The sequence below is a fragment of the Marmota flaviventris genome, chromosome 1, assembly GCF_047511675.1.
Source record: "Marmota flaviventris isolate mMarFla1 chromosome 1, mMarFla1.hap1, whole genome shotgun sequence".
In the NCBI taxonomy this organism is placed as follows: Eukaryota; Metazoa; Chordata; class Mammalia; order Rodentia; family Sciuridae; genus Marmota; species Marmota flaviventris.
Window position 1 is genome coordinate 62,801,554 of NC_092498.1, and position 72,089 is coordinate 62,873,642.

Genomic DNA, 72,089 nt, shown 5'->3' on the forward strand with positions numbered 1-72,089 from the left:
CTCCACTGTCCTTGATGTTATAATGGCACTTAATATTTGACCATTTTTTTTTCAGAAGAGAAAATTTGCAGTAGTATACATTAGAAAAAAAAATTTAATCGTATGTGTGCTTGATTTGTTTCGATTTGATCATTTTAGGAAATATAAATGTCTTCCAAATAAAATAATTGCTTTGGCATTGTGTCTCACAAATTACTTCTTATCTGAGAGGTATAATAATTAGAGGGCCATTATTGTTTCTATGATGTGAATTGGGCTTTTTTATTTCCCCTTTATTTAATGCAACTCTATTTATTACTTAACTAGTGTGACAAATGTGGTCTGAAATAAAAATGGTGCTATTTTGAATGCAAAATGTGTTAGTGGTGGTAACAGCAAATGTCACAGAGCACTCATTTTCCTCTTGATTTGGTGGAGTGGTGGTTGAGGAAAAGTCGTAATGAACAGAATAATAGAATGGTTCATGCTTTAGTAGAATGGAATTTTACTTTGATTTACTGAAAGGACACACATTAATAAGCAGGCAACTGATTGCAACTTGCAAAACACAGTATTTGTCAGACATTCAATTATTTTTCTTCTACTTTACACTGTGAGCTAATCAGGATTTGAAACACAATACAGATTAATGGAAAGACACATTTTACAAAATTAATGATTTTTTACATTTAAGCAACAGTTTGAAAATGACAAGAAATAGACCAAGAGCAGAGACTATGTATCTGTAAAACACTACAAATTTGGAGCTGTTTGAAGTAGATTTGTTATTCATGAATTTGAGTAAAATATTGCATATTGTGATTATCAGATTATCATATACTACTGAGCTAGAAGCACAAAATGAGTTATGATTCTTAAGAAGATTTTATTCTTTGTTCCATTAAAGGTACTGGTAATCCAAACTCATGTTTGCAACAACTGGGTTGAAAACACATGATGTAAGTGTGCCCCCATGTGGCTATAGATTAGTTTGTAAGAATGTCAGAAAAAGCATTAATGGAAAAAGGGCTTAAATTGGTTACATTTTCCAATAAGAATTGACTAGAACATCCATAGTGAAGTGTTGTCTCCTATTTTTAAAAATTAATGTAAGTTACAGAATCCATAATTTCTTCCATAATTCTTACAAATATTTTATGTTCAGCTATCAAACATTTAACCCGTGTATCTACTTCTGATTTGGAAAATGTAAAGATCCACTAATCAGAAACAAAGATTTATGTTTCCTCACAAATATGGTTTTGATTGAATAAAACTTGAGAAATTCTGCACAAGTGTTTTAAAGTACATTTGTGGTTTAAAGTAAATTTGTGGTTAAACTGAATGATGCATGAGGTAAGAAAATTTGTTCTAGGGCAGGCCCATGATCTGAACAACTTGTTTGTTCACATATATGATGTACTTGAAGACTAATTTATTTCTAAATTTTTTAATCCATAAGATACTGGATATTTATAATAAATATTAGTGATCCTACAGAATTCAAAACCCCTTGTCCACAGAATTTATTTGTAGAATTGACAATTTTCATGATATTTTGACAAAAGGTATAATTGCCCAGTAAATTATCTTCATTTATAACTCTAGTCATTAATCCCATGATACAGAGTCTTGTCTGTCAGCCAGTTCATGCTTCTGGAAGAGCTAATACTTAATGACCCTGTTGTGTAAGCCCAAATCAGATCCCTGAAGTAGTGCAGCGTGTCTGCACTGGACAAATCTTGGAAATGATTGAGTTGATTGTATTATGGGTCTAAGGCAAGCAGGACTGGGGAATATTTTGATTCAGGAAAATAAATCTTGAGCTGAAGAGGAAATTATCAGAATAATGCTAGAATGTGTTTGAGGGGCATTTCTTTTTGTTTGTTTGTTTGTTTGTTTGTATGTCTTTCATTTGTTTGAACATGGAATTAAGCAGCGAAGACCCAAGGCTGCTTTGGGATGCTTCACACCCAAGGCACAGACTGTATGGTTAGAAGACTGAATTTTCAATCGAAATGGGTATTTAAATCTTAACCAACCTTAACATTGCTGCTCTCAGTGGGCGTTTCTCTAGGTGAAAGCAACACTTCTCATATTTTCATTATGTTACTACCTCTGAGCCCTAAATACTGTACATCTACTCCAAATTCTTATAGTAAAAACTCAAAAAGTAAAACAAAATGTAGATTTAATTTTAAAGAATGCAATCGTAACATAATATAAACCTTAATTTTTTCATCACCAAAAAATATTTCTCCTTAATTAAAATATATTGGTTAGCATTCAAGAAAAGTTTTTTTTAGTTCAACCATAGGGCTGGAAGAAATTTAACTTTTAAATTGACTTTCATTTTTAATTTGGTCCTTTAATGTTATTTTAAAAGCCCTCAGATGATAATAATTCATAAACAATATTGATGAATGTCACTTTTTACACAGATCAAAATGAGTTCTGTATTTTCAAAGTAAAAGTTGAATCATTTTTCACCCCACTATTTCTATCTAAAAACGGAACATAATGATAATCAGAGTTAAAAGTCTAAATAGCAATAATATTAATGTTTCAAATATACTTTTCCATTTCTGGAAAATTTTTCTCACACTAAAGATAAATAGGTTTAAAAAGAGTGAGAGGAGACCAAAATGATGGATGAGATTATATTATTTGTAGTATTAATTTAAAATTTCACGGTATGGAATATCTACTGGAGAAGTACTGACTTTATATGGATATTGGTTCCTAGCCAGAAAACTTTATTGAATGTCTGATCAAAATGACTGTTCCAGGTTTTTTGAGCTTAGGCTCCTTAATAATAATTTATATTCTGCAAAAGAATTTCAAATTTATTTTTAATAGTTTATTTTTTATTTGACTGTGTGTGTTATTTCCTTTGGCTCTGTGTATGTACATTACTTTCTTTGTGTGTATGTATTGTTTTTTTTTTTTAAAGCCACGGACATGCTAGTCAAAATTATTTATTAAGTTATAATCATTCTTATGTGTGTAGAATGGAAATGTGTTATACAACAATGAAGTAGCTAAATCAAGAGACAGAGCTACTAAAATTCACCTGAACTGTAGATCGGAAAATTGCTTAATTTATGTTCCCTGAATCTCACCTTATAAAAATCTAATTAATTCTCTTTAAATAATAATTATAAATCTTATGCTTGACTTAATAGTCTAATTTATATATTACTTTTTACAATTGTAGGATAAATGATATTGAAAGATGTTTTGAGTATAGTTTACAAATGGTAGACACTTTTACAAAGAAAAGAAATTCACCATTTTTTTCTTCACAAATAAAGTAATTTAGTTTATAAGACACCAATTTAGCTTTGAGAAAGTAGAGGTTGACCATTAGAGTACGATATACTATTTAGAGTAGACCATTTAGAACTAATAGAGAAAGTCAGCAGTTCTTTTAAAAATCTTCTGTTTGTTCCTACTTGCTACTCATATTCACAAAACTCAAAATACACTAGGCTGAGAACTTTTTTTTTTTCATTTTCTCTTGTGGTTTAGTATTGTGTTTAGTATGTGGTCATCAACTGTAAAGATGTTCCCTGCTATTTTTAAAAAGATTTGGGGAATGGGTACTCTACTGAAGACCATTAGGCTACAAAGCTTACATTGTGTGCTTAATTATACATTTTCCCCTCTCTTAACCAGAACTATGTAAATAGACATTATTGAAGTTTTCAAATCTAAACATAACTGGGCATTAATGATTTTTAAGGAAAAAGATAGCAGATATAATTGCACATAATTATTTTTCATATATAATTGCCCATCAACAAGAATATGTATAGTGAACATTTCATCTATAGCTGCTAAACTGAGGTACAATTAACCAACAAAATACTTTGTACCATTTTTGAAAATACAGTCTCTGTATTATTGGCCCAGTTACATTGTCAGAAAAAGTGAATGCCTTTAAAATCTGGCCAATGGAAATGATATTAAATACTCTGCATTTTTTATTACTCTATCTTAAAACAGGCCATTTTCAGAAGTTTATTTCTAAGAAAATTCAGTGTCACTAATATGTACTGTTACAGTCACCAAATATGTCATTTTTTAGACCTGTGGATCAGAATTTCTATTCTCCATGTTACAGAGAAATTGAAACTTACCAAGTACAGGTGATGATGCATTCAATTTTTATGCGTGAAAAATGTTATCCTTATAATGCTAGCTATATTTCTAGATAAGCTAATATCTATTCAAACTAATCACATAGCACCTTTTATACACATATGTCTTTAAAGAGTACAGCAAAAGTAGAAAAAAAAGGATTGATTAGAAAAGCCCACAGTCTTTCAGATTCTCTTTGATTATTATATCTGTAACTGCATCAAACACAAACTTGACATTCTGGGTATCAGTAGCACAGGTCATGTGGGAATAAATTTCCTTATCTTCTTTTTTTAAATTCAGGTCTAGAAACTGATTCTTGATGTAGTTCCCTGCATCTTCAAATGTATTTGGCCCTAGTTAAACAAAAAGCAAGTAAGTGTTAATTGTATGTCACAAAGGATAAAATGCAGATAATACTAGTACCTATTAGGTTTTCACTTTGCGTGCTGCTATTTGATATACCATGTATTGAAAAATTAAAATAGGAAGGGTAAATCACCAGAGATTTGTGCAACTTGTACTTGGTGCTGTAACTGTGCTTCCCACAGGGGGGAAATCCAGAGGATAAAATAGAATCTGTACCAAAAAGCTCACAATACAGTAGAAATACCAACATATTTACAAAGTAAGTGAGCAAAGCAAACCTGTATATACATCAAATGCTGTGAGTTAGTGTTCTTGTGGATGTGCATGTGTTTTAATACAAACTAATAAAGTGAATGGAAATGTTAGATGATGAGGCTGAAGAAGGAGGTCCTACTTGAGTTGGACCTTGACAGAGAGTTTAGAAGGGAGAAGAGAAAAAGTATGAATGAAACTGAGCAGTGCAAGTGAGAATTCCTGTACCTCTAGCCTTGAGGGTAGAGTTAGGAAATGAATTAAGAGTTGAAGAAGCTCAGCAGATGGAAGCAAATGACTATTGTGGAGGAATTGAAGTAATCAAGATGAATAGATGATATAGGCCAGATTATAGGCTGTTTCTAATCAAACCAAGATGAGAACATGGAAGGTTATAAAGAAGTCTCTGGACTGATGTTTTCACTGAGCAATAACATGAGGAAAACTGTGCATGAGAAACCTTACTATCAGGACATACCATAGGTCACTTGAGAAAATGAGAAATAAAATAGGTTAGCAGACACTACAGGGCAGCATAAAGTGGCATATTAATTGGTTTTATAAACCAAATGTGCTTTGAGAAGACTTGACATAGGAAGGACCATAATAATTTCCCAAGGAAACAAGGTTTAGTCCTCCCTGTCTTTGTTACTTGGAGCAAAAATTTGTGAGAGACAATCTTTAAAACCAAATAACATGGCTGGGTTGGGGAGTAACTCAGTGGTAGAGTGCATACCTAGCATGAGTAAGGCCCTGGGTTTGATCCCCAGTCCTGAAGAAAAAATAAAAATATGTATGAAGATAGGATATAAAAACAAAACCATAAAACATGGCTAAAATCCCAAACACTGGCAGAATCAAAAGCTGATGAGTATGTATAATCACAGGAAACCCTCATTCACTGCTGGTGGGGATGCAAAAATGGTACAGTCATTATACAGTGGGCAATTTCTCACACAGCTAACTATAGTCTTACCATGCAATCTGGCAATTGTGCTTCTATGTGGCTTCCTAAAAATATGTCCAGACAAAATCCTGCACATGGATGTTGATCACAACTTTTTTTTTCATAATTGCTAAAAATTGAAAGCAACTAAATTGTTCTTTAATAAGTGAAAGGATAAGCAAAATGTGGTTTGTTTATGGATTGTAATATTATTTGGGAATTAAAAAAAAAGAACTATCTGTCAATAAAATAAAACTTGGAGAAAACTCATGTGCATATTGCTAAGGCAAATAAGCCTGTCAAAAATTCTACATACTGTGTGACTTGAGGTTTATGATATTCTGGAAATAGTGAAACTATAAAAGAGTAAAAATATCAGTGGTTTATACCAATTGAAGGGCAGGAGGATGGTATAAATAGGTGAGACCCAGGGGATTTTTCACCATCAAAGCTGTTGTGTGTAATATGATGATCATGTTCTGGGTTGGATCAACAATGTCCCCCAGAGGCCTGTGTTAAAGGCTTTGTACGCAGCTTGGCATAATTGAGAGGTGGTGGAAATTCTAAGAGTTGAGGTCTTTGGGGGACATTCTAGTTAGTGAAGGTGTACCCTCAAAGGGGATTGTGGGACCCTTCTTCCTTCTCAGCCATGATGAGGTGAGCACACATTATTGCCATGATTTACTGCCTCATCAACAGCCCCAAAAGCAACAGGCTAACCAACCAAGAATTGAAATCTCAAAAACATAAAATAAAATAAATCATTTTTTCCCAAGTTGATTGAACTCAGATATTGGCTATTGTAGCAGAATGCTTACTAACTCAGGTAGATATATGGTATGCATACGGCAAAACACATAGAACATAGAACACCACAAAGAGTGAACCCTAATTAAACTTTGGACTTTAGATAATAATGTATCAATATCAATCATTCATCAGTCAAAAGAAATACAAGTTTTAATGACAGAAGAACCTGTGGGAGGGGTCAGGAAAGCATATGGGAATTCTTTGTACTTTGTGTTCAAAGAGTTCATTTCCCTATAAACCAAAAATAGCTTGAAGAAATAAACTCTTATTACTTAAGTATATATAAATAGCCCTTAATTGTGTCTACATTTAATTTATAATATTAAATATGGTATCATGGTTTCATTTCATCACAGAATAAATTTGTAAATAAGTAAATAGCATTTATGATTATGGAATAATAATGTAAGCACTATTTTTTAGATTAACTAATATAAATATGTATTTTTGACAAAATGCTGTGTTCTCAATACATCTGAGACATCCCACACAACTAATGGGTAAAACTGGTTTTGAATTTTCATTTAAAGCATAAATATTTCCAACTTACATAGTTTCATTAACAACAGGGCATCCAGCTGTTTACAAAACAGAAAGTTGCATTTGAATTTGAAAAAAAAAACACTTTTATGGAACTTGATCTTTATAGTCACTGACTAACAAGATTGACTCTAAAATTCTGGGACCTACATAAACCAGAAAAGGCAAAGATGCCACTATTTTCAAATTCATTGATGCTATTTGCCTGGAACAATTCAGACATTGAAGAGTCATTAAGATCTAACATAGCATTACTTGTTTTCATTAGTATGTATGTTTAAATTGCCCATCTGAAATAAAATTTGCATTCCTATTATGTTGAAGATAAAAGTTTGAAATGTCATTGATGTAGTAAGTGTGACTCTCATCTAAAATTTTCCAGTTTGTTCAGTGGGGATATATTTTAAATAGTACGGAAAAGATGACTTATTTTTTCTCCTTAAATGGTCTTTTCATTGACCAATAATCTGTTTATTTTAAAATCCATTTATTTACTTATTTTACACTAAAATACATTTTGACATATTGTACACAAATGGAGCACAACTTCTCATTCCTCTTACTGTACATGGTGCAGAGTCACTCCAGTAGTGTAAACATAGATGTATATAGGATAATAATGTCTGTCTCATTCTACCATCTTTCTTATCTCTACAATCCCTCCCCTCCCTCTCCCTTCTATACAAACCCGTTTCTTCATTCCCCCATATTCCACCACCCCACTATGGATTAGCATCCACTTATCAGAGAAAACATTAGGCTTTTGTTTTTTTGGGATTGGCTTATTTCACTTAGCATGATATTTTCTAGTTCCATCCATTTACCTGCAAATGCCATAATTTCATGAGAAGATGACTTTTTATTTGTAAGATCCTTTTCAGTTTGGATCATAGACATGATTAAATTACAATGATAGGCTTTATCCTCATAAATATTAAATGTCAAGATTCAGACAGGAAAATATACATCCACACAACAACTTATAGGTATGGAACAAAAGGAAAAGAATCTTACCAGTATATTCTGGAAAGCAAATGCTAAGATGCACCTTGTTGACTTTTTCTTGAAAGAGGTCTTTTTTATTGAGAAAGAGGACAATGGAGGTGGTTGCAAAGTACTTGTGATTACAGATACTGTTGAACAAGTGAAGACTTTCATGCATTCTGTTCTGTTAGGTATAAAATACAAGAATGTGTAGCATTATTATTTGCAAAATGTGACAGTTGGGCATCCTAAACAAGGATCTAGAAGTGATATTCATCTTGGAAGGCCTTCATTGAGTTGGGAAATGCCATAGCACTATTGAACAATGAAAGGCTTTGTTATTTACCTTGGTCTTGTTTTCCTTTCAGACTTACCACTTCTTCATCTTCTACTAGGACCATGTCATAGGCACTGAGAGCAGCACAAAATATAATGCATGTAACTCCTTCAAAGCAGTGAATCCATTTCTTTCTCTCTGATCTCTGTCCACCTACATCAAACATTCTGTTAAAAAAAAAATCAAATGAATAACAAATCTTGCAAAGATCTTCCAAAATTTGCAAAAGGTTAACATGGTTATAAATGGATGCTCCTATAGACTTGAAATGTATTCTTTTGATTTTTATGGATTATAAAATGTATCTTATTTGGTCTACTTGCAACTCAAGGACAACATAAAAAATAAAAGTTCATCTTTTTTTCTTGTTGTTGTCTTCTATCTCTATACAGAGTAGAGTAAAATAATTTCGACACTGAGCAAGTGGACAATTTAAAGGCAGTTTAGCTTTAATGAAAAAAAAGTACTAGTCTTAGAAGATTTGGCCAAACTTTATATATATATATAATATATATATATATATATATATATATATATATATATATATATATATATATATATATATATATATTCATTCTCTAGAAAGAACAGAAAGCGCAGAAAGATAGGGAGCTGATTTCTTAGTCCTTCTTATAAGCAATTATTTGCATCCTATGGACTAGACACTGTGCTACATCTGCTTACACAAATATGAATAGAAGTTGTCACTATATTCAAAGAATTTGCCATCTCACAGAGGAAAAAGTAAGCAAGTTGTTATAATATTATGTAATAAATATTCAATACATAGGAACATGTCAGCACTGAGGAAGAGTTAAGTCAGCTTGAGGGATCATGAAACTATAGGAGGAGTTTGGATACTTGATCTTCCCTCCACTTCTATATCTTGGTAAAAGGCTGCATCATGGACAGGGAAACACAACAATAATTATCCTTAAATTCCTCCCTTCCCCTTGCCTCCAAATACTACATATCATCCATATAAATACTACCCAATTAATCCATTTCTTTCCAACTCCTCTCTTCTGGTGCAAATTACCAACATTTCTCACCAGGACCCCTTCAAAGTGTCTAACTGGTCTCTGTCTCCACTCTTGCAGTTCTCAAACTGATTCCCACAGCACACAAAATTTCGTTTCAATGTATCTAATTTGATATTTTAGGGAATTTAACAAATTACTTGTCATACCAGTTTTCCACTTAAAACCTTTTCATGGTTTTCTTTCCTTTAGAACAAATCACGAACTTGTGATGATTGACTTCAGTTGCTTTGATTCCTGCTCTCCTTTCCAAGCCTATTTCCTTTCACTTTCTTATCCTTAATACTGTCTAACCACAGGGCTATTCTTTTAGAGTCTTTAGTATAAATCTTTGTTTTTTCTGTCTTCTGAACTTTTGCATGGTTTGTCTTTTCTTCCTGTCACAGGGATTTCTTTCTTTCTCATGTGACCCTTTTTTCACAACTTTCAGGTCTTAGTTTGTTTCCTCCATAAAGGAGGCTTTCTGAAAGGCCATGTAAATTGTATCTCTCTTTACCCCCCTATCTATTTGCTATATATGGCCTTACTCTCTTTCCTTTATAATAGTCATCATAATCAATAATTAACTTTGTAAAATAATTTTTTTCACATTTGATATCTGTCATTTCCCTAATAGAATAGCAGCCCCACAATGGCAGGGACTACTACGATATAAAACTGCTTTATTTTCAGTGCCTTGGCACCATGCCTGATATATAACAGACATGCAATAAATTCCTTCTAAATAAATGAATAGATTCCATGTTAATGGAATGGAGGCAGAAATTTTTACATAAAACACATGCATGTCATCAAAGCATGAGAGAATTTATCATGTTTGGGGGTCAAAAGTCATTTATATATTTAGAAAAAGATCAAAGTAAAAACATTGAGATAATTATCATTTACTCATTTATTAAAAAATACTTATAGGGCACTTATTATATGTCAGGCACCAAAGGTTTAGCTACAGGAAGTTCCTAATCCTGTGGGGGGACGGTGATGGTTGTTCTTGTGTATGGAAATAAACCTAAAATATCCCCTAGGATAGATAGGGTAGGGCTGTTACTAGAAATGGAATGACCATTAAGTATGGAAGGTGACGGATGGGTAGAAACCTAGTAGGAAATGAAGGATTAGACTCATCAGATGTCTGGGGAAGAATGTTCCAGGCAAAGGCAGCAGAAGAAAAGATCAAGAGAAAAGAATTTGAGGAAAGAGGAGTATGCTGAACATATTTGGCTACCAATAGATTAACTGCACTTTCATGTTACATGAGAATTTGGATTTTATATCATCATCAGTAGGGGATTGTGGGAGGTCTTAGGTATGAAATTTGCCTTGTGTGTGTGTTATTATCACTTTGAACTGAATACAGAAGATCAATTTGATGAAGAAGAGACCAGGGGCAAATAAATAAGTTACAGGGATGTTGTACCAGGTTAAAATCAAACTATTAATTACTGGAAAGCATCTAAGATATACCATCTTCAAAGAAAATAACTCTACTTGTGATAATAAATACCAACCAGCTGACTTACTAGAGATAATCAAAAGAACTATACATTATACATCACATTTCCCATAGAAACCAAGTAGAGAATAGATATATAGAATACCAAAAATACATACTCACACACATGTATATATTTACTGATAAAAGGGAGAAAACTTGAGATGTTCTAAATTTAGTTACAGGTTAGAGGATACAGGAGAGGAGGGGATAAGAGAAGCAATTCAGCTAGTGGCTTTGTGCCAATCAAAAAGAGAGAAAAAGAATAAAAATAAAAACAAAAACCTATGGCAACTCCCTATGCATGTATTGAAACCTTTGATTCAGAACTCCAGGATCATCATCAAGGTGTCATTCTCATTTACTTATAGCCCCAACCAAACAAGAAACAGGTGTTTCTCTTTGCAAACTCTCCTCCTAATCTAAAACTGTGCCCAATTCACATTGTCTCCACTGTTATCTCTGGTCAATGCAGGTTCGGTATAATCAATGCATGCCTTCTTTTACCCAATTTTTCATTATAAAATATGTTGGCTTCTTAGACCCATTGAACATTTTTTTCAGCTGCTACCCAGCTATGCTGCTTGTGACTTAAGAAATTTGTTATTTCAATCAATCCTTTTATATCAGGGTTCTCATGGTCTCCAGAGTTTTTATTTTATACCAAAATTATACCATCAGTAGTAGATGAAAAGAGAAGAAGCTCATAATATTGATTATAATGGTTAAAAGTTATGTGGATTAGAAATTTAAAATCTGTGTCTATAAAAATATCATATATCAAACCCTCTACAGTTTCAAACATGTAAATAAATTAAGAAGGGGAAGTGAAATTTGGCTTTAAGTTTATATTTATGTGAGGGTTACCCAATAGTTTAATTTCTAATAATTAGTCAACATTCTCTAAGGAAGCAAAGATAATATGTATATATTCAGACATTTAAATATATATTCAAATATTTTATTAAATCATAAAAGCAATTTTGGGATTTTTTGTTGTTGTTGAGATTTTGCAAAAATAGAGATTACTCTATACCTTTATTGAAATTACCTAAAGTATGGGGGAAATGGAAACAGTTCAGATCTTGACTCTTCTTTATTCCTCAAATTCCCATGTCACAAATTGTAATACATTGGTCTTAATTTAACTCACTTAGTACGAGTTTACTATTTGCCAGACATGTAATCATTGTGTAGCAACTAACTCATTTAAACCTCATCATGAACTTACAACGTCAACACAATTATTTTCTTATTTTTCACATGAGCTGTTTCACAACTTGCTCAGGACTTATTCATTCAATTAATATTTGCTGAGGCTAATGTTTTCTAGGAACCATGATAGGTTATGTAGATATGGTTGTCATCCTGCGTAAGTTATTAACAACTGAGATATAATTTTTTTTTTTTTTAATTTAGACCAGAGATCCCCACAGCTCTCACACCCTTACTAGTGGACTGACATCATCTTCACTTTGAACCTTACCCTTCTTTTACCAACCCAGAGAATAGTTCTATGTTGCCAAAAAAGTCATTGGGCAAAAATGTCAAACTCCTTCCTTCTGAGAAGTTTTTTTTTTTTCTCCCATCATTTTAATGAGCATTGTATAGATCTTCTGGATTCCAGGCATTCTATATATTCTCTATTTGATCATATTAGGTATCATTTTTATTTATTGGCAATAATGTGATACTTTGATTGAACAAAGATGTATTAGCTTGTGGATTCTGGTGAGGTGAAAGCAATCTATATCACTAGATTTAAATTTATGGTGGGTTTTTCAAACTCAAACCGCCACTCTTAGTCCCATCCACTAGATTTTAAGAACCCCCATGGTTTATCTTCAACTTCTATTCTAATCCCTCTGCAGGGTTTGCTAAAGGCAAAACCAATTCATCATGGAACCAGGATGAAGGTTATTGGATGAGTGGAATATCTGTGCCAGGGGAGCCCAATGGTTAGTTTCCATAGTAGGAATGTCTGTGTTATAAGAATTAAATTCTAGGACACCTTGATTAAGTTTTGTCCACTAAATAGAACTTGAATCTGCCCTGTTAGCATTTATTTTTGAATCTCCTTTTCTCAGCTTATTTTATGCCCAACTATCCATTTCCCTCTGTTTTGATTGATACTCTTTTAATCACTCATATTCAAATCTCAGAAGTCTGAGAAAATCCTCTTTTCAAAGTTATTTTGATAATTGCTTAAATTCCATGCATGGGGATGACCAAATGTTTTACTTCAGAGAAAAAGAATATTTTTCTCATGTTAATGGTTTTATTTTGTTTTGTGTTTGTCAGATGGTCTCTAATAAATAAAAACAATAATAAGAATTACCATGTTAAGTCAATTCTAATTTATAGATTCTATGAAGCACATAAATTGCACAGAACCTGGAAAAATAAACTTCATATACTTCCTACATATTTATTTCCTACAACATATATTTCCTACAATATAATAGCCTTGAATGATTTTCCCCGAAATTGAAACATATAAGAAAACTGAGATAAAATCAAATTGAAAGCAGGCCCAGCAATCTCACTGGGTGTTGCCTGACATTCTTTTAAGATTTGACTTCTTTGCAGCTTACTAGTGACACATTAATACCAGGCATAAAAGGTAGCTGTTTTTCTCTCTAGGTAAATGTACACAAATATGATAGATAAGAACAGTGACAATAATACTTTGTGGTATAAAAGATTTATAGGAATTGTGTGATCTTCCTAAGAAGAAAATTCATATCTACTTTTGCTTGCGTGTCAGAAGGGAGTATAGTACTGTACCCACATTAAAGGTGATGAGACTGAGTCTTTGAAAAACAAATGGTTTGTTTTCAAACTCACAAATAGTAAGGGCTGGAACTTGTGCAGTATGACCCTTAACCCAGTGTTCTTTCAGCAAATTATGCAGCTTCTAGGTTTAATAGGCTTCGTTCTTTCTCAAGCAAGGGAGGACAAAGATTAGTCATTCTTTATTGTTATTAATAAAATGGCTTCAGAAAGTCTGAGAGCAAATGTTTATAATCTCATTTATGACTCACTTGATAAAGAATATTTTTTTTTTCTGCACAGATTGATGTAGGTCCAGGGAGCATCGAACATTTCTCTAATGCCATCTGCTATTATTGAACTGAAATGCTTATTAGCAATTCAGACCAAGGACCAGAGTTTTGCTTTTGAATTGATCCTCCTGGAAAGCATGCAAGCTCTAAAAACGAGTTAGACTTTGTTTCAATATCATTGTAGGAATTTATTTTTCAAGTATTTCTGCTTCATCTTAGCTTTTCTTCTAAATTTTAATCTAGGCCTATTTTTTTAGAGATGTAAAGTATTACAATCTATTAAAATAATTTGAAGATTTCTAAGTGGAATATTCACTTATATATTTGACTGTAGAAATATTCTCCAATTTATATATATAGAAAAGCAAAGACAAAACAACTCCATTATGATCATTCTGTGGAAAAACAAAACTAAAATCAAAGAAAAACATAGATACTTGCTGCCTGAATGTTTAGGTTGATGAAATATAATGAACAATTAATGAATAGAATGGACATGCTTGAATATCCTTACTTCCCTTCGTAAAATAGCCGGACCTTTAAGAATATTGAATGGAACTTACAGTGCCAATTTTGTGTACATTTTTTTTAAATTTATTTTTTGGGGGGCATAGTTACTTATTAAGTCTGATTTTTTAAGTTAGGATTCTTTTAATGTTAAAAGGAGATTTTTAAATGACTGATTATGAGATAGCTAAAAATTAACAGACCAGTCTTTTAAGTGACCACTGTATATTAATTATGTATTAAATCATCCATGGTATTAATATAGGGTAAGCCATTAGTGCTGTAAGACTATATTACACAGTTGACTAAACAGTTGATTTTTATAGTTCTGTTTTAGACAACAGGAAAGCTGTTGAGTTTTATGGGTTTATGTTAAACAGTTGGCTAAATATCTGACCACAAAAGATTATTCAGTTTTCATATTAGAATAAATTATTATGAAATAATCTTCCCTTTATAGTTCCTAAAAAATTATTGCATGATCTAGAATAGCTAAAAAATCAATAATGTTTCTACTACTAATTTATGTTAGATGCCTTTGTTCTTCCAATAAGCATGTGACTATTTGAAAAAAAATCAACATTTCTAATATCTTCTCCTATATACTTGACCACATAAAATTAAGATCTAATCTGAGTATGAATTTATTTTAAACTCTTCTGTTGAATGGGGTTTATTTAGGATGTTTGGCTCTATCAGAGTTGGGACAGCTTCCTAAGACAACTGCATATGAGGGTCAACCAGTGAGTCTGTGCCACTATCACACAGCTGTAGCAAGATACTTTAATTAAATCTTTCCCTTATCCAATTTCTGAAAGTAGAGAAGGGTAGATAATTATAGACATCAAAGATGTTCACAGAGGTCATTCTGAACCCCTTAGTTCCTCATGATTTAAAACAGAATTGAAAGCACTTACAACTATAAAGGAACTAGAGTCTCCGTAATTGTCAATGCTATTTCACCACGTGGGTACAGAGCATGTGTGTCTATGTATTTGCAGCTTTCAATGCCCACTAGATAATTCTCTGATTATTATATAATTGATTCCATAAAGTCATTAAAACAAATTCTGTCATTTGAATAAATTAGACATCTTATTACACCACATACTCTTTTGTTAATATTAATCAGGAACAGAACTGAAACAAACATAATATACACGAGTTAATGTTCTATGAGATCTAGTAGACAATAACAAAGCTTACCAATAAGCTGAAGTGACTCACACCCCACACAAATAAACAGTAAAATGACTTAGCTTCGTATTTCAGGAAAACTGCCATTTATCATGTATCACAGATCTACTCAAATATTCTTGAAAGCAGTTATGTTAAATTTACAAAATTTAAAGCTCCATTGTCATAGTTGCTGACCTCTTTTCTTTGGTTCCTATGTAATGTACTTTCAATTCTAGTTTTTAAATCATGGGATGTTTAGGAAGAAATTGACTTCTCTATAATTGTTTGATAAACCATAGTAGATCTGTTTCTAAGGAGTTATTCTATACCAGTAGAAGGGCTTGTACTTGCATGGAATTTTCCACTTACATAGTACTTTAAACATCTGTAAGAATAATTACAGTTTGACAGTTGGAACTCTGGTTTGAAGAGAATTCTAAGGTAATTTCCATTAAATTAGATAATACATGAACATTGTACACTACTTTGGCAGAGATAATTTTTCATTTTGGTATTCCTATTTAAAATGCAAAGTTCTCTTATTTAAAATGTAAATGAAGTCTTTAGTTTTAAATAGTCATAAGGATGATCTGCACCGTATGAATACAAATCAATGCTAATGTAATATATTTTAACACCTGGGCAATTGCTGAAATGAAGTTGGAAGGTACATTATTCTTATACTTCCCATCTTGAAATATAAAATTTTACACTACACAAGGCTGTGTACATTTGGACAATTTTGTTCAGCATGTGAAAAAAAGGTGATTCAACTGTGAGATACGTTATGCTCCATGTATATATAATATGTCAAAATACACTCTACTGCAAGTATATCTAAAAAAGTTTTTTAAAACATTTTATATACATCAAGTATTGTGACTAAAAATGTTTATAAATAATTTAAAATGATTCCATAAGAATAATAATCATTAAAAACTACTTTATATCTCCTTAATAAGCATCCTCTTTCCTCCTTCTCCCAGAACACAATTGTAAATGACCAATAGCATTGGAAGAAGCATTATTGACTCTACAGAAAAAAAAAATGATTTCCACCACAACTTATCCAACAACCCACCAGTGACAGAAAGATGGGCATTTTTGTACTTTGTACTTGATCCTTTGTACTTCTATGTAAAACCCTGGGTAAATCTTTGCCCTCCTTTTAACATTTCTTAATTCTTTACCTACACAAGGACACCACTGCCCAACTTTGGTTCCTTGAAAGTGTAGAGATTATATACATAGAGTGATTGATACAGTACATTTATTCATTCAGTAATAATTGACTATATGCTTACTTTGTGCTAGTCACTATGATAAGTATGGAAGATAGAGCTATCAGCAAACATGCCCCTGACCTCCTGGAGTTCAGGGTGTGTGAGGGAGAAACATAAATAGAAAGAGAAAATGAATAAAAAAAAAAAAAGCAATTTCATATATTGGTATTTTTTTTTAAAAGGAAAATAGTATGACATGCCAATATTGTAATGGAGATATATAATACTGGCATGGCTCATAACAGCTGTTTATTTATATTTTTTCCCCAACTCTGTATTTAGTCACATTCAGTGACATTACATTGGTAGGTTAAAATTGGCTATGGTGGGGATGTTTACTCCAGAGAAATTTTCGAGGGCCACAAATTGGGCCCTTCCCACCCTTCCTCCCTCATGAACTCAACCCGCTGCCTCAGAAAGCCTGCTCTTAAATGTTTGCCAGCACATTTCTAGATGTAATGGTGGCAGATGCAGGGTTTGTAAATAGATAGAATGATCAAGGATCCAAGAGGACATGGCATTTGATTTGTAATCCTCAGGATAAGGAGATAGTCCTTGCCAAAATCCAGGGGGCCCTGCCCTTAGGTAAAAAGAACAGTAAACACAAAGCTTGGAAAGGTACAAAAGAAAACAAGATAATTTATCAGTGATTATTTATGAGAAGGTACTAAATTGGTCAGTATGTTAGGGAGTGACCAGGTTTGTTAACTGTTAGATAATCTCTCAATAGATAACATTAATTCTAAAAACTGGTTTGCCATCCAGATAATCTGGAACCTAGAAAATCCCATTAACTTATGCTACATCCAGTTATATAACTCTCTGCTAAGACTCACTTGATCTAATCTTTAGAACAAACCCAATAGGCAAGTTTTCCTTAACTCCTGTTGCTGTTTATCAAAGAACCTGGGATTAGAACTTTGGACTCACTGACCACAGGGCCCACACACAGTCTAATGTACTAGTTTTAGTTAGGAATTTGGAGAAGAGAAAGATGAATAAGACAGAAAGCAGAATGCACTGAAAATACTCAGTCAGCTTTAAGATAGCAGAAGGGAGAATAAATTGGACTCGGGTTTTCTAAGGAAAAGTCCAGAAACTGGAACAAAGGTCAGCACTCTGAAAAAAGTATTTGCCAAAGAGGGATGACACAATAGTGGAGCCAGGACTGACGCAAACTTTTTTTACACTTGCCTAGAGAGGATGTTGATTTCAATTTGTGAGGTCCCTCTGCCCTACATGATCTTTGGCTCGCCTTTCAGAAAATTAACTATTTGTGGGCCTGACATTTCATGTGAATTTCAAAAAGATTTCATTCATATTAATTGAAAATATCTTATCTACAAAATAGCTGTTCTAATTAGATTTTATAACTACTGTGCATACTTAAAATTAACAATACTTATCTCACTGAGTCAAATATTATGATATTAATTACCATTTGCTTACTTTTTGACACAAGTGGGTTGACACAAATGATTCATGCCAGTTTTTCTCAAGTTATTTTAACTCTTTAGAAATGTTTTCATGAATGACCTTATTAATTGTATTGTATTGATTTGTTTTCATTACTAAGACATATAGCTAGAACTTGATGTTAATGTTCAATGTTCTACCTCGCCCATAATCCATGTTCTATTTTGCTCACAAGATAAAAGTGTTAAGTATCAAGGGATATCTTCTAATACTATGTTGGGGGTTTTCATTTCTGATGTAGTCAGTGATTTTGCAGTTGAATTGCTAGGAAAAATTCAATAATCCACAGCAATAAAAATAGTGATTCATTTTCATACCCAAAACATTGTATAAAATATGCCTTGTAATTATAGTAAACAGCATCATATTCAAATAAGTCTTAATTATTTGCATTTTTAAGACAAGGAAACAGATTTAATACAAATATTTCAAGCAAATTGGAAAATAAGAAGGCAAAGGATATAGGATTCCTTTCACCTGTTGCTTAAATGTTATCTATAAGTATATTTCCCTTTATAAACCCAAAGTAAAATATCAATTTCAAATATGGAAAAAATAAAATCTAGCTTCCACCTGCTTATGACAGAAGTACTTTAGACTGGGTTGTGGACACTAGGCTTGCGATGAGGCTGGGGTGAAAGATCATAGGAATAAAGGGTCCTGTTACTGAAAATTACCAGGCCTAGTGAGCACACCCAAGGATTCAATGCACCTAACTGTGAGTTAGAGATTTTCTTCATGAAGATCTAACCTGATACACACACCTGTCCACACTTAGAAAAGATATTTGATCATACCTGAAGTTCAGGTCTTTAAAGGAGAATTGAGTTTCAATGATGCCAGTAGTTTTCACTCGTGAATGCAGAACATCTTGCTCATTTGGCACATACCCAGGAGCTGTTATTCTATCTAAATCATTAAGGTAGCTAATAAAAACAAAGGGAGACAGCATTTATATACATTTAACTTTGTACTGGAGAATACCAGGAGCTGCAGAGCATTTAGTATGGCACACAACTGCCCCCATAGGGCCTTTTATAAAGGAAACCTAATAAATACTGCCTTAGCCTGTATTTAAAGAGGCTTACATGATAAATTTGCTCGTATGCAAATAGGAGTATAAAAGAAAATTTTTCTTTACAGGGTTTGAAATATATATATTCAAATATATATACATGTATATATGTATATTGAATTGGTTGGCTTGTAATGCTTGTAATGATAGTTGCTAGTCATTCCTCAAAATTCTGCAGTTTGATTTTAGGCACTTTAGATTTTAAGAGAGGAATAGGCTTAAGTATCATTAATGGAAGCCTGTTTGTTATTTTTGTGTGGGTTGCCCCGTTTAAGACTCATCTATTTCCATTATGTGCCATGATGATATCCAGATAGTTCAATGAAGGAAGTACCTGGTTTTGGCTTGCTGGCACATACTGGAACTAACTCATGATCTTACTGACCTACCCCTGATAACACTACTGGGATCAGAAGACCCAATGCTACCATACCCACTCTCATTCCCCTCTGTCAGTGTGTTGTTGGGCACTGAACACTTCAAGAAGACATGCTAAAGATTCCTGCTTTTAAACTGAATGCTGTCTTTTTTTTTTTTTTCCTCACAGGATCTTGGGGTGGTGATGAGCAGGAATAAATCTGATTAAGCTTTGTATTCTATGAGTCTGTTAGATTACAGGAAGAAAACTGCTATTACCTCTTCATCCTTGAAACTGGATTATATCTGTAGGTTAAAAGTAAGTGTTTTATTGCTTAATTTTTTTTTATAAAGCCAGTATTCTAGACTTTTCACCCTAAGGCTGCTTACCGATATGTTCACAGAAAGACTATGGACATTTAAAGCACAAATCATGATAGATGGTAATGTTTTTATGGCAAATGAGACCATCACATTGAACCAAGTTTGCATAATATCACCCAAAGAAAGGTTAAAGTTAGTGCACTGCCATTGAGATAGAGTTTGAGAAATGGGATTCAGCCAAATGTTAGTTAGTGTTCAAAAAGTGAATTTGTTCAGTTTAAATTGAGGAGCTCTTAGCATCTAGACCAATAACTTATAACTTTATTTTATAATTAAAATATATACTTAAAGTAATATAGGCAATTTATTTCTGGAGGATCTTTCACTTTTAAGCAGAAAAAAACAGAATAAGAAGGTATACCAAAGGGATCTTGGTCAGGTGCAAAAAGAAAATCACATCTCAGAAACTTTATAGTGTGATAATTTAGAACCATTTTTTAATTCTAATAAAGATTATTTTCTTTAAAAAAGAATGATAAATTGAGCTATAAGTGTATCCAAGAAAGTACTGACAGATTCTGCTAGTTGTTTTTATTTATTTTCTATTTGGAGAAGCAAATCTCTTAAGGGATTTTCCTATTGGCTTAGTCTGCATTTGCAGTGGGTATACTGTTGATTGTTTGGTTCATGCCTGAGTAAAAAATTAACTAAACAAGCATACCTATCAAAGTAAAAATTGGATTTGTTTTAGTGATAGCTAAATAAAAACTTTAGTAAAGACACATTTTAATGCACTTCTGTTTGTGTGTATAAATGATTTCAGGAAAAGCAGAGGCCTTAGCAGACTGAACAATTTGCATTTAAAATGCTTACTTTAATAAACAAATGCAGGATTTGCGTGCTCTAGCCCACAGTTTAAAGCTTAAACCAAACAGAGGTCCTTAAAACATGTGGTTCAAATCACATACTTCTTTTTCTAGTCATGTAAAAATAGTATTTTTCCTGGTGAAGTTCATTTAATTCTCAAAGCATGTGGATTAGTACCCTAGAAGGCCCTGCTCAACCATGCAGTCCTAACTGAAATCTTTGACCTGCTTGACACCACTGTCATGTCTCCTTTATTCATTTTTTAATATTTTTTTTGCTAGAACTGATGGGTTGTTATGTTGCCAGCCACAGCAATCCTTTTCTTTACCCTGATTAGATTCAATTCTTTATTAGCCCCTTTGGAGTTTCCATAAATTTGAAAGAATGACAAATATCTTACTTTTGATACATACCCCCCCACACACATACATACACACACATACAAGGCAAAAGAGAAAGTAGAAACTTTGCTCTATATAAAGACTATAAATTTTATATTTAATTTTACAATGTGAGTATAATTTGGTATTTGAAAAAAAAAATCTGCTTTAAATTTTTGAAAGAAAGCAGCGTCTGGCTAACAATTTTTCTTAAACAGAGACATGGGGGGAATTGCCATTTCTGTTACTTTGTGGCTATGCACAATTATCTGAGTAGTCAAAAAACCGTGATAATATGTGCAACATTCCCAAATCTATGCAAGTTGAAATTGTTTAGCTGTATTTAACTTGAAGAACAGATAAATATTTTAGTATGAATCTATATTTGCATAGAAAATATTTTAAACAAAGAATAATGGAAATTTTGAAAAGTCTTATAAAATGTTATTTTGTGTGTTTGCCTCTTTTAGATACGTGAGTTGTAAATAGCTCTTTGCTATCAAAGAAGAAATAATTTGCTAAGCACAGTGGTAACATAATTGCAAGTACATTTCTTTCAACATTGTAAGAAACATCTACTGATTAATTAATTCAAATCTAGTATCCAAATCAAAATGTATTAATTATAGTTTACCCATACCAATCTTGACCAAACAACATTTTATGGGAATATTAGATAAGTTAGCTCCTAACACATTTTGACTGCCTTTACCAATGATTAGAAGTAAGCAATGTTTTACTATACTGCAGGGATCCCTTTTACTATTTAAAAGTGGTAGATGCTGAAATACTTATACAAGGAGTTAACCAGTTGATGTAATCACAAAGTGGTATCCATGCTGACCTTCACCAGAGAAATAAGAACAGCACTTTTCTCCAAAAGCAATGTGCCCACTGGAATTTATTGTCTATAGTAATGACGAATGGGCAATTACTAAAGATTACACCCAGTCTTGGAATTTATATGGTTCTTTTTTTCTCCATAATCATTCTGTTCATCAGTGAATAAAAATCTGAAGTGTCATGCAAGGTTCATTATTCTGTCCTCAAATGACTTTTTATTTATTTCACTTTGCATTACTTTTGTTTCTTGTTCACTTTATTAAGTGCTGTTAGCATGTTCTGTTTATACATTCTTATGAATTTAAGAAATATAAAATGGGAAATTAGATATTATTTATATACATGTGCACACATTCTTGGAAACATGGTGGGATAGGTTAAGAACCATTTGCTAAAAGGAAATTTGAACTCATGTTGACAATGAAATTGTAAGTAGAGTTAAAACTGCCTAAATTTCTTTTTTTTCACTTCAACTAATTTTATTTATTTTTTATTTATTTCTTACATACATGACAATAGTGGAGTGCATTACATTCATAATTACACATTCATACACAATTTTCCATAACTCTGTATATAGAATATGTTCATGCCAAATTATGCCATTATACATGAGCTCTGCTTACTGGATAATAGTAGATGAGAAAATCATATCATCATTCTGAGACTCCAAAAGAATCCCACAGTATACAAATGTTTTGGAAATCATTACATTATTTTCTTTTAGAATTCTCTATTTTTCTCATTAATCCAATGAACCAGAACATGTGTCAACAATAAAATCATCCTAGGAGATGATTTCAGTAACATTGATTGAATAGCCCAGAACCTCAGTATGCATGTCACCAGTCTCTGCTAATTTTGAGCAGGATGTATAATTGTTTATTCTTTTTAATTAAGAGAAGATATATGATACATACACACACACACACACACACACACACACACACATATATATATATATATATATATATATATATATTTTTTTTTTTTTTTTTTTTTGGGTGGGGCAAATAGTTTCAAAATTGGTTATTTTTACATCTAATTTATGCCATTTTGTTATTGTTTTCTTTCTCTTTAATTGCTTTGTATTTTACTTTGATAATATGTAAAGCCATTTACTTTCTTCACTTGTAAACACAAATATACAGTACACAGAATAATAAAATTGTAAATGTTTCAACTGAAATTTCTGTCCAAATGAGTTCACTTACTAAGCTGCTGAGTCATTGAGCTGGTATTCAGATGCCCTTTCAAAGCAAGCTTGAATTCCTGGATCTCCCCAGAGTCGTTTTATTATCTCAGCCAGTTGAGATGTCATGGTGCCATCTTCCAGGGTATTAGCCATTGTAAAAAGTTGTTGCTGGTCTTCCTAGAGAAATGTTTTGGTTGGAAGGAAAAAAATGTGTAAATTTGCAATCGCATTTTGCTCTCTAATAGAAATCTTATGATTTTTATTTTAATCCTTTTGATAATGATTCTACTGAATGTTTGTTTAAAATGTATTAAGATCTACAGAACTGAAGTTCCTTTTAATGGTTGGTGGAAGTCCAGTAAAGTATTCCTCTGCAAATTTATAAAATGTTCTATGGAGAAATTACTGTATTTTGGTATACATTACTGACTTCTGAAGATGATATAAAAATGATAACTCTTGGTATATATTTAGTTATCAGGTATGAGAATACTAGCTAAAAGAATAATACAACTAAACTGGCATTTTGTCTTCCTTAGATTATAATCATACTTTTTTTAAGAAAAAAAATGCCAAGAAAGAATTATAGTAAGAACAGAAGATAAATTCAATATTTTAAATTTGTATATATTTAAAAATTAACATATGATATTAGTTGCCATCAGAAACCTCTTTGTAATCTTATAAGTAAGCAATGATAAACACTTAGATCTACAAAAAAAAAAAGTTTTTGAAAATTCCCAGAGGTGTTTTGAGTACATGTCTTTGGAGCAAGTCAATAGAGCAGAGGTGAGAACTGATTAAGAAATAAAAGAAAAGCAAGTATTGTGTTAGCCTTCTTACTATGATATTTAGAAGTTTCAAGGGAAGAAGGAAATAGAAGTTTACTGAGTAAAAAAGCTCAATTTACAGTACTCTACAATTTATTTAAACTAATAATTAAAACCCTTTAGTGACAAAAATATTTGTTTTAAAGATTAGGAATTTGAGTTTCAGAGTCATAACAATAGCTCAGGCAAATGAAGGAGGAGTCTGGGCTCAAATCCTGGCTGTTAGCCTCCAAACTCCCATTCCATCTGGCTTGGGCTTGTAATCTTTCTGATGAATATTATCACAATATTAAAGATCACATAAACTCTTTCTCATAATCTTCACAATAACAATGAGACAGATGCTCTGTTTTCTCCATTTACATGTCAGGATTGAAAACTCTCAAAACTTAGCTTGCTAAACCAACAAACACAATGAGTATCAGAAGAGGAGTCAAACTCAAACACATTTTGTGTAATGTCAGGTTGCTATGAATGAATTAAGAATCTGCTGCTCTGCTGATAGGATTCAATTTATTTTTATTCTAAATTTACTATAGGTTTGTTTTATTATTTTTATAAAAAAATATCTCCTTGTGTAAAAATCAAGGATATGTCTCTTAATGACTGTTAAGGCTAAACAGCCTTATTTCATCTTTCTTTATAATCAGGTTTTATTATTATAACCAAATTGATTAGATGATCATTGGGTCAGTTGTTAAGTGGCCCCAAACAGGACTTGACACCATTTTCTTGCATCAACTCAGGATAAATTTGAAAAACCCTTCTTCCCTATTAGTGAGATGTGAGAGAACTGCAAATCCAGTGAAATATGATCTGGTCACTTTTGCTGGCAGCAGCCTCTGTGGCTCCTTCCACTATTAAAGTGCCTTTTAGGACAAATGATGCAATGAAACAGCTGCTCACACAGTTTTATCCCTAAAGGGAACAAATTACATGCCTTGTCAGCATTCCTTTAGAAACCAAACAAGTACACTCTTCCCTTTCTTTCAAAATATTCCATTTTAAATTGAAATACATTTTATTTGTATAGGTATCACTGTTTTTTTCTTTTTTGACCATAAATAGCATTTAATTGAACAAAGTACATCTTAGTTCTTGATGTGCTTGTGTATACATTGAAGCATTACTTAAGGAATCAAAATTTATATTTTTAAAGGTTTGCATCTACCAATCAAAATTTGCATTTTAAAAATATATAACACCAAAATTCAGTTTAGTGTGAAAAGTTATCATCCACATTACAGCCAAATTGATTGAAAAAAATGAATTTTTTCAGATTATTTGACTCCTGCATTTTAAAAACTCCAGTAATTTCCCACCAATCTAAAAAAAATAACCTATATCCTCTTCTATGGCTCACAAGGCTCTGCATATTTTGATACACATCTTCTTTTCCAACCTTATTTCCTGCTCTCCTGTCTCCTCTGTCTTTCTCCTCACTCTCTTCAAGCCTCAAGAAACACTGGGCCCCTTGCTGTTCCTTGAACTCCACCAGCTCCTTTGAAGAGGATTTGGATGCCTGTCCCTCAGTGCTTTTGTTCAAGGCTCCTCAAGGAAGCCTTATCCTACCACTCTTCCTTCCATCATTTTCTATCCTCTTTCCCTTTCTTATTCTTCTTCACAGAGCTTATTATTATATATAACACATTATTCTTCATTTTGTCTTTTGTATTTGACTGGAAGCACATGAAGGCAGAAATTGTTTGGTTTATTTCTATATTCTTAAGATGGAGAGCAGAACCTAACATAGTACATGTCCCTAAAATGTTGTTGAATGAATGAGTCCAAATGATAAGTATGCTCATTAGCCCTGAGCTCAGGTTTAAAGAAATTTTAAGAGATCTCCAATATTATCTGCCATATTTTTCTAATAGTGCCTTGAGGTTTGGAATGACATCTGAAGAAGAGAATCTATTTCCTTATCACATATGTAAAGAAACTCGGGAATTAGGGTGACTCTGAAATGACTTTTACTTTCCAGGTTGTGTAACTCTGGAATTACATTGTGTACAAAATGAGATACACATTTTTGTACTTTACCCAGAACTTCTTTATCAATATTACTCGTCTTGGGTGGTTTTAAGATGTCATGAAATTCTTCTTAACCCTGGAGTCATATTCCCCAAAATCATATCAAAGAAAGGAAAGAATACATACATAGCTTAGTAATTTTGAGAAATGCTAGATTAAAAATACCAGATTTGGTCAACTAATGGATTTCCAGTCTTTGAGTACTAATAAGGGTTGCAATGTCTAAGTTATAGTATGTGTATATTCCAAACTTCCTTAACCATAAAACTGTGATTGTAGAAAAACTGAGGAATCAATGTTCATAGGTTCATATTACAGGTTCACTTTGAAAAGTGCTACATCAAAGACAGTCAAACAATATCCAAACCACATAGGAAAATTGTTATAATTTTGTCAGTCCAGTGACTGTTTTAGATAGCCTAAAATATACAATAAGAATATTCAGAAAGGATTAAGTAGAAATTTACTAAGTGTCTTTATTATTTCCAGTTTCCTGGTTCTTTAGCTGTATGCTCCTTAAACATTCTATACTAATAAAGTTGATCAATCAAATGCTATGCCAAAACAATGAAAAACAAACCTCTTTAGTTGCCCTTCCTCCAACCACACATCTCATCCCTCTTCTCCTCCTCAGCTCCAGTTTCTAAAATTGGTGTCTTTATACTGTTCTCATTTCCTCAACACACTCCATTGGATTCTAAGTCTACCATTCTTCTACACCTTCTCAATAATTCCCAGTGACACCATATTGCTAAATCCAGTTGATCCTTTTTAATATGCTTCCTTCTTGAACTCCTCTCAAGACATTTCCACTTGAATAACCTCCACAGGGAACACTTCTCTTGAATTCTGTGATTCCATGTAGCTGATTTTCCTTTTCTGGTAATTATTTCACCCTCTCATTTGAAGTTTCCTATTCCTCTCAAGTGACTAGAAAATGTTGGAGGACTTTTTCTTTTAAACACTATTATCTAGGTTTTATTCTCCTCAATATAATTTTCTTCTCATTCTAAGCACCAAAATGCCTCCTTTGAGCTTCAACTTCACATTTGCAATTCCTTACATATGTGATTATCTCATAGAATGTACCAATGCAATAGTTCTAAAAACCATGACTACTTAATGTTTCCATTTTTAGTATTTCTGCAAATAAGGATCTAGAGCTCCAATTCATCTGTGCTGCCCTCATGAAATAGCAGATGCTTTGTAATTACTTGTTAGATATCAAGCTTTCCTCTCCTGAGGACAAATATTATTACCATCTCGATTATTGCTTGAGTGCTCGGTGTATTTCCAATATTGAACAGAATGTGGGCCACAAAAATAATTATTTAATTAAAAATAATGTTTTTCAAATGATGTCTGATGTATAGATTTCAATACATAAATTTTAAAATTTTACATTATATTACATTTTCAAAATGATTTTGAAAAATAACAAGATCTAATATTTACTAAGAACTTACATTATGTTGTATTTTGAATAAGTGGATTACTTATGTTTTTGTTTCCTGTTTTAACAGTCATTTTGATTTAAAGAGAAAATCACTAACATTTTGTGTATGAAGAAACTAAAAACTGGAAAGTAACTTTTCCAATCTTAGAGAACCAGTAACTAATACAATTTATGTAAATTTTTTATCAGGAGCTTCTTCAAATGGCAATCCATGCAATAATGCACATGGTTATGGAAAAATACATTCACTTGTATAAATAAACAAATCAAAAGGTAATAAGAACTCTGAAAGTAATGCATATAGTGTTCAGCAATTAATCTGTTGAGTAAACAGTTTCAGTCAGGTAGAGAATGTATTAATCCTACAGTTAAACACTAACCGTGGTGATTGAAACTGCAAGTGTTTACATCAGTTGAAATGAAAATATGAGCTAGGTAATGCTTGTCATCAGTGATGTTTTGATATTTGAGGATATAAGTATTTCTGGAAAGTCATGACAATTTCTTAGGGTTGCTTAACTTGCATTCTTTGTACCAAAGTACAGTTTGAATGAATTGTACTCTTTATTTGCTGCATAATGGCAGCAATGTAGAGAATCTTATTTTCATTCCACTTGTATGTAAGATCATTAAGACTCTTAACCAACAGATTCCAAGGACTTAGTGAGATCTGGCTTCTCTGATTTAGGAACACTGGGCCATATGAAGCACACATATTTAAGAAAAGTAGCAACAGAGCTGGGCATGGTGGTGCATGCCTATAATCCCAGTGGCTCAGGAGGCTGATGCAGGTGGATGGCAAGTTCCGAGCCAGCTTCAGCAATTTAGCAAGGCCCTGAGAAACTTAGTGAGACCCTGTCTCAAAATAAAAAAAATAAAAAAAAAATAATTGGCTGGGGATATGGCTCAGTGGCTAAGCGCCCCTGGGTTCAATTCCTAGTAAAAAAAAAAAAAAAAAAAAAAAGAAAGAAAAAAGTAGCAAAAGGCAAGGTTGTGACATGCAAATTCAAATATCATTAAATCACTGCCAAAGGAATTTGGGGGGAGGGTACAGGTAATTCAGTAACTATTATTGCTGGGGGAAAAATATTCCTGATTATAACAAGCATATGAACAACAACAACAACAAAACAATCTCTTTATAAGGGAAAGCACTGTAGTAGAAACCAGAAGTGGTTTTTAACCCTAAACTTGAGCTATTTGAGGCAAGCCAATTAATCATCTTTGGAGCTTATCTTTCTCATCTTTAAATTAAGGAAGCCATATTAGGTTATCTCTTAAAGGCCAGTTTAAAATCTTAGGACCCTAGGAAAATTCAAGGTGAGAGATAGGTGAACTACCCTTAGATAGAACATAGTCACTAAGTTTCAGAATGATAAAGAATAAAAGGATCTTGAAGTTCAGCTCCTCCAAGTTCTCTTTACCCAGGTGAGAAGGAAAGTGAATACTGAAAAGAAGGTAACTTAGTGGTGTTAGCTATAGGGAAAGATAGACATGGAAGTCAGGAGACCCCTGGTCTAGGCCTTACAAACTATCCATGGGAAGAGCATCCTTAGCATTTCCTCCTTTTATGGAGAAAAAATGACAGAAGAAAGGGGATTTGTCTTTCCATTTAAAATTAAGAATACAGAAAAGACCTTTTTCTTTTCATCCTAATGACTTACAGGGTCATGTGGCTTTCTTCCTTATCCTTACTATACTGTTCTTATATTTTTATTCTTTCTATAACAAGATATCTAAGAATTACATTGGAACAGTTCAGTTGATATCCCTGGAGGTAACCAGATGCTCCTAGAGGGACCATATGGACATGGATGAGCTATTCTTATGGATTATAGTCAACTACTCTTTTTATGAGGGGCATCAACAATTGGTCTTCCAGTAATAATATATGTTTAATTTGCCAACTAGAATGGCCTTATATGTTTTCATATAAATTTTTAAAGTAAGTGAATTTATATTTATTGTAATGTGAGGTAATTATACAATATAAAAAAGAGAAAAAAAATCAAATTATTTAATGTTACCTTAAAAACAAAACTATGATTACTGGAGTATATTTAGTATGCAAGTATTTTATTTATTTCTACAATTTTGAATTCTTTTCTAAAAAATTTACATTGTAAAATAAGAGTTTCCCTTTTGCTACATAAGCTTTGTAATTGTCATTGAACATTAATGATAATTGTGGTGTTAATATTAAAAACCTTAAAAAATTCTCCACGAGATGTCTCACTTTTAAACTAAAAAAAGTGTAGGGATATTGCACATTGAATTTTATGCAGTAAATCCTTTTTTTATAAATAAATTTTATAAATAAAGCCTTTTTTAATCCTTAAAAATATTTTTCTTCATTATAATGCAATATTCAATATTAGATTTGATCCTTAGGAAAACAGTTAATGTTGAATAAATTTTATACTGCACAGTATAAAAGAGAAATTTTATTTAAAGGAAAATAAGAAATTTAAATCTGAATAGATCTAATGTTTCCAAAATTATGATTTCATGTTCTTAAATTTTTGATATTGATTAGAACCTCAAACATTTTAATTCCTAACATCTTATGGCTCAAACTCCATTGAAGGACCTTAATTGTCATTATTTCTGTACTTACAGCACTTCTGGGATTTCCATAATCAATCCCAAGGGTGGTCATGGCTTTCACAATGGCTAGGATGGATTGCAATGTGTTACTGTAAATTACTGCTTTGAACTCCATGCATTCTTGCTCACTATAACCATTCTTGTGGATGATCCTATAATTTAAACAAGAAAAGGTTTTCGTGAGTTGAACTATTTTTGTAACCCTAAAGCACAGACACAATAAATTCCTAGAATGGAATTACTGTATATATTCATTAAAAAGGAAGGATTGTAACCATATGTATAGGCTAAGCCCCAGTGACTTTATGCTTTTGCATTTTTATTATCATTATTCTTTAATACAATGTTTTCTTTCTGGGCTACCCATGCTAAATACAAAGAGTATATAGATATTTTTTCTAGGTAAAACTCCTTCTAAAATGGCTAAATTATGATTTTACTTAGACTGTGGATTTCTTTTATTGGAGAAAAATTTCTGAAACCTGGTGTAGTGTTTACAGCATGATGTTTAGAGGAAGTAAAATCATTTAGTAGGACATTCATGTCTTTTCCTATCACTTAAGACACCCTGGAAAATAGGTGTACCCACTTTCTATTTATAGCTTTAACAAAGGCATTTCTTTTTTTATTTTTTACCTACTTTTTAAAAAATGCAGGTAATTGCCCTCTCTTAATTCCTGTCACTCTGCTCTGTGTACGTGCCACAGAGCCTTCTGCTCTGTGTACGTGCCACAGAACCTTAGAGTTGAAATAGCCAGACACTTTATTTGGCTGAACTCTTTTCTTCCTTCCACTCATTGAGTCACAAGTCAAGGTTTTACTAATAGTTTTGGAATAATAACTTAAAATAGTTTTGCTCGTGCTTACTTGACTTTTTTTTTTTTTTTTTTTGCATTTCGATTGCATAGTATGTCTTGATCCTTTCTGTTTTTTTTTTTTTTTTTTTTCATATTGATTTTGGAGTGTTATATATTCATTTTTGGCTGTCTTATTTCTAAAGATTTTTACTGTATCTGAAGACATAGAAGCTTTAGCATAGGAAATAAAATGAGGACCAATGCCTCTACTAGCTTTGAAGAAATTAAAACCATCAACTACAAAAATATGCAACTAGAAAGAGTGATTATTGAGCTTGGCCAGCTGGCTGGCTGACTCACTCTTTCCCTATTTCCTTCCTTCCTTCCTTCCTTCCTTCCTTCCTTCCTTCCTTCCTTCCTTCCTTCCCTCCTTCCCATTTGATTACCAATAAATGCTGCATTTCTAAGTAGGTACATGATCGTCTTGCTGCATTTAACAATTAAATAACTTCGATAAACAAAATGCGCAGAAATCATAGAATAAAAAGGTGATATGTCTTTATGAATAGATCAAGAACAAGTTCATTCAAGAAATCCTGATTAAAAATAAAACTGGAAAATATTTTAAATGTTAAATTAAAATAGTAGTTATGAACAAAGTTGGAACATTTATGTTTTCCTGGTGGAACAAATTCTGATGACTCTTTTTATCAGAAGGCAAAGAAATGTTAAGGAAAATGATAAAAGCAGAAATAAAAATATCCAGTTGAAGCGGATCTTTAAGAAACATTTTTTTTCAGGAGTTGTGTACATTGATTTCCATAATATAGAGCTCTCTAACTATAAGTTGGTTCCTCTATCTCTTTTCAAATGAGTAAGCTTTATTGGGTATTTTCTGCTACATACTGCATTATTTGCTAAAAAGAATGAGTGAATCATACTAGTCTCTCCTCCCCCAAAATATATACACTAGAGCCCTACTATATAATACTGTAGACAATAGCTGTATTATTTAAAATTAAAAGTAAAAAAAATAGTTAGTCAATCATACTGGCTGGATTTCAAGTGGTTATTAAAGCCACATGTGGCTAGAAGCTACCATTTTGGAGAGCATAGATATCATCAGCAATGTTCTGTTGGAGAATACTATGTTACAGAAAGGAAGAGAATACAAACAGGGTGTTTTATTTTTGTGTGTGTGTGTATGTGTGTGTAATGTGGACATGTATAGCAACATCTGCATGTGATGAGAAGCATTATAAAAGAAAGAGAATTATGAACTCTATAAAGATTGGGTATATGGATGGTGGCAGGAAAGATTTTCCAGGGACAGTGATGAGTAGCTGATTATTCAGATATAAGCAGTTATTCCTACATAGTCAAATGGTCAAATTATCATTTCTAGATGGTAATTATTTATAGATGATTCTAGGAAGAAGGATTGGTATGAACATACAGATAATTTCAATTACCAAGTTTTCAATATATATTAAGCACTGTGGTAAGTGAAACTCTCACATATGTAATGGCTGCATAATATTACAACTGAAGGATGAATAGATCCATAATTTTATAACCTATTTGGCTGTGTTTTCTCTTAATTCATGGTACTTTATTCTACTTCATATTTTATCAATTTAATTAATGATATAAATCTCCTTATACACACATTTTCAAAATTTTGATATTTAGATTATTTTATTTTTTCTTTTGCATGCTTCAATTTGTTATTGAAATAGAAGAAAAGAAATTAAACAAGCAGTGGTTTATGTTGTAACCCAATAGTTTCATCATTGACTGGGGTCATTCCCTAATTTAATATATCTGAAAGAATAAGGCTTTTTAACATTTAAAAATATTCTAAAAATGTATTCCCCTCTTTCCTTCCTCCTCCTTTTTATACAGTGACAATTGTCCCTTAAAATTTTTTAGCAGGGTCAGAGTCAAAGTTTCACTCATTTACCTTAATTTGTCTGTCACTACTTTATTCATTTTAGATCTTGCCATTTTATTTTTAGCACTTTTTGCCCCTTATTTCTTCACTAAGAAATACAGGTCTAGTTACTTAATTATAAGGGACAAAAAAGTATAGAAATCAAAAGCAAAAGTAAATTGAAATCCATTATAGCAATAATTTAAGTATGCATTTCATTTCCACATAGGCAAAATGCCAGGGATTAAAAAATAGTATTTCCTCAAATGGATAACTGACATATTTAAAAATGTTTATTGCTTATGCCTACAGTAATAGGGCCTCTAGATCATTCCCAGATTAAAATAATTAAAACATGGCTGCTTTTAGTATTTATCCTGTTGAGAAGCAAAATTTAAAAGAAAAATGGTAATAGCAAGTATTACTTCTCTGTTAGGCTTTCTCTTGAAGAAGCGAGGGAATATTTGACTAAGAACTAGGATAGCTCTATCACTACTACCTGCTCTAGTAGTGATATGTAGTAGATGAGATTACCAATCAACATTTCTCAAAGCATTTACTATAAGAATGGTCAACTACATGGATTGACATGAAATATTAAACATTTTACATAGTTCTATACTTACTTCATTTGTTTAACGATTGTACTTTTTCCAGATTCACCTGCTCCTGCAACAAAAAGAAGGGAATGTTATCAAGCAATATGCAAAATTGGTATAAATATTAAAACCTGTCACTTTCTCATGTGTAAATTTTAACAGTTGCCTCACCTAATAATATCTCCTAAAGCAGGGGTTGTATAGTACCAGAACAGAATTGTATCATTGCAATTGAACAATTTGAGACACTAATACCTCCTGGCTTTGCAACCCAAGGAAATAGTCCAAAATTTCCTCAGTCTCTAAGTCACTCTTGCTCTCCCAAAATGTCTCCTCATACATCTTATTTTAATAAAAGGCAAGAAGAAATAACAAGAACTAGGCAATAACTTTTTATTTCCAGATCTGTTCAAAGTCTATTATAACGAAAGGATGGGCTCTTCTCTCCAGTATCTTATTTACCTTGGGACATTGGTGCAATCTCTTGTATTTGAACAAAGAAAAGTTTCTAATAACAGAAAGCAAACCTAAGGAGCCCATGGGGTGAGGATTCATGTGAGAATGTCACAAAATGCCTTATGCATTACTAGGTGCAGCCTAGGAGGATGGTGTGGGGCATTGCAAGTAAGAAACCAGTAGTAGTTCTACAGAGAAATATATTGCATTTATCTGGAATGTGTACTTTAATTGATGATATACAATATAAAACTTTAGTTTTTGTATCAAGCATCCTATAAAGGAATAAAAAACACTCATGACTTTTATAAGATAAAACACGAACCCTGAATGAAAGGAGATGGTTTTTCCTGGTTACGTCTCAGGGTCTTTGGAGGATAACTCTTGAATCTTGTTTGTCATTAACAAGTATTTATTTGGGAAATGAAAACTAAGAAACACTAAAGTAGAATGTGATGAACAAGGTTTGAGATTTGCTTCCATCTCTTTGTGTGACTGTGTTACATCTTCAGTAAATACTTTAACCTCTTAATTTTCTCACTTACAAACTGAGAATAATTACCTCCCAAGAGCACTAGAGAACTCTTATAATAAGCATGAATTCTTCACACACTTACAGTGTAAATATACACGTAAAGCAATGTTATCTGAGGATCCAAGGATCTAAAAACTCTGCAGTGATTCATAGAACAATATAATATCCTATTGCGGATACTTCCATGTGCTTAGCAAGTAAAGCTGGAGCAACTGGATAGCTGTATATAAAAAGAACATTGACTCACATCCCAATGTACTAAAAATTAATTTGAAATCATTGATAAACATATATAAACCCCATATTTATAGAAGTCTGAGAGAAATTCATGGAAGAATAAATTCTCACAATCTTGAAGTAGCCAGATTTTCTTGGATAAGATTATAAATTGATGCAGAAACAAAAAGTAAAAACAAACAAAAAAGGACAAATTGGATTCAAAAACAAACAAAAAAAGCCACTGACCAAGAGAAAGACTCACAAAATATGTATGTATCAGATATAGGCAGGTATCCATTGGTATACATGCAGTGGAGCTCAGGGACATTAACATGGAGGATGTTTAAGAGGGCAGGAACACAGAAATAAAGATACTGAGAATGACAATGAAAATGAGAGCATTTGATGAAAATATTTAATTATTTTTCACAGTTAGCAAATGATTTCTTCTCTCAGAACCTCAGGTTGAAATTCAATCTCCATGATGGGATATTAGGAGATGAAATCAGGTGGAATCCTTAAGGGTTGATTAAGGCTCTGCTGGACAAACCTCAGGAATCAATTAATCCATTTATGAAGTTTAGGGTTAATGGGTTGATTTCAAGAGTGGATCTGCTATAAAAGCCAATTTGGCTAGGCTTTTCACCCACCCTGTCTCTCACCATGTGAAGCCCTGCACTGTGTTGGGACTCTGCCAACAAGAAGGCCATCACCAGGGCCCTTTACTGTGGACTAGAAACATTGGCAAAAATAAACCATTTTTTTTTTCTTTATAGCTTACCAGGTCTTGGTATTGTGTTATTAGCAACAGAAAATGTACCAAGTTACTTATCTATGAATTTTAGACATGCTGTGGGTAGGGGTGGAAAGCAGTAAATTCAGGCAACTTCTTGGAGTTTTAACTTTTCTCATTTCACAGATAAAAGTAGGAAGTCACCAAAAATGAGTTAAGTGTAGTAACATAAATTAGATCATGAAATTTTTATGTATTATGTATGTATAAAGTGTTGTTCAAGAAAACTCAGAATTTTATAATTAACACAATATCATATCTTAAATGTGTCTCATAGTTTCATTTATCAACAAAACTATGATATTGAACCACAATGGCCAAAAGCATGATCTAAAATTTCAGAGTAGAGTTTTACACTGTTGATGCTAATTTCTGTATCTCTAGGAGAAGCAAATGGCTTCACATATTAGAACCAGTTTCAGAAATTGGGTCGTAGGACATTTTTGAAGTCTAAATGTACCTTCTTTGTACAGATTTCAAACTTGTGCAACTAGGGCAATTTTCAGATTTCTGAAAATTCAGGATAACAAGTAGAAATAGATATTATCTTTTTAACAGCATAGTAGTCAACTGCCCTGTTTTTACAAAAGTATCATGATTTATATGTAAGCAAAGGTAGCATCTCAAAGTTTTATCCAAATTATACTAACATGTGTATCCACCCTAATTTAGACTTTTACACCGACCCTCAACCACTCTATCATTCTTTCCCTACTCTATCTTTACTTTTTTGCTAGCATTTATCCTCTTCTACATGCTTAATCATTTTTCCTGTCTGTCTTCTGTCAGGATCTTTGTTTTGTTCATGAAGGTATCCAAAGCATTTGGTACCTAACTCGATAGATTATCAATGAAGCAAATTATTTAAACTCATACTTCAAAAACAAGATTCTGAGGCTGGGGTTGTGGCTCAGTGGCAGAATTCTTGCCTTACATGTGTGAGGCACTGGGTTCAATTCTCAACACTGCATATAAGAAAAATTTTAAAAAGTTAAGATTCTGTCGTTTGTATTATATGTAATTTTTACTTCGTAGGATTAAAATGTTTTATTAAGCTTTGATGAACAGATGTATCTACACCTAAATTTAATTCTGTTTCACAGCATTTTTATCTTGTCCCTGGCCTATCTAAATATAGCTATTTTGTTCAGTTGTCTAAATCAAGGCCTACCTTATATGATACTGATGAAATAACAATGGTGAAACTATAGTAATAATGTTTCATTGTCTGTGGTGATATACAGATTCTTTCTGCTGGATAAACCTCCACAGTTCTTTTTATGCTTTTGTGTCAGTGAGCTCTATACCACAAGTAGTGAAAGTTAACAAAGTTGATGAATATAAAAATCAACCAAAGTAATTTGCTAATATTTCTTCATTCTCTTTAACTAACATAACTAAACACAAACTGACAGATTGGGTATGAACATTTCTTTTAGTGGAATCAGTAATGCCCAAGAATGAAATATCTAGGAATAAAATAAAATCAGATTAATATATCACCTTGCCCATTTTTGGAAGAAAAATGGCTATATTATTATCCATGGCTAAGAGTTTTTGTTTGGGAGAGTGGCAAGAGAAACAATGAAATTTGCACAATATTCTTGTTTGCTGATTTTAGAAAATTTGCTATAAGATATACATCACATTGAATGAAAAATTATCCAATAAAATTATAAAACTGCCCTTGATAGAGTTTTTAACTCTCTAACAATGAAAGTGAATGTTAGATATTATAACTTCATCCAACACATATGACAATTTTGTAGACTATCTCACTTTTCCAGATATATATATATATATATTTTTTTTTTACAGACTTGAAAATTACAGATATATGGAGATACTAGAGAAAAGTCAGTGGACTCAGGGGAACTTCAGTAATCGCCCATGCAGCTGTATTTAGTGTATTTTGTTCATAGTGGAAATACTGGGGAAAATAATTATGGAGAAAATATGAGATTGAGTAAAGAAGATCTTGTTGCTAAATGTCAATTAAGTCACCTTAAATAATTCAATATTGTCTATGATTCCCACAATGAAGTAAAAACTATTTAGATGTTTTATCTTAAATGAAATAGCTACCTTGAGAGAACGTTTGTAAGAATTTTCCAGAATTGAGACTGGAGTTGTAGCTCAATAGTAGAGTGTGCATGTAGCATACATGAGGTCCTGCGTTCAATTCCCAGCACCACAAAAAGAAAACAAAAAGGAATTTTCCAAAACTATATGAGCATGTGTATCATGAACAAATATTGCATTAAAAACTGCTGTTGGTCAGATAAATTTAATCACAAATAAATTTCATTTTATGCCTATTGTTATAGACTAGTTCCTGTCATTCCTGAGTACCATAGCAGTTTGACTCCAATAGCCCTTGCAGATACTAAAGTCTTTGGAAGCTCAGGTTTATTATATGACATATTGGCTCATAATCTATGCATATTCTATCCACATTTAAAATCTTCCCTAGATTACTTATAATGGCTAACATTATCCCTCCTACTAATTTTATAATATATTGCTTAGGTAATAATGACAAGAAAAAATTTAAACATGGTTAGTACAACTGCAATTTCTTTTTGAGTATTTTTGATCCTTGGTTGTTAGAATGCATGCATGTTGAGCCAATGAATGCCAAAGGCAACTGAATAGTCAGTTGGTAATCTTAATAATGACACTAAGACCTGGATTTCTAAAATTATTCCTGAGGCTAGAAGGTATATTTTTACATACCAGTTCTTTGTAATTTAGCTGGCAATTCTTAATGTATCTAAGTTAGGTAGAAAAAATGACTTGCGGCTTTTAATGAAGCTTCATATTAAAAATTAATACTTTTCCCTTAGAATACTTTTCAAAAGGTTTCTGGACCATCCTTGCTCTATGTAATAACTTCATTATTCTATGTGAAGGTCCAATATAATCAACTATAATATTAGTATGAAAAATCCTAAAGAAAAAAATTCTATCTAAAATCTCTTTGATTATTTAAAACTTCATTGCGAAGTTATTTTAGAAATGAAGTAAGTGTTCAGTCCCACTCTCACATTGATTGTCGGGTTTAGTTCACAATCACCATTCCATTCTTGCAGGATTAGATCATGTTACAGAGTCAAATATAGACACCATAACAGCATGTTCACATATGCTGAGAGTGTCCTGAAATAATCTCTTCCCTTCAAATAGTGGTCATCACTAACATTATTTTCTAGGTCAAGGGGTACCAAGGGAATTTTAATAAGATATGCATTTGTTTCTCTGAAGCAGATAATGTTTCAAATAACTAAATGTTTAAATTTATACTTCTCAATTATTTTAATACTCAATTATTTTGTTATAAATATAATAAATTAGGGATTTTATTCCATATTTTATGTGCAAATATGAAAAAAAATTAAAGCTGGACAGTATCAATGCCTATAACTGAACTTCAGCTAAACCCACACAAGGCTGGATTGCTCATGGTGTATAACTTGTGAAAATAGGTAAAATGACATTAACCACTTTGACTTATAATAATATGTAAGTTTTTTTTAATATTTATTTTTTAGTTATAGTTGGACACAAAACCTTAATTAATTTATTTTACGTGGTGCTGAGGATGGAACCCAGGGGCTCGCAGGTGCTAAGCTAACGCTCTACCGCTAAACTACAACCTCAGCCCATATGTAAGTTTTTTTATAGATGGTCTTAAAAATCATATAATTATAGAGTTGAAACTTTAGAAATTATCCAGCTATGTATACAGTTTTATTATGCACATGAGAGAAATTGTCCAGTAGAGATTAAAGTAGTCATTCAATGTTCATCATCTCCTCAAAACAGAGAAACTATCCTGACTCCAACATTAATGTGCTGTCATGTCACATTCTTTTTAGGTATGCACTGATAAAATCAGTGTTAAAAGTGTTTCAATACTTACTTTATAAATCTTTTTGCTCCCATTTTAAGTTAATGTGAAAAGTGTGATTTTATAGACAAATTGTATTGCAGTGTTGGCTGTCATCTGTTGACACTAAAAATGTTTTCAGGAGTCTTTTTTGAAACAATGATTTTGCTCATTATCCCTCCTTCTAATTTAGCAACATCAAAAATTTCTGTCTCTTTTACGTGACAGCCCTTCAAATAGTCTGGACTCAGAGAAGAAACATGGCATAGGCATCCTTATGGTTTGGGGATTAAATAAAGGCTTACACTCATTTCTGACTATGACTTGTTGTCTTCATTAAATATAATGTCTGTGAGAGTCAGCTTCCTCTTTTATAAAAGTTTAGGGATTGTGAGGATTAAATTATGGATATAAATGACCTAGAACATAGTGTAACGTAGAGTGAGATCTCAATATTTTCTCACATTTGAAGAATGTGCTACCATCTTTATAAAGAGATTTCCCAAGTACAGTGTCTTCCATTCTTTTAATTCTTTCATTGGAGCATGACTGTTAGACCTCTTACCCTCTGAACTGCATTCCATGCAAGAACCAACATTCTTCTGGAATGTCGAGAGTGAAAATTGTGCTGAAGATACAATATTTACAAAGAGTATTGACATCCTAATATAGTAGGATAGGAGTGCAAACTAAGTCTGCCTCACCTGATGCTTGTTTTTTAATAAAATATTCTTCATAATAGAGACTATGATTTGTTTGCTCCCTTCCCTGGGCCTTTTGTTGTTATCATATTTTTCACCTACATAGAGGCTCTAATTAAAATGTTTCTATATTTTTTCACATCAATTCATTCTATATAGCTTATTCCACAAAATGTGTGTATATGAAATATATATATATATATATATATATATATATATATATATATATATATATATGATTAGCTTTTTGATACAGGTTTCTAGGCTTCAATTTTCTCAAAATTCTATAGGTTTTACAATGGTAAAATTTTGGAATGAAGAGATTAAAGCAGGAAAATCATGATTTTGAGTTCAGCCTCAGCAATTTAGGGAGGCCCTAAGCAAATTAGTGAGAACCTGTTTAAAAAAAAAAAGAAATTAAAAAAAGCTGGGGATATAGCTCAGTGATAAAGGACCCCAGGTTTAATCCCAGTAGCAATAATAATAATAATAAAATTAAAATAAAAGTTTTGGGAAAAATAAACAACATTGGGTTATTATTTATTTTCTTACAAATGAAAATATGCAATTTTTTTTGCTCGTATAGAACATTTAGAATTTTGACTTAGTCTATTACTATATCCTTCCCACTAAATCTTACTTGAGTTTGAAATGCATGTCTTATCCACCTTCACCCAAATCCCTGATAGGGGTGTTGAAGAGGAAATGGTCAAGGGCAGGAAGCTCTCATAACAGACTATTTTGTGAACAGGAAACCCATTAATCATTGTAAGTCCTTGTTCAAGATATGTAGTCAACAATGCTAAATATGCGTCATTAAGTATGATGAGCATAGAAGACTTCTGTACATACTGTTTATCTGGTTAAGGGAATTCCCTTCTCTTCCCAGTTTGAAAAGTGTTATTAGGGATGAGTGAAGAATGCTATTATTAATTTTTTCACATCTCCTGATATAATTATGGTGATTATCTCCTTTAATATGATAATATGGTAAATAATATTAACTCATGTTTTGATAGTATTTCAACCTGCACCCTTCCTTGGTTCCTTTTTTCCCTTACATTCTATACATCATTGACACCAGTTAACTAGTACTTTGACTTGGCTTATGTATCTCTGTCTGTGAGAATGAATACCAGTTCTTGTCTTTGTCAGATTTTTGTCATCAAGTTGTCAAATAATGAACTAAGAATAATTTCTTTAAAAAGTTTTATAGTGTTGAGATGATATGTCCATGGACTGTTTTGTACAATTTACTTCTAAAACAAGATTAATACATTTTCAGATAAATTTATGCATTTTCTTTGACAGAAATAAAGAATAACACAATGCTTATTTTTTCCAAAAAAAATATAAATTTTAAAACCTATAGAAGTTTGGAAACACAGTGCTTTGAAAGCTGCATTTTATGTTGACTTTACCAATTATGAATGGTTTGCCTATTTGCTTTCTCATTAATAGGCATATATACATATACACACTTCTGTATACATTTTTATATCCTTTTTTGCTGATCTTTTGAAAGCAATCAATTTAACCAAAAGATGCATAAGAATGTCTCTTCTAAGAAAAGGGCATTTTTTCTATAGAATTAAATACTATTTTCATGCTTACTGTAAGAAAATTTATATTGATCCAAGAAGGTACCTAAGAAACACTACATATTCAAATTTAACTGATTGTCACAAAAAATGTTTTGTGCTTTTTGTATTTCTTGCATTCACGATCCAATCATAGCTTATATTTTTCCTTTGTTGTTATGTTATTTAAACTCTTAATTTAGAAAATATTCTCTTGTTATATTGTCGCTTTTTTCCTGATGTTAGCATTTTCCTAACTTATGGGACTATTTTCACATATGTTGTGTCTGCTTAGATTCAATGTAAATATTTTAGCATAGATAACACATAAGTAATGCTGTGGTATTTCAGTGCATCACATTAGCAATTGTATGGTATTTTTATGTTGAGTACCTATTTTTGTAATATAGCAATCATAAGCATCATCAATTTATAATATCCCTTATCAGCCAAACTATTTAAATGTTTTATTTATAGTGAAATGTCTTGTGTTCTATCTTTTAAAGTCATCAGTTTTTTGAATAGTCCACCTTCTGATTTAATGATTTTAAAAAATTGCTGATAATATTCATAGTACCCATTATAACTTATAGTTAATAATACTGTGTTGTATAATTAAACATTTGCTATTTTCTAGATATTTTTATCTTATCATAAAATAATAATAGTAATGAAGAGGGTGGTAAAAACTTTTAGAAGTGATAAATATGTGAATGGCATAGATTGCTGTGTATTATACTTATCACCAAACTCATCAGGTTGTATACATTAAATACATACAACTTTTTGTATATAAATCATACATCCATAAAGTAGTTTTTAAGTGCCATATGAGCTTTCTTGGATTTTGAAAACATTATTTTTTGAAAATGTATTGTTTTTTTTTAAATTTTATATAATATGATCTTTAGGCCAGAAAATAAAGACACTAAAATAAAGAATTTATGATTTGTTTTTCCAGTGCAGAACTATTTTAGATAACTACATAGCTATTGTCTAAGTGTTCATTATTTTGGGGAATAATGAGAAACACAAATTTTATTATAAATTAATGTTTAAATTTAAAAAGCCTCAATTAATTACTAAGCTGTCTGTGTTGACTGGATATTGGGAAAAAAAATGAGAGTCTAAGTGTGTCAAATACATAACTCCTTCTTGAGTTATCCCTCCTAATTTCAAGACCCATATATTGATCTAATAGATATTTCCATTTTGTTGTACTAAAAATAATCATGTATCTATCCTAAATTGTGACTCCATTCCTTTCTTTCCCAGCCTCAAACTTGTCCTGAATTTCACATAAATAATCACTGTCCCTAGCTCTATCCTATTTCCTCCTCTCACTTATCATTCATATGCAATCAGCCCCCAATTCCTGTTGTTTTGTCTCAGAGATAAGTGTATGTTAAATATTTCACAGTGTATGAAAAATGTGTAGGATACATATTATTTTAATTCTTTCAGTTAAATAAATGTTTATTGAACTTAAAATTGTCTTGAAATATTGCTCTCCATTTCAAATGAATAAAAAACATAGAACAAACATAATTCTTGAACTAAATGAATACACACACACACGTTCTAAAATGAATCAAATGCAGTATTTTTTTAAGTGGACAGGTAATAACACAGGTAATATTCAGTAATCTAAATAATATTTTTTATATAATTTGAAGTACCTTGTCATTACTATCTAAATTACTTGACTAATTGATTTTAATAGCACAATTAAATAAATATATTAATTTTGGTTTCAAACCACTCAACACATTTCTCTTCAAACAAAATAATATAGCTATTTATAACTTGTAATTGAAGAATGTTTTCAGTATTAAAAAGCTGACATTGGGAAATAACTAGGATGAAATAAAATGATAAATGCATAAGAGTTTTTTTAGAATAGCAAATTGAAACATGTAATATTTACCTGTTTAACAAAAAATATGTACTTAAATACTAAACATAATAAATTATGAAATATTTACAGTGCATACAAATATGTTTCCAAACACATTTTCATAATAAATTCCTCATAGGGTGATACATTTAAAATTAAAGTTGGAAAAATGTAAACATATCATGGTTGAAGACAAGTCAGTTTTTCAGAGCAATGGGTAAAAAATATTACCTAACAGCAGCAACTTTACAGTTCTTGCTTCCCGCTCAGCATCTTCCTGAAGCTTTTTCTCCAGCTCTTTGGACCTTTTGGCTGACTCCTTGCTCTCTGAACTAATTCCGCTTCCCATCTTGTGCTGTTAGATGCTTGTCAGTTTGTGTGCTCAAACTTTTTCAAATGGAGAATACAGCTCTGGGTTGGACATAGGATTTAGGAGCAGTGCTTGCTCAAGTTGCCAGCAGCCCATTCCCACACACTATAGGATCCTGCTTTGCCTAAGAAGATGCTTTCTGATCTGTCACCTGATCAAGGGGTAAAACCATGCACCCTTGATGAAAGCCAAAGAGGAAATTCATTATGCTTTCAAATGCAATGATCACTTCTGGCCCACCTGCAAAAACATGTCATCAGAGTAGCATAAAATAATGTAGTTATCATTACAGTAATGTAGTCTGTACATTCAGTGAGATCTGCTATGTGATGTGTAATTCAGAGGGAATGTTTCTCATCGATAGGCAATTTTTATTACTGACATTAAAAATTATTACTGTCAATGTTTGCATCTTCAGATATTTGGTTTTTCAAAATTTGTCATAATTGCTCCTGTGTCACAATGAGAGTAATTATCTTATCCTAATTTATCTTACCCTAATGCCTATGCTTGGATTGGCATAGTTATTGGAACTCTCTAAATATGTAAGTAAACTCGAAAAACAAGTACATGTAGTTCCTAAGCTTATGCATATTCTATTGCTAAAAGCATAGAATTCAAGAAACAATTTTCTTAAAGTTATTGATTTTAATTGTATAGACTCCATCTCTATGAATTGTGCTTTTACCGCCTTGGGAAAGTCAATCCATCAACACTAATTGAGGGCCTACTTACTGTAGACACTGACTTATGTTCAATTTAGGCCATATATTAACTCTTTAGGGCCATTAAGCAACAGCTGCTGTGCTGGAAGAGCTTTTTATTGACTTGGTACCAAGGGAATAAAATCCAATGTTCTTTGAAACAGTAGTACTTTCGTTCTTCCTGAAAAGTAAAAACGGTTAATACACATAAATTTGTTCCTATCTTTTAACCACCCAACAGATATCAGGTACTTCTTGAAAACCTGCAGACTCCAAGACCGAGAAAATATTGCACAGTTTTTGATTTATATCAAGCATAAAACATTTAGTAGTAGTCAATCAATATTTTCCTTAAAAATATAGTTGTTTGTCTAAGGCAGCAGGTATGTATTTCAAGAAATATTTTCAGATTGCTGAATACATTTAACCAGAAATGCAAGAGTGTGGTTAGTTCATCAGCCTTTTAGTGCTGTGTACAGTTTGAACAGGTGTGTTTTTGAATATGCATACTACAAACAAATACCAGATTAAATATATATTCCTACTTTGTTTACTTTTTAAAGTAAAATATTAAAAATATTGGGCCAATAATACATAAACATAGTCAAAACATTCTGGATTTTATGCCTCCAAAGTCATATTATTGATGTTATAAACATTTGGAAAGGTACATATGCAAAGATTTTTGCAAATCATGGTATTGCTTTTACAATGCAAAGGGCCTATCCTGAAGGATGAGACTTGTGTTACCTACTTTAATTTATGCTCATTCTTGGAGACAGACTCACTCTAAAAGCAAAATAGTACATGAGATCATTTTTTTTGGCCCATTACTTTTATATAGAAATTGAATACACAAATATTCAGGATTCTGGAATGTTCTATAGCAGCCAGTGAACTGACAGGATACATTATACAAATTGCTTTCAAGTGTAAATATATACAACATGTACCTTGGTTTTGAGTAGGTACGTGTATGTTTATTAAGGCTTCCTAATTGGATTATTAACCAAAACTGACCAACTCTTCTTGGAGAAAAAACATATAATTTCTTCATTGAATAAAAATGAGCTTCCATTTTTCTGATATGTTGTCAACTTTGTGAGATTATTATTATTTTTCTATCAGTGGCTCTCTCAGTCCTGAGATAGAATTTTGGGTCTATCCTGTTATGAGGAGGGAGGCTGGGGCAAGCCAAAGAAGAAGTAGGGTCCTTTTAGCCCTCTCCCCAAGCATTAGCAATGAGTAGGAATTATTAATATAGCTTTTAGTTTGTATTGCTTTTATGTAGGGATACAGATTTCTGTATCTAAATAAATGGTGAAAATAAAAATAAATATTTACTAGAATTAAATAGTATCCTACTAGCTTGAATATTCTCTACAGTATTTGTCACAGGTCTTGCCATAAGAAATGTTGGAAAATTATTTCATGCTGACAATTTAATAGAAAATGGAAGCCTTTTCCTTTCCTGTGCTCAGTGACAGTGTGAGTAGGCTTTCTCTCCAGGATCAGTGTCATGGTTGGTTAATCTCAGCACACTAGAAGTTTCAGAGAGACTAAAAAATATCAGATTTTTAGTCTAAAAAATTTCAGAGAGACTAAAAAATTTCAGAGAGAATAAAAAAATCCCAATTTTATTCCTAAAGAGCCTCAATATATCCAATTTCAACTTTTAGTCCAATATACATACTTTCTCCCTCAGCCTTAAAAATAATAGCATCATGTTTCACTTCAGTTATTAAAAATTAGTAAGCACTCCTAACCACTGAGGGAAAATTGATAACGAATGCTAACAGAAAAATAAACCTAATTGGATGCTATATACAGAAATTATCTTTGTTCTTGAAAATAGAAGATTAAAACTTTCAAAACAAAAGCATGTTAGAGTTGTTATTAATTGACTACCAAGAGAAACAAATAACACACACACATGTGCATGCACAAACCCATATGTACACACAAAAAGCAAGAATGTAATCATCATTGACAATAACTTATTTATTTATTTATTTTATATCAAAGCATTTGCCCAAATGGGGATATCATCCTTTGGCATTAGCTTGTGGGGTAAAAAAAAAATGACACCAGGTTGAATACAAAGAATAAACCCTGAAGTTCTAAAAGCCAGTGAAATACAGTATGAATAATTTTTCTCTTGATATTTTTGGTTAGGTTATCTGTGGAATCTTCTGAAGTGGATATTAGTGTTGAGAAAATTTGAGTGATCACTATTTTGAATTATATTTTGAGTTCAGCATTTACCTGAGGTGACCTGCTTTTAATAACCTGATTTTAACCCATGTTTCAGACACAAAGACATCTGTCTTTTTGTCAAGATTAATAACCTGGTTTTCTACAGTCAACAAGCTGGATATCCCTTGGGTTGTTACATGTGACTGTCCAGTGAGTGGCTTCAGTGGCTCAATTCCTGCTTGAAGTTACCAAGCAGGCTGTCATCTGTGTTATTCTTTCTTTTGTTCACATATTTTAAAAGAGGTGTTGATTTCAGGGATTGGGTTCCTTAGTGATTTGAGTCCTGGCTGCCTTAGCAATGACCTTTATACTTGTATATTCCCATGATATTTGAGGCAAACCATCCCTCCTTTGCTAATGGTACTCAAATGCGCACTTCTGGGAGCCTGAGCACAGCATTTCCTCTAGAGAATTCATGCCTCTTGGGGCTTCCTAAGAGCAATCTTTACATCTTGAGGGAATTGGGCAAAACTTGCTGTTTCAAGTTAGTACATCCCAATGGTATAAGTTTATGTTGCCTACATTAAGCTGCATGTCTTAATGAACAATACAAAGATGATTTTTTAATTCATTGCAATTGATTCCTACCTTTGCTTATTCTACATATACTCCTTTAAAGAGTAGCATATGATTATGCATAAACATTACTGAATGAGTATCAAAATTGTTTCCTAAATTCTAAGATTTTTTTAATGTGTCTCAATCACATATGCATCTATTTCCTTAGTAACTTCAGTTTGGTTTATTGCAACATCCTCATCATTGAGTTTCTTAATTCTAGGCTCTGATTTATCCCCATCTAACCTATTCAATTGTGCCAGGCTAAATCCCTTCAACCCCAAGATTCATTATTATTCTTTCCTTCCTGGGAAAACAAAACAAAACAAAACAAATGGCTTCCTATTTATCACCTCTTTCTACCTTATTCCTGCTGCCATACACTCAGCAATTTAGATAGCACAATCCAACTCTCCAAATATATTTCTCAGTAATTCACATAGCACATTCTCTATTGTAGCTCGGCTTTTCTCTCTTTCCTAATGAGGCATCCCATCTTCATTTTCATTCATGATATTTTCCCTCACTAAGAATATCTTTCTCCTCCTCAGATGTCTTTCCCCCTGCCCCATGCTACCCATTCTTCAGGAAAGAAATTTGTAAACATGCTCACCACTGAGCTTCACATCCACTACCACCTGTTGGGTGCTGGTTCTCAAATTTCTGAGAGGCATCTGCTGTCAGTGGGTTTGTTCTTTCCCAGTAACTCCACAGGACACTTTCTAGTGGCCATGCCTGCTAGTTCTCTTCCATTTACAAGCTCTAAACTGATACTGCATAGAAGAAAGTCTTATTTATTGAAATAATTAGTGAACTATGTGTGGTCAATATAGCATCTGACAGCTTTTTTTTTTTTTTTTTTTTTTTTTTTGCTTCATCTAGAAATGTAGGATTATTTTCCTTATATTCTCTGGTAATTAACTTTGATATGAAAAACAATGCAAGAAAAAATTAAATGCAAGAATTTAATTGGAAAGTGTCCTTTGGATCAACTTGTGCCAGTGAATAAGGGAATACTGGTAGAGAAAGAAGCAGGATTGCACTGTGGTTGCTACAGAGAATTCATTCTTTGGGGAGATCTGAAGCTGAGAGGGTTTGTCAGGTTTATACTAAAATGAGTCAAGAATTCTGGGCCATTGTATGCCTTTTAAGAACAAATTGTTGGGGGTTGGATATGTAGCTTAGTATGTAGAGTGTCTGCCTCTCATGCACAAGGCCCTGGGTTCATTCCCCAGCACCATCAAAAAACCAAAACTAAACCAAAAAATCCCCAAATATTGCATGTGTATTAGTGGGAGAGGCATTATTTTGAGTAAGATGGATATTATGACTGAGGGTAATTTCTGAACAAGGATCAAGCTATGACCTGTCAGGGGAATGGTTTCATCATCTCAGAGAAGGAATCTAGGCAATGAACCTGAGCTTTCATTAAAGTACACCTCTCATACCACTCCAATAGAAAATATTCTTAGTATACTCACTATGTCTGGATATGTCCCATGATTTGGATCGTTTATTTTTTGCTTAGGAAATTATAAGAAGAAGTTTAGTGAAACAAACTATAGCCTGCATTTCTGGTGATCAACTCAAAACTGCAACTGTTATTCATCATCTCCCTGTTCTGCTACCCATTCCAGTTTCCCCTCCCCTAGGTTAGAATCTGGGTGAATCCAGGTTTTTCCAGGGCTGAAGGTGTTTCTGGGATTTAAAAATTTACTTTTAAAACTGAGACAGTGTTGGGCAAGCAAACTAGTTTTCTTAGTACTATGGAGTTTCTTGGGATGTGGGATTTTTAGTACTAAAATTGGGAAAGCCATGGAAAACAGATGAGTTGGTCATGTTCCTAACATTTATACTTGTGTTTTCTTTGTTTGTCTGTGGGATGATGATGACTCATATCACAGAGAGTTCTTAACACCTGGTCATCATCCCTTTCTTAGTCAGTAATTGGTTGTCCTTGCTATTTATTAATAAAATTGATCAGGTGAGTCAATGAACATCCCATCAGATCACTTGCCTGCCAAGTGTATCATTGCCCTGTTTTATTGAATAACAGTAGTCATACCTGCTCCCAATGATAAGAGTCAATTGTTTCTTCCTTGGTGATTCATTTCCTTCCCTGCTGGTCTCTTGGCAAGAAGAAGTGTGATGTGATGAAAAGATAAATCCATACTTAAGATGTGTTTCCATTAAAATCAATGTGAATGGGTCTCTTCTAGGGTGGAGATAGTCCAAGTAATCAATTTCCTAACAGCTGATTGGTTGCCTGAAGGGATGCACTGTGTAGGGAGTTAGTTAATTTTTGATAAGAACATCTGGCAGAGGCAATAATTACATAAGTCTTAGTGAATGAGAGATCAGGTTTATGAGATTAGGTTTATGCATAGTCTCCATCCCTGCCACTATGGCTACTCCATTACTATGTCCACTGCTCTAACATTGGGCAGCTTGTGACGAAGGCTGAATTGATATCAATCAGGTTTGTGGTCCTACCTATTGATTATTTAGAGCCTCTTTCAATGGTGGATGCTCATGACGAGGTGTTAACACGTGATACAAATCTTCAACAAGTTCATTCAATCCCATCTCCAGACCTCTTTGTGCCTGACTTTTGAATTATTTCATTTCCAGGACTCAGAGCACCCAGATACTTCATTTATAACTACCCATATATACAAGACCCTATTCTTATCCAGGGTCATTTTTTTTTTCACACAGAAGGATAATTAGGTGCAGTTACCATAGCCTTTGAAGGAATCCTCCTCACAGATGCCTTCCAGTTCCACCCTTTGGTAGGGAAATGAGACAGCAACAATTTACTATTGGTTTGCTCTTTTGTATCAAGATGACCTACCTGTGGACACAGCTTGGCCTGTTTCTTCCTATTTTACTTGGCTAAAAGTGTAAGCTAAGGAGGGAGCTTTGGAGACTAGGCTATTGATTATGCAGCTTACTCATGCCCTTTGGTCATGCATGAGACAAATCCCAGATGTAATATTCCCAAGAAACAATGGCTTCCTGACTTGGTGAGTTTTGTGGAACCTATTCCATGATAAGTAGCTTTGGCCACATGGTTACTTGACATCCTATGGTCATATGTTTCATTTCTATCAGGGCTCAGTTGCATAAAATACCTGTTTTCAAACAATATGTATTTCTGCTATAGGTGACATGACTTTGCTCTGTACAGGTCTATGTTATAATTCTCCTATTTGGGCTTTCTGCTAACTCTACAAGACATATCTTCTCACACTAACATAATGGTTTTCAACTGCCAGTGATATTGCACCCTGGTGTGCATTTGTCAATCTCTAGAGACATTTTGGTTGTCAAAAAAGGGAAGGGAGATTGCTATAGGCATATAGTGACATCTGTTCAGTATTCTACAGTACACAGGAGAGCTGCCTCTCCATCCAGCAAGGAATTATCCAGCCTATCTGAAAATAGTACTGAGGCTGAAATACCCTGCTTAAGCATTGTGAATCTATTGAACACATTCATCCACATAGCAGAGCTTCTTATACGACTCCCTAAACCTGTTGCATATCATTTTCCTGTTCTGGAAGCTCTTTGTATCACTTTAGAAATAAGTTTGAGCTTGTAATACCTTGGTCTATAACTGCTTATACTGTTTTTATGGTTTATAGATACCTACAAGGTGTGGGTTTCCATTTTTTAGTGACTAGTTGCAAGACACAATAATTCAGCCTTTATTTTAGACAGAGACCCTGGCATATTCCAGACTAGTAGATTCTTAGAAATTTCACTGATCTGGCTGAGATCTTTGTAGAGTTTTTTATCCAGCTTCTTGAGCTCAAGTTTTCCAAATATACTTGTTACTTTTTGCTTACCTTGTTCAATTAGTTTGTTATCATCAATGCAGTAAACCATGAAGTGTTCTGAGAAATGGTAAGAAAGCAGAGAGCTCCTTGGCATAACAATGATGGGGTTTGAGAAAGTTAACATATACCCAAGGACAAATCAGTTAATGCTTGTAGTCATTTGTCTAACATGCATGCAAACTGTTTCTGTTTAATACTAGATAGGAATGGAGAAAATATTTCCATTGAATCGGCCACTTACTATGTATTGAATTTTATCTATATTAATTTGCTTTAAAAATGATAACACAATGAACAAGACATTCACAGCTAGACTTGCTCCTTCACTCTGTTTGTAGCCATCCACTGTTGTCTGCCAGGGAACGTTAGTTTTATATGGCTAACCTAAGTTAAATAGGATATGATGGAGTCCACCATTTCTAAGCCTTTATGTATTTAAGTTGACACTAATGACTATAATTTTCTCTAAAGTGCAATATTGGTTTTATTTAATTTATTGGCTGATATACTAATGTTCTTACTGTGACAAAATATCAGACTGAGTGACTTAAGCAAAAAAAAAAAAAAAAAAAAAAGTATCTTCTCACAGTTCTGGAGGTTCAAAGTTAGATAAAGGTATGGCAGGATTGGTTTCTGGTGGGACATCTATTCCTGGTTCTCAGATGAGTGCTTTGAAGAATGGCCACTCTTATCCTCCTAGGATCATCATTGATTCTTCTTATTGTTTAAGTTGAGCATACTTATCAGCTGCTCCTTTCTTTTGGCCCTAAGAATGGTGTGCTCTATTAACCATTCCCATAGGACTCTGCATGTCAGGTTCTCCCATCTGTCACCTTGACCTTGACTCCCTTGAAGCTATACCTACTTTGGTTCTCATGGTTAAATGTTGGCACTTGGCCTCTATAATTTTGGAATCTTTATCCCATTGATTTGAGGAAGACTTTGTCTATAACTGTCTTTTCTATCATCAACTGTTGTCTCTAAAGAACAGCCTCAATAACACCAAAATTCCTTTCACTAGTGGATTCCTTTTAATTTTAGTACATGGAAAGCTGTATGGCAACTTCCTGAAGTCTGATTAATTCCCAAGCCCTGTGTATCATTCATTCTAAAATGCCGGCTTCACTGAGTTTTTGTTGCATCCTCTATCATTTGTCAACATTATATCGAGCCTTCCAAGAGGCATCCTAGAAAACATTAATGCCATCTCTCAGAGTGTTGAATCCTATACAATAGAAAGGGCCTTTTGTGTCCTACCTCTCCTTTACTCAACTTCATGTTCTACCTTCCTTTGGTTCAGAATCTATCTCAATACCTATGACTGTATGTATGTGCCCTTTTGTATCTATCATCTTTACTTTTTTGGCTCCTGCAATTGCACTTTGGCTAGGTTCCACAGCTCTTTTGGTTTATATTCTCTTTCTACAACTAGCAGTTCTAGACCTTCCACTTGAGGCATGCTGAAAGCACATTATAGTTATTGACATGGTCTCCAGGAGAGGTAGATATAGATCTTCAATAAAATACATGCAGTCTTGTAACACAGAGGACTCTGAATTGATTTCATACAAGGAGGAGTGCTAGCTTGTAAAAGGGAAGACTGGACTGCTTTTGCTAGCCCAGAGAGTACAGGGGGATTTAAAGATTCAAAAAAAATTTTTTTTTTAGTGTTTAATCCCAGGAATCCCTATTTTAAGCCTTAGAATTCCTATTTTACCTGTATTGGCCTCATTTTGGTTGATAGGCCAAGGTTGGAAATTCAGTCTTCTCTGGAGATTGGTTATGCTTATTATTAAGCCCACCTCAGCATCATTTTTTCAACCTCATCTCAATTTCAGGAGAAAGAGTGTATTTTTATGTAGCCAGGAAGGCCCTCTAGGTTTTAGATGTTAGATTAAATTGATTAATAAACACTACTATCGGCCTTCCATTTTTATCTAGTGAATTGATAGAGAATTTCCAGCAATAGCCAACAATACTATAGCCATTATAATTTCTACTTTCCCTATACCTCTCAAACACTGAGATTTGTCCAACCTACACAGTGTCTCTGGAAGTCACTATCAGTAAAAGCTTTAAAAAACTGTACTGCTACTTCAAGCCAGGAACAATTAATAATATATCTACCATGAAAAATGGGATTGTAATTGCTCAGGTGATTGGAAGATGGATGTGGATAGTCTAGTCCCAATATCCCATTTTAGAGTCTGCTTTCTAGTACCAATCCTGGTACTAAATATTTTAGATTAAGTTCCTAGAAACAAAATAAGAGACAGAGGTTTGCATGAGCACAGGAAATGGCAGATATCCTTTGGCACATATACTCATGTGGACGATAGCCTGCTTGGCTGGGCAGCAGGAAAGATTAAACTACAATGCAATTTCAAGAGATACCTCAGTTGATCCTACAGGGAATTTATAGCTAGAATGACTCCTTAGATATAGAGAGGAGGATGAATACCTGAGCTTCCAAATTATCCTAGCCATTGAATGTGAGCGGCCCTCTAGTCACAGTTATAACTTTGTCAGAGAAGGTCCTTTTGGTCAAAGATAATTCCTGCAGATGGACTCAGATACCAATACTTCTGGTATTTAGAAGAGCCCCTCAGTGATGAAAAAGTTGTGGCCAGTATACTAGAATGTTCACTCCAGTTGCTTTTGAGTAAAGATATTAAAGAGATAAGGAAATGAAAGACATGGGCATGTCAAAGGAAGAAAAAGGAGGTAAGTGCAGGAGCTCAGGCAGAGTGTGTTTGAAGAGTGGTAAGAGAGCCAGGTTGGTTGGAATAAAATGTGTGTGGAAAAATAGAAGAGTAAAGTAGAAAATTAGTGGTTGTGAGGGAGGCTGGATTGTCAGACTACCCAGAGCTTCTTAGAACAGGTTAGGAATTTGGCTTTTACTCTGTGAGAGACTGAAAAAAAAAAGTTGAAAGGTTTTCAGCAAGGTTATGACCAACATGTAGAGAGGAGCATTCTAGGCATCCTGCTGAAAATACACTGGACTTGTAGGGCAGAAACAGAAAAATTAATTAGAAAGAGATTGCAGTAATCTGGGTGAAACAATATTATTTAGGCAAAATATTGCAATGGCAATAGGTGGTCATATTTTGGATATATATTTGATGGGCATAACTAGCAGGATATGCTGAAGGATATGATGTGGGATTTAAAGAAAGAGTGGAGGCTGAGTGTAAGGCAATAAATATTGAGATGGGAAGAGGCTGGACATTAGCAAGGTATCAGAATAGGACTTTCTAGTACTCATCTCTACGTAGAAATAGAAATCTGAACAGCTGTCCGTAAATGAAAACACCTTCCCAAGAGCTAAGAAAACTAAGTGAAAAATTACAGCATCTGAGTTTAAGACAAAAATAAGAGTTTCATTGAGGAGAATTAAAAGGACAGTTTAAATTACCTCACTTCACCCCTTTCCTGGCTCCATGTAGCACAGTGCGAGAGGGACTTTCTAACTGGAGGAAAGACAGAGCTGTTATGTACTAGACTTATCCTCAGATCCCCCAACCTGGGCCTGCTCAAGAAAAATCCAGCATCAGGCAGGCTCCCATAGCCCAAACTCCAGGGTGATATTTGTGGATTGAGCCTCCAGGTCTGGCCTAACCAGGCTGACCACAGGGTCCTGGCCACCCCTGCCCCAGGCTGGCCATTGGGGCTCAGGTCAGTCACATCACTTGAATGGCCACTGTAGTCCTAGACATAGCTATGCACATATCAGGTCAGCCCTATGGGCCTAGATTCCAGGGTCAGGTCAAGTTACTCAGCCCAGGCCTTAGGCCCACTTCATAATCAGGTAGACATCCCTGTTCTAAGGCAGTAAGCTAGCACTCACAGACATAGGTTCTAGGTGCTCTCAGTAAGGGGTGAGTACATGTGGCCCTATTCTCCAGGCAAGCTTCTATGGGCCTACCATCCCTATGACCATGGTCCAGGTTTCACCTAGTGCACAGTGATCCCTAAGGACCCCATATTCAGGATTGAGCCAAATTCCAGGCTAGCCCCCAGAGAACCAGGCACCAAATTCTCCTACCTCTGACCTAGGCACCAGGCTGGCCTGCATGAGCCTCCAACAGCAAACTTGCCTGTGCATCACTCTGAAATGCCTACACAGACTACTGGAATGGGCTCACTGGTGAAGGACTTTCCCAGACAAAGCCAGTCTGCAAAGACTGAAAAAGCCCCTACATTTAAAAATATTCAGACCTCATAGCCACAGAATAAAGAAAAGTCAAGGAAACAGTACTACAAAAAGAATAAATAAAGTAGCAGTAACAAATCTGAAAGAAATAGGGATTTATGAATGACCTAACAAAGAGTTCAAAGTAATTGAGGAAGGAAAAGCTGTGAAGTGAGCCATGTGGAAGAGAAAAAACAAATGTTAAATCTTTAATATGACATGCTTAAGCATTAGACAGCTAAATTAAGTTTCAAGCAGACTCATACACATGATTCTAATGCATGAATATAAACTAGATTCATACATAACTTGAATATAATTTAGGAGTCATCAACATGACCATTAAAGCTACAAAAGTAGATGAGATAGTCAATATGTATAGATAGAAAAGAGAAGTCCAAAGACAATCTTGGATCTTTGTCTAAGATCTGTTAAAAGAACTTAAAACGTTATTTCTAGCTGGGTGCAATGGTGCATGCTTATAATCCTGGCCACTCAAGAGGCTGAAGCAGGAAGTTTACAAATATTATGCCACCCTGGGCCACTTAGCAGGACCTTGACTCAAAATAAAAAATAAAAATAGGTAGCTGGAGATGTAGCTCAGTGGTACAATGCCCCTGAGTTCAATCACCTATACCACATACACACAAAAGTTATTTCTAATATGGAAGTTAAAAATAATATATTTTCCTCAAAGAGAGAGAAGATAGAAACAGTTTTAAGAAGAGGGAGAGATCCACTGTGTCAAATTCTGCCAATTAGTCAAATAAAAATTATTTTGATATTTAATCATTGAATCCCGTTAGGTTTACATTTAATATTTTCAGGACCAAAATATCATTTGAGGCACATTTAAGACATGTCTAAATATTTATGTTTTCAATCAAGTTAATAGACTATTCCTGAAATATGTTCTTTCCTCTTTCTTAAAAAAGAAAGTAACTTCATAATTCTGCCAAAGGTCATGTTCAAATTTAGCACCCTCTTACTCTTTGAGTTCTATAGTGAAATGTGAACTGGTAAAAAGCTTGCCCCCATTAGCCTCACAGACGCTTTTCTGAAAGCATTTGTTCATAAGGATTTTAACAGAGCTTGGGCAAAGCTTGCCTGTGCAACAGCTCTGCCATGGAAAATCACAGAGTTCACAGTAGGAGGAGAAGGAGTGCTCTATGAAGACTGTTTGAGCTGGGCATCAGTCTTTTCCTGCCCTTAGTGATCCTGTTTCTTGGACTTTCAGACTCATATTGGAATTTATATCATCAACTCTCTATTAGAACTCTAAACTACACCACTGTCTTCCCTGGGTCTACAGCTCATTTTGCAGACAACAAATGATGGGCCTTCTCAGCCTCCATAATGGCGTGAGTCAATATCCTACAATAACTCTCTTTAAGAACTTATTGCAATTTATTTAAAGTATCCATAGGTCTAATTTACTACCCATACTACTGATAAGATGCAGACTTTACAATGGGGGAAATCTGAATTAATATACTAATTTCATCATTACTTGTAAGTGACTCCATGAATCATGACACCAGGTATTGCCAGTATGATGGTATTTAAAGGTGGGATTTAAAGAATTAGTCCATCAGAGCTCCTCTGGTGTGAATAGGATTAAGGCCCTTATAAAAGAGACTTCTTACAGTATTTGCTGACTTGCCATTCCACCTTCTGCCATGTGATAACACAGCATTCTTCCGTTTTCAAGGACACATCCCTCACCAGTCAACTCAACCCTCTGACACCATGACTTTGAATTTCCAAGTCTCTAGAACAGTGAGAAAATAAATTTCTGCTCTTTATTAATTACCCAAACTAAGGTATTTTGTTATAGCAGCACAAATGGACTAAGATATACCACACATCATTTATGTGTTACCTTTTCATGAATATTTCTAGGTAAAAACATGGGAAGAGGGCTGGGGATGTGGCTCAGTGGTAGTATACTTGCTTTGCATGTGTGAGGCCCTGGGTTCAATCTACAGTACTTAAGAAACAATGGGAAGAATATTATGAGAAAACATATTTTGTATTTCACAAGTGATATTGGAAATATATGAACTTTAAGGCAAGAACATTGCAAAACATGTATCATTAGGAAGCTCAATTATTATTTACAGTACGAACCAATGAGAGCTCTTAAAATGTCTGCTAGAAATTTAAATTGAGAACAGTTTTGGTAAATTTAATTTGTCACTCTTAATTAATAATAAGAATCTAACCTACAGAAATAAATGTAGTTATATAAATATGTAAGTTTCCTTGGTTTATCATAACAAAATATAATACACTGGGTTCCTTAAACAATAAAAATTTATTTTCTCCCAGTTCTGAAGGCTGAAATCAAGATCAAGCTGTTGCCGGGTTTTGTGTCTTTTGAGGCTTTTCTCCATGTTCACAGATACCACCTTCTTGAAGATGTCAGGAAGAGAAATTAATCTGTTTCAGTGACTGTATCTTTCTTTCCCTTTCTGGTGCTAGCAAAAGAATGATTTGATATTTCTGTTGAGCCATCTTTTCTCCACTAAATCCTCAAATGATTTATCTTGCTATTTAACCCTACTCATGTACCTAATGAAATTTTGAGCTATAGTCTTTCTATAGAATGATTCTCCTAAAGAATATTTAGGCCAATACACAGATGTAGATACATGATTAGAGAGTACTATTATGGTAAATATCAAAAGAGTCACATGTACACACACACACACACACACACACACACCATTCAAGGAGATCAAAGGACAGATTTATTACCTTTAAATGGTGCTTCCGATATATAAAGAAGTTGTTACTTCAGCTAGGCTTGAATTACAAATTTCAATTTCAAATAGATAAAAAGATATGGATTCAAAACATCATATAGAATACTAGAAGGTCATAGAATTTTAGGCTATCTACAAGGCAGACATACTGTTCTCATGATCTTATATAAACCTCATAATATCTATTGACTTATTTTCCCTCTTTGTAAAATGAGATACTTAGGCATTTCTTTTGAAGGTGAGAAATAATGTCTGTAAAACTCTAATCAAGGGGCCTGGAAGATCAAGATAAACCAGCACTTATGACTTTAACAGATGAAGGAAATTGCACGTCCTGATACCGGGAATCAGGAATTCCCACAGTCACAAAGGAGATTGAGAGACAGTACAGTGAGCTGCCATAAACAGATAACTGGTTTTAGAATTGTGTGTATCTGGGAGCAATAGTAGACCAATGTGGAAAAGTAGATTCAAAATAGGATTGTGGAGATCATTGAGTTCAAGTTTAGAAGTTATTGTATATATTTGAAGGTGCTAACAAATATTTTTGAGTAAGCTAAATAAAAGAAATATTTTCAGAATAGAAATCTCCAGTGCCATGCTCCAAGAAAGAAGAACAGAAACAGAGAAGCAAATCAAGGTGCTAGTATCATAATTATAATATTAGAAAACAGAAATGAGAATTAGGGAATGAATGTGGGAAAGTAATTTTAAAATAATGTACAAATACCAGAAACAATATCAACAGAAAGATAAAAGATGCTTTATGGAAAAGAGGAACATGAAATTGAAACTTTCCCTTCTGAAACCTCCATTGATTTTGGAGGTTTGACATTTTAATTTCTCTGCTATGTGGCTCCAATATACCCCTCTAGTCTCATATCTTATCACATTTCCTTAATTTCTTTGCTGTATCAGGCAAAATCTCCTGGGGACTTTACAGAGTTCCTCAAAATAAAATCTTTACCTTAGAAGGTGAAATATCTCAATAAATCTCAGACATGTTCAGGATATCAGGGTATATTCATTTTAAAATTGAAAATATATGTTGTATAAATCAAAACTTTTTTTCAAGGCAAGCACAGAACCAGCAGTCAGGGTATTAGATTTATATCAGGTTATGTGTTGACTCAAACAACGTGGGTTATGAGCAGTAGTAATAAACCCTTGGCAGAATGTAGAGAATGTTCTCTGTTATCCTGTGTAGTGTGTGCTTAGAATGGGCATGGGCATCACTGCATAATCATTGGTTTTATTTTATTTGACCTGCAACTAATCCCTTTAAAGAGACAGCTATCATCTTGTGTACTGAGTCATTATTAGCACTATCTTATCTCCCTCTTGACAGTTTCTCTCTCCTCTTCCTCCTTCTCCTCCTTTGTGTTCCCCCTTCCCTGTACATTCTTCTTTAACAGCTCAGAGGTTTCCAAGCACTTCCCATTTTCCAAATATCACATTTTACCCAAATCCTCCCACTCAACAGAATACTGCAATTCAGACCTATTGTATTCCCCTGAAGCTCAACACTATTAAAACTTTCTTAGCAAGAAATATGGGGTAATGGAAAGTCAAGCAGAACTCACTGAGTTTAAGTCTCTTACCTAAAAATAAAGATATCAATATCTATTGTCACAAGAGAATGAACTAACCTATGAGAGAATGTTAGCTCAGCAACTAGCAAAAGACATTTCTTCCAATATGGCATTATTCCTTGTCCTGTGCCAAAAAGATTTGTTCTGATAGTACTCACCTGAATATCCCATGCTGTTTATGTCCCCAACATAATTCCTGAGTGTCTTAATGGATGTATTTACCAAAATTTCCCATAAATATTCTATTGTGTGTGCTGGGCCAAGCCACCTAACATTGGAAAACTTACTCAACTCGCTTCTAGAATTCTGTTGCCTGGTAGCTGAGAGCTCTTAGTTCGCCCCAGAAATTTCCCTCAGCTGAAAATATTTATTTTACCCTCTCTTGGAAATATTCTGTATGCAGTGATTCGTTCTCCAAACTAAGATAAATCTGAAGGCCCATCCCAACCTCAGGGCTTCCTATGAGGTTGGCTCAGTCTTCACAATTACTACACTGCCACTGAACTGCACCCCGGGTCCCTTCTCTGCTTAATCCTGCTGCTTTATTTTTCTCCACAGATGATCTTAGAGCACTCCCTAAAAAGCTGCCTTCACACTAGTCTATTTCAGAGTCATTTTCCCACCACACCAGTAATATGCTCCAGGGCAATGATGTCCCAAACTGCCCATCATCATCATCTCTGTCTGCAAGCCTGTTCTTCACAAAGCCTTGTCTATGCCAAACAGTGCCAGCTTGACTCAAAGGCCCAAGGTGTCCTAGACATTCACTCTCACTTCATTTCCATATACAAGGAAGCAGTCTTTTTGTTTTTCATTCTGTAGTTTTCCTACAACACTCGACTCTTTTCCATTCATACTTACACTGCTTATGTTCAGACATTTATTTCTTCCCTGGTTTATTGTAATAGTATATGAACTGGTGGTCATTTTTTTGTGGTTTCTCTTCAATACGTGTAAAATTTATTATTATAGATTCCTATAAAGTATTCTTTAATATACGGTGATTTCCCTAAATATATACACTTTAATATAACTTCAGATAAATATGCTAGAATGTTGCATTGCCAGAAGCCGAAGCCATTTGAGGTGTTATTACTCTTTCTGCTTTGCAGTCAGTGAGCTGAAGACCATTTCCTAGAACTAGATCTCACTAGGAATTAAAGCAAAGGGCCATGAGAGTTTAGAAGCCAGAGAAGAATGGGGAAAGGACTACATTCAGTGGGAGAAATTGGACAGAGTAAGTAACTGGGATCACAAATGATAACAGTACATTTCCATTTTGCTGAGGAGTCGCCTTCCCATAGACCACTTGCTCCTAAACTTAATTGACCTGATTTATCATGATCAGTCTTATCCTTCTTCACCTATGACATTCCTTGAGTGGTTTTTGAGAATAACACACTCATGATTTTGCCTGAGGTAACAGTTATCCCAAGTAAGTGTTCAAACATATGTTACTCTGGGAAAGAACTCATGTATGCACCTGTGTGCACGCAAGCACACATCTTCAATCAGCTGCCAGGGGAAGAGCATGCTTGACTTGGCTAATCACTTCAACAAGCGGTGGCTGATCTTGTTATAGTGGACAGATCTTGCACAACCCAGCTCTTGCTCAACTCCCAGCATCTTTTCCTTTTGCCACACCACATGGCAGCCCCACTTGAGTCCTGAGCATTTTAGCCACACACGACCAGTTTTTCTCTGGACTTCAAGAGTTTGCACAAACCTCTCCCTCTCCTGAATTTTCTTACTGCCTCACTCCCCCAATTTGCACAACTCTCCCTAATCTGTCAAGTGTTAACTTTGATGTCTTACTTTAAAGCTAGATGAAAGAAAACTCTTTACTATGCTAAAATAGGTTGAGTATTTTCGTATGTTTCCCCCCCTATGATTTTGACTTACCTTGCTGATAGTATTTACTGATACATGAAACTGAGTTATTTCATTTTAATTTCTCAAATCCAGGCTCCAAAATACTAGGTTCATCACTAAGAATTATTGATAATTTTGGTCTGACCTGTGTTAGGCATTCACAATTTGCTGAAAGAATGAGTTATTTCTGCATTTAAATGCGTTTTCTTTGTTTAACTTGGTAGAATATTGTGGCTTTGAATGCAGTTAGACAAAGTTCTAAGCTGTGGACATCATTTTTGGAATTTTTCTTTTCTCTTGAATTAATGATAATAGATGTGTAGGGCTGTGTATCAGTGAAATAGAATAAGTCAAATTGTATTAACAAACAATGTCACAATTTCAGTAACTTGAAACAATAGTTTGTTTTTTGTTTTTTTTTTTTTTCATTTTCCTTGCTCGCTATTACTATCTTCTTTCACCCAATTCATATGTTGCAACCTAAATCCCAATGTGAGGGTACATGAAGGTAAGGTATTGAGAGGCAATTAGATGATTAGCGAAGAGTCTTGTGATGGAATTAGTGTCCTTTTGAAAGGGACTTCAGAAAGATTCCTTGCCCCTCTACCACGCAGGGTCACAGGCTGAAGGCCCGGCCTATGAGGAAGCAGACAAGATATTGAATGTACCAGTTGACCTTGTACTTCCCAGCTTCCAGAACTCATAGAAATAAATTTTGCTGTTTATAAGCCATCCAGTTTAGGGCACTTTATTATGGCAATCCTAATGAACTGAGATACTCTTACTATATGTGGTTATATGAGTATTCCTGTAATGAGAACAGAAACTGGAAGACAGAGTCCTTAGTCATATATATATATATATATATATATATATATATATATATATATATATATATATATATTTAATAAGCAAAATAAAGAAGAGAGATTTTATGCATTCTAGCACATTCCATGATGAGTATCATTTCTGTCAGTTTCCATGCCCAGAAATGTACTTATGTACACATGTGAGAACAATAATAATGAGGCATTTGAGAGTATTTAGATATGTAAAAAATTGCCATGAATGAAATTTTCCTATGTAAGAGAGGCATTTATATTTTGAATTATATGACATATTTTTCAAAAAGACCACTTACTAGCTTTTTAGAACTCTAATAATCTAGAATAAAGAAAGCATGTTTTCTTTTTTGCATACATGAACTAGTGAAAATGGAAAACTTTCTCACAGAAAGCTTCGATGAGAGCTTGCAACTTGTTTGCAAGTGACTATGTTTCTTTCCATTTTATATGTTATTTTAATCTTTGGTTATTAGAAATTATTCCAGGTATTCAGGGAATTGTATTCCTAACTGAGGTGCTAGCATTTTCTGGCTTATTGGTCACAAGTAGAGAGGATGACTTGTTTTCAGAATTTTAATTTTTAGTGCATTTTGCTACTGAGACTGTAGAGTGTGGCAGTTTGTTCAATATCTATCAATTCCTACTATTGCATAACTTTCTTCTTATGCCACGGACTTTCTCCTTCTGTAGGCAGTATTCTCAAGGCAGGACTAATACTGTTAATGAGTCTGTGTATACTTACATGAATTAAATGTAATTCGAATGGTTTTAAATTTCTTCACAAACCAGAATGAGTATCTCCCATTCCCATATTGGCCACACTTTAAAAAAGCAGCTCTTTTGATATATTTATATATTTTGTTTGTTTCATTTGTTTTAATTAGTTATACATGACAGCAGAATGCATTTCGATTCATTGTACACAAATAGAGCCAACTTTTCATTTCTTTAGTTGTACACAATGTAGCATTACACCATTACTGCAATCATGTATATATACTTAGGGTAATAATGTCCATCTCATTCCACCATCTTTTCCAACCCCATACCTCCTCCACTTCCTCACTCCCATATGTTTGTTTGTATGTTTCCCTATGTTGTTCCCCTATTTTCACATTTCATTTCTCATAGTTTTAAAGAATACTGTAAAATTGTGGTTATTTCAAAACAGTAAGTAGAAAGAAAGAGAAAGGCTTTAGTCACTGGTGAGAGGCTGAAATCAATCACTTCCTTTCTTATTCCATAGAAATTTATAATCAAGTATTGAACAGAGAGGGTCAAGGAAAACTACTGCTCTTCCCATGACTTGGAATTATAATTTCTGCTCTATGATGAAGGATGTGTGTATATGTTTTTCTCTTTTTCAATTGATGTTTTATTAACTTATTTCAAAATCTTCCAATAGTTCATATCTCCAATCAAGCTGAAACGTAAATATAGCTAAATCCCCAATTTTATTATTAATTATTTCCACACTTGGGTAAGATAATATGGCACCCAAAGTACTCTGAGGACTTAATGACTGAAGTGATTCTATTTTTCTTCTTTCTCCTTTTGTTCTTTTCTTTTCAGTTTTCATAGTACCATATATACAAGGTCTTTAATAAATACTATTAGAGTAACAAAATAATAAATTAACTAGTAGCTATACTTTACAACATTATTCAGTTTTTAAAAAGATTTCTGGAAGAAAACCTAGAAAATCTATTCTTCTGAGTAGTTTTAAAGAAGATTTAAAATATATTTTTCCAATGAAGACTGACTCAAAATAGGTGAATTCAGAATTGTGATGAGTAATAAATAAATGAATGAATAATAATAAACACATAATAAGTCATTACAGTTTAAATATAATTTTAAAATGTAGGTCAAGTATCCCTCCATGGAAGACACAAGGTGATCAGTGAAAGACCTATCTTAAAAATATTTTCCAAGTTTCTTTTGATGAATAACTCATGATATATTAATTTTAAAGAATGGATAATCTTCTAAACAGTTCCATAAATAAAACTATATTCAGAAAACAATAATTGGAGTACTAAATATCAGCTGGATGGAGTGATTAATTGTAGTGTTATGAAAAGTTCTTGGGTATGAAGGTTAACTTTGACAGAGCATCATAGTATCCCTCAGAATCCCATCATCAATTACTTCTCTGAATTCACCTTAGATCTTCTACTTTTCTGGATCACTTTGGTATGCTTTTTACCTGCATTTATTTCTTAGATCAGTTGCTTCTTTAGTATGACTGTATCTGGTCTTAATTGGCCTAGATTCATTTTCTCCCAAGGCCATTAAACATTTTTAAACAATACAAACATATATTTATGAACATGCTCTATTGCTTTTCTTTAAAAGCATGTAACCTTTATTATGGAAGAATAGTATCAGGTCTAAGAGAAAAGCAAAGGAATCACCGGAAAATATTAAATTAAAATTTCAGAATTCTGTTTAGGAAATCAAAGGATTCCAAAGCCTTATTCAAATTTACATTTAATTGCTCATTTGCTCATTATTAAATAAGGTATTACAGAAAAATGAGAATGAGTGTTTTGATTTTTGCTATAATTTTTGGCTGCAGTATTTTAGATTAATATAAGTAGATTGAAAGGCTTGCAATGAAATCCTAAGTTGTTCATTGAAATCTTGATGATGTTCCATAAAATAAACTTCTTGAATTTGTTCTTATTAAGCAATATAAATACAGAGGATGACATCTGGCCATCATAGGACTTATCAGAATCTCTAAAATACTTCTGTCTTTGACTACATCAGCAATTTGCCTCTAGGCTGATTGCTTTACAGGTTTTGCCCATTGACTCATGTTCATAACTAGCAAAATGATTCAAGGTGAACACAAAATGAAAAAGTACACTCTTTAGTTTCTACATTCCTTGAAAAATCTTTCCAAGTACAAAGTTATACTATTATTATAATTAATAATATTAGTACTAGTAGTATTGCTAAAATTCCCACCTTTCAAAATTTATGTAGTAGAAAAAATGAGAGTTTGTGTTTTTAACTTTTTTATTCTTATTTGTTATATATGACAGCAGAATGCAATTCAATTCATATTACACAAACTGAGCACAATTTTTCATGTCTCTGGTTGTATACAAAGTAGAGTCAGATCTTTCATATTTTCATACATGTACTTACGGTAATGATGTGTGTCTCATTCCAACATCTTTTCTACCCCCATCTTCCCTCCTTTCCCCTCCCTCCCTTACCCTATCTAAAGTTTCTCTATTCCTCCCATGCTGCTCTTCAGGATCCCCATTACGAATCAGCATCCTTATATCAGAAAAAAACATTCGGCAATTGGGTTTTGGGTTTTGGGGATTGGCTTACTTCATTTAGCATTATATTCTCCAACTCCATCCATTTACCTGCAAATCCTATGATTTTATTCTCTTTTAATGCTGAGTAATATTCCATTATGTAAATAAACCACATTTTCTTTATCCATTCATCTACTGAAGGGTATCTAGGTTGGTTCCACAATTTAGTTATTGTGAATTGTGTTGCTATAAACATTGATGTGGCTGTGTCCCTGTATGCTGTTTTTAAGTCTTTGGGATATGAACTGAGGAATGGGATAGCTGGGTCAAATCGTGGTTCTATTCCCAGTTTTCCAAGGAATCTCCATACTGCTTTCTATATTGGCTGCACCAATTTACAGTCCCACCAACAATGTATGAGTGTGTCTTTTCCCCCACATCCTCGCCAACACTTATTGTTGTTTGTATTCTTAATAGCTGCCATTCTGACTGGAGTGAGATGAAATCTTAGAGTAGTTTTGATTTTCATTGCTCTACTTGCTAGAGATGTTTAACATTTTTTCATATATTTGTTGATTGATTGTATATAATTTTCTGAGAAGTGTCTATTTAGTTCCTTGGTCCATTTATTGATTGGGTTATTTGCTTTTCTGGTGTTAAGATTTTTGAGTTCTGTATATATCTTAGAGATTAGTGCTCTACCTGATGTGCGTGTGATAAAAATTTGCTCCCCATTCTGTAGGCTCTCTATTCTGCCACAGTCTGGCTGGGCACAAATGCCGCAGTCTGGCTGGGCACACAATCACGAGCCACCACACAGCTTGTAGATTCAAACAGCAACTCTTTATTCCCGAACTCACTCCAGCCGTCTACAATCACGTTCTGCCCAAATCCACGTTCTCTGCCCAAATCCACGTTCTCTGCCCAAATCCACCTCCACTGGGCTTCTATCTCAAAAATATACTGTCTGAATCCCGTGAGAACTGAAGGGGAACTCAGGCAGCAGGATACGCCCTATTCCCAGCAGGAATAATCTTAAACCTTAAACCTGGAACCTAAACCGGGAACGCCCTAATCCGCCTTGGTCCTTGAACAAGGTCACCTACCTTCAATGTCACTGCAACATGGGGTACGCTGGCAAGGAAATTGTCATACCTACTTGGCTAATGGCTCCCAGCACTATTCAAAATCTGCTACATCTTCCTAATGCTCTAATTTCTGCTAGAATTCCATTCCTGTCTGGGAGCAGCTTTCCAACATCCTCCTTCCTGAGCAAACCATAGAAATGAGGAAACTCAGCTAGAAGATCCTTCAGAGCAGAAACATGTTGCATTTATATTTTTTATTTTAGTCTTTATGAGAGTCCCTGAGGCAAAAAAGACCCTTAAAATATAGATATTCACATTCTGTATCACTGATTAAATGTACACAGCAATGAAATCTTGTAACAGAAAATCTGTCACCTTGCCCTCCCCTTATTCTTTCAAGTTACCTGAAGAGGACAAGTATGATTGGCTATTTGCTTATTCTTCAGTGTAGATAGAATTTTTTAAAAAAATTCTTAAGATTATTTTCGCTTAAGGACTAATACTATATTAAATGTCTTAAATTTAGTTTTATTAGGTATATAGGTCTTGGGTGTCCTTATAATTCTTTGAAATCAACATTGTTTTCTTTCTCTTTTTTTTCCCTCTTTCTTTTGCATCTTGAAAATAATAGATCCAAGGAAAGCACATTCTTCAGGTTGTTGTATTATTTTTCAGAGGGATTCATATCAATTTTCTTGTAATTCTCTACCTTATCCTATAAGACTTTCAAGAAGCAATGACAGGAAATTGTTATCCTTAAGCTGAGCAATTGAAAACTGAGTTTTAAAATTCATATGAAACAGAAGACATTTTACAACTTATTTGAATAATAATGATGATGATGATAATAATAATAATAATATATTCTTAGAGGCACAAATAGAAAATAAAAGTAAAATATATAATGAAATTCTTACTAAAGAAGAATGAGCAAAATGGCAAATAAAGCATACTATAAAATTAGATATGGCATTAACTATAATATTTCATAAATATTTGAGAAAAACATGGTAATTTATTAAATCTGGAAAAAGTCAAAAGCTTGAAATTTTATGGCTACGTGATATTTATAGACTATGTAAAACTATCTGTTAAAATGTTTTATATTCTGGATCTAGATAATTTTCTCTTTTTTATGATTTTTTTTGTTTGTTTCCAGTACCGGGGATTGGACCTAGGGCCTTCTATAGTATATTCTACCACTGAGATATACCCAAACATTCTTAATTTTCTCAAATAAATCAGCCAATTTAAAACCAAGTTTTCCTTAGTTAAGAGTAATTTTTAAAATATTTGAGCACAAATTCTCTGTCTAGCCATGTGGTACCATTTACCATTTCATAATGTCGCAAGAATTTCCTCATCAGATGTAAAGCAGTGCCATAACCATGCTCTTGAGTATCACAGGCTCCAGAACTACAAAAACTTGACCTATATTCTTTTTTAATATTTAATGTTTAGTTGTAGTTGGACACAATACCTTTATTTTATTTATTTATTTTTATGTGTTGCTGAGGATCAGGCCCAGGACCTCAAGCAAGGCAAGCATTATACTGCTGAGCCACAACCCCAGCCCCCGGAACTATATTCTTTTAAAATTACTTAGTCTGTAATATACATCTATAGGAACAGAAAATGAGCTAAAACAGGTTGTGTGAGTCATGCAATATCTGGAAGAACAAAGATATTGAAAGAAGGCAGTTGTACCTAGAACAATACTCTTCTGAAAGAATCAATATGAATGTATGTGGACCATCTATGAAGACCTTTTACAGAAAATCATGGTTATCCAGGTGTTTTAGTCAGTTTTTTTTTTCACTGCTGTGACTAAAAGACTTGACCAGAACAACTTTAGGGTAGAAAAGTTTTTTAGGAGCTCATGGTTTCAGAGGTCTGAGTCCATTCTTCAGGCTTGAGGTGAGGATGAATATCATGGCAGATGAGTGTGGTGGAAAGAAGTGGCTCACATGATGATCGGGTAGCAGAGAAAGACTCTACTAACCAGATATAAAATCTGTACCCCAAAGTCACACCCCAGTGATCTACCTCCTCCAGCCGCACCCAACCTGCCTTTAGTTACCACTCAATTTATCTCATTAGGAGATTAATTCACTGGTTGGGTTAAGATTCTCACAATATAATCATTTATTCTCTAAACCTTCTTGCATTGATTTGCACATGAGCTTTTGGGGGATACTTCACATCCAAACCATAACACCAGGGTATGGTAATTCTGGAAGAGGATGAGCAAGATGTAACCTTTTGCATGGAATTTAGGGAGAGTGTCAGTAAGGCAAACTGGTACATGGAAAGATGGCAAGCCACATGCTATTTCCATGAGTTCTTTGATCACATCAAGACAAAGATACTCATGCCCAAAGAGACCACAGTTCCCTCTGGGAGGTTGCTGGAAACCCTATCTATAGGAGAATTCCACAGTTACCACAGTTTTAGAGCCCATTTCAGGGAGGTAGTTGGAGTCTGTATCACAGTTTTGCTTTAGAGAAGAAAGTTACATAGTTTTCTCCCCAACTCTTATAACCATGCTGACAGCCTACCTGGCCTGATCTGCCACTAGGCTGATAGTATACGTTTCATGCTCTACCTTCCACCTACTGCTGTTGATGCTTTGAGTCCACCCATGGCTTTTCCCCACTTGGCCCAATGATACACACAATACCTCTTTCCCCTGCTGTCATTGCTAAGAAAACATCTACTGAATTCCACATTGTCAAACTAGTCATGAGTGGGTGTTCCATGTCTACTGTTATCTGTACTATACTCATTTGGGCCACTAGAGTACCTTCTCCCCACATGGCTCTCAGAGACAGAAGGTTTTTTATTCACCCCACTGTACCCAAAGCCACTGTTTATAGTGAAAGATGACTTATAGGAAGACTATACTATGGCATTCAACTTGAACCAAACCCAACATAGCAATCTTAGGAACTGAGCCCTTGTCCTGTGGGATCTGATACTTTTTCTAGGGAGAAATTGTCAGAAATGAATTGAGTTAGAGGACATCAGCTAATGTCCACCACTGCAGAATTGCTTGCTTGTTGGGTGTGGAAACTGCATTCCCTCTGGTATTAGCAGTGATCTATGTGAGTATGTAGCAAGGGAAAATGCCTAAGTTTGATTTTGAAATTGATTTTTCTCAACACATTAGGTGTTAGAAATGCCATTCACTAGAACAGCCCTGGAAAACAGAAACATGGTTTTTGAAAAGAGAAAGGATAAAAGGATGACAGATGAACTGTGATTCTTCGTGACCATGTGGTCACCCATGTTATGGAGTAGCAGCTGCTCCAAAATTACCTATTAAAGGTAAAAGTTACCAATGAAATTTAAGTAGGATCCAACTTCTGGAGAGTTGGTTCACTGAATACATAAGAAAAGAAAACCAATAAGAAAATAGCATAACATATAGTTCCTTTGTTATTGCTATCTGTAATAGCTAAAATAAAGGTAAAATAGAGCATTATGTCAGGCCTAGAGGTTAGACAAACTCTAGTGGTCTGTCCAAATTCAGGCCATTACTCCTCTTAGGCAGAAAATTATCCCCGCTTAGTACCTCTATGATCTGTGGTCACCAAGAAGGAGGTTAATGTGGGAGAAGAAGAAAACCAAGAAATCATCAAAACTAGAGGGTATAATGTGAAGAAGTTATCTCCTTTTATAGATCAGTATAATCAGCTTCCTGAGGAACTTCTACTGAAATCGATTATTAGAGTAACTAATTTAGTAGCAATGTCTTCTATTTAAATGCAGTGGAGTTAAAGAACATTCTTGATTGTTGGAAGACCCACAACCCATCATAAAACAAGCACATGGGTTATTTGTAATACATATACATGAAGGTTATTCACCTGGAAAACTGGATAAAGGCCATTGTAAGATCTATTAATCTTGGAAAGATGAATTGGTATTTCCTATAAATGCCAAAAGAATGAATCAAATGAGGAACCTGACATGCTTTCTATATGAGCCATGTTGGCCTGAATTTTTGATGATCAGGATATACCCATGAATATACCCCTGACTCAGGTCATAGTAAATGCTGGGGTAAGGAGGCTCCTTCTCCATGGGCAGCCCACATAACCTTATGGATGAAGAATTAACAGAAAAGCCTTGTTAAATTTTCAACTTCCCCTCATGGGTCTTATGAATGTTAGTAAAAACATTAGGTTAATTAAAAAAAAAGATTGGTAAAAGTCATAGGGCTTCTCCAAAAAAAGATAGGTATTTTTGAAAGTCTATTAAGAAACAAGGTTAGTAAACAAAACATTTGCAGTGATGAAACTAAGAGTTAAAAGGAAAAGAAGAGTCATGGCATTCACCCCAGCAAAGTGGAAATGTTTTTATGGCTATTAGGAAATATGATGGACAAATTGGAAATTGATGGGGTTAAAAAAGTTTTAATACAACAGTATGGAAGGTTAAGTGGAGCAAAAGGAGGCCCTGCTCGATCCCCAACATCAAAGAATCCTAAACAAGTTTCTTACATTTACTACCATTTGGAGAAAAGTTTAAAAGGCAGAAGGCAGAGAAAACAATGAGAAATTTTGACCAGAACTTGTCTGAGGCAGTCATCACACAGATCATTCAAAGTGAAGAATGATTGGGTCCCTTAGCTCTTGCTGAAGACTCCAAAGCCTTTTCCTAGAAGAGGGTAAGATGGTCTGGGGATAGGGAAGAGAACTTCTTAGATTGGAACATAAACATGTAAGGGTTATTAGAATTGTAGAAGTTGGAATGTTTCAACAGGCTTTATTTAAAAACTGTGTCTCCTCACGAATATACAATCAACTAATTCTTGACAAAGGCACCAAAATCATATGGAGAAAGGACAGCCTCTCCAATAAATGGTGCTGTGAAAACAACATGTTCATGTATAGAAAATTTGAAGTCAACTCCTCTCTTTCACTCTGTATACAAGTCAATTCAAAATG

At 33.6% G+C, this 72,089-nt stretch overlaps 1 protein-coding gene across 1 annotated transcript; it reads right to left on the reverse strand.

Moving 5' to 3' along the window:
- Positions 1-3,277: 3,277 nt before the first annotated feature.
- Positions 3,278-31,078, reverse strand: Gnat3 (G protein subunit alpha transducin 3). The gene is made up of 7 exons (XM_071607857.1): positions 31,011-31,078; positions 30,381-30,522; positions 23,463-23,620; positions 19,200-19,328; positions 8,398-8,527; positions 8,054-8,207; positions 3,278-4,478 (listed from the first exon to the last, which is right to left on the reverse strand). Exons 2-7 carry the CDS (start codon positions 30,483-30,485, stop codon positions 4,288-4,290), a joined length of 867 nt encoding a protein of 288 aa, XP_071463958.1. The 5' UTR covers positions 30,486-30,522; positions 31,011-31,078; the 3' UTR covers positions 3,278-4,287.
- Between the last annotated feature and the right edge of the window lie 41,011 nt (positions 31,079-72,089).

Bases quoted from the DNA above. Each gene is read 5' to 3' on its own strand.
- Gnat3 (XM_071607857.1), bottom strand. From the start codon at position 30,485: ATGGAGTTCAAAGCAGTAATTTACAGTAACACATTGCAATCCATCCTA. The intron at 19,329-23,462 runs GTAAGTGAACTC...TGTTTTTATTAG, and splicing joins CTCAATGACTCAGCAGCTTA to CTACCTTAATGATTTAGATA. The intron at 8,528-19,199 runs GTATGATCAAAT...TTTTTTTAACAG, and splicing joins TTTAAAGACCTGAACTTCAG to AATGTTTGATGTAGGTGGAC.